The sequence below is a fragment of the Chiloscyllium punctatum genome, chromosome 46 (genome assembly GCF_047496795.1).
Source record: "Chiloscyllium punctatum isolate Juve2018m chromosome 46, sChiPun1.3, whole genome shotgun sequence".
Classification (NCBI taxonomy): domain Eukaryota; kingdom Metazoa; phylum Chordata; class Chondrichthyes; order Orectolobiformes; family Hemiscylliidae; genus Chiloscyllium; species Chiloscyllium punctatum.
Genome location: NC_092784.1, coordinates 13,203,531 through 13,275,619, shown reverse-complemented (window position 1 = coordinate 13,275,619; position 72,089 = coordinate 13,203,531).

Sequence of the window (72,089 nt, the reverse complement as noted above, 5' to 3'; positions counted from 1 at the left end):
TATCAGCCTGTTTCACATTGTTCTCACAAAGGACAAGGTCCCACTCACTCGTGAATACTGAAGCAAAGTACTCATTAAGGACCTCCTCTACCTCCTCTGACTCCTGGCACAGGTTTGCTTCACTATAAGGGGTATAAATGTGGAATTATATCTCAGCACTGAATTAATGTATAGATATTGCAGTGTACAATCACTCGATTACTTTGAATATTGAACTGTTTTTTAACAGAGAAAACACAGTTGAATTGATTTGATTATATTTCACTTCATGCTAACATTTATTGTATTTGGAACCACAATGAGAGTTACCTTTTTACACATATCAAACTTACTTAAAATTAATCGCACGTTTATGTAAAGAAAATAAATTTACCATCTGGTTGTTCCTTCCGTTATCAATGCCTGTTGATTTTGAATTTGTGGAAGTTGTACATTGTTGAAAGGAAGAGAAATTGTCTTCAGCTGAATATTCACATTGAATGACCGATGCATTTTAAAAATCAAAGTACAATGATCACGCAGTTTTGTCAATTTGTCTTTCAAAGAATTGTCATGAGATTCCTGTTTATTTAAATTTGTCATTCCTTTATTCTACTGTTATTGTAAAATGTTGTTTAATTTCCAGTCCATTACACACAGAAACTACCTAATTAATTCCCATTCAAAGTACTGCAATAAACAGCTGATTAATTTATCATTTGAGATACCACATTAAACATAATATTGCAATACTGCCTGTCCTGAGTGGGAACATTATGAAAGCAGCTTATTGAGTTGTGGCAGTGTCTCTATTACTAGACCCGAGGGAAAGTTTCAAATCACACCTTCGACACAAATATATCAAGAGCTATCTGAATGCTGATTAGAGAGTACCTAAGCACAGATTGAATTGCTTTTCAATCCAACATTTGATCTGCTTTTATCTATTTTATCAATAATCACAAAATCTGATACTTATTTAAGTCAGGTTACAAAGAAATATGTGTACAAGTATCCCCCACTTTTGGAAAGTTTGCTTGAGCCACTTTGCTTTTCCAAAAGACTAACATCTATCCCTGCTTTCTTTAACTGAAAGAAATCTGAAGAGGATTTTCACTTTTACGAAAAATAGTAAGAAGATTAATGCTTCTTCGATTTACGTCTTTTCAGTTTATGAAAGGTTTCATAATAATGCACTACTTTCGGACAGTGGGGATACCTAATTCTGTTGCTTAAAAGTTCCTGGAGAATATTTGGAAATGTTGCAGAATTAAAGATTACGATGTCTAAGTAATGAGATTCATTTTTTTTTGTTACAAAGGGGCAAGTCCAAACAATTGAAACACATTAAACATTATTCTCTAGTGCTATAAATTGGAAATAAAGTTGATATATTCTTCAGTAAACTAACAAATGCTACCACCTATTACTTGTCAGTCAGGTGGTTACCTACTTTGTAACTAAATGTTGTGATTCATCTAAATATTACTCTGTCCTTTGATCAAAGCGAATTTGTAATTGTTGTTCAGTTTATGAATTGTCAGAAACTTGTTTTTATTTGTCTATTCACATGTTCATTTTGACCGTAAGATTGAAATGCTTTGAAAATATTGGAGTTTGTTCATTTAAAAATAAGGTTTGCACATCTCTCACATATCTCACTTCTTGTATTATGATTCAAGAATGTTTTCTGGTCGAATTCTAGTAAAGACCAAACATTTGTTGACTTCAAATAAGATCTTTAACACCCAGTTATCAATCTGTTGTTAATATTTCAGCTGATTACATTGACATTGATTAGGTACTCATTCAGAGATCAACTGACAATTATAAACTATTTGCAGGATTATTGAATTGAAAGAGAGATACAGACGGGCAAACATTTTTTGGAAGTCATTGCTTTTTCATTTAAATGTGTAGGCTGTTCAAGAATTCTATCTCGCCTTCTATTGGTTTTCTTGTCGAGAATGCAAATTTATAGTTCATGTGAATTTTAATGTGTTCTGTATTTTGATATTTGTATCAGATTGAAGAAGAAAAGGAGAAACAATTAACATGAAAATTTAGTGAATAGAAAGCAAAGTAAATTAAATTGACAGAGACAACTTTTAGCATAATCTCTGAATATTCAGTCAAATATTTCTAATGTCAAGAGCGTGGTGCCAGAAAAGCAGAGCAGGTCAGGCAGCATTCGAGGAGAAGCAGAATCAACTTTTTGGGCAAAAGCCCTTCATCAGGAATCTTTTCTGATGATGGCCTAATGCCCGAAAGGTCGATCCTCCTGCTCTTTGGATGTGCCTGCCCTTTTCCAATGCCACACTCTTGGCTCTGATCTTCAGCTTCAGCTTTCCTCACTTTCTGCGAATATGTTTAATGAATGTGAACTGAAAAAGTTAGCATCAGCAGTTGAACAAGACCAAGTTAACAAGTTTTTTTGCAATATTTATGGAGAAAACCTGTTTGAGAACATGCAACAAATCAGGTCGAACAACATCTATTTCCTTAGAACCCTTGCCCATTCATAATAAAGTATAACCATGCTTTGAACAACCAGTATGGTGTATAACTACTGAACTGAAATACCAGAAGACAACGATTGCATTTATTGGAGGGAATTATAACCAGATCCTTACTGTGATAGTGGTGATTGATCTCAGGAACAATAAGATATTTACTGTGATTATCCCAATGAACAGTAATTAGATGGTCATGAAGATCTTTGTGTGGCTTTATGTGCAGTGTTTTGTTTGAACATTGATTTCAGTAACATTGAGATATTTCACAAGATTGACAATTGACTGTTAAAGATAAGTTTTAAAGGCAACTTTTTTTTAAAAAATGGCAGTTTTGTTTAGCGAAACACAATTCTAATTATATGGAATCCCGACTTTGTGGAAACAGGCAATTTGGCCCAACAAGTCTGCACTGACGTTCCAAAGAATAATTCACTCAGCACAATTCTGCTCTCAGACTACTGGACATTTACCCCTGACTAATGCACCTAACCTACACATCCCTAAACAGAACGTGTAGTTTAGCATGGCCAATTTACCTGATCTGCACATCTTTGGATTGTGGGAGAAAACCAGAACATGCAAACACCACACAAACATGTGGCCGAGGATGGAATCAAACACATTTGCATAACACTGTAAGACACAAGTGTTGACCACTGATCCTCTGTTCTCAACGCCTAGCCCACATGCAAGAAGTGAGGTAAGTGAGAGACGTGCAAAACAAAAAAAATCAAAATCTCTAACAAATCACGAATGAACAATAATTAGAAAATTAATATGATCAAAGGAAACAGCAATATTCAGGTGAATTGAATTGTTCAATTATTGTCAGAATCATTGGCGACCTTTAAGCGGCATTTGGATAGGTACATGGATGGATGCTTAATCTAGGATAGAAGTTCGGCACAACATCGTGGGCCGAAGGGCCTGTTCTGTGCTGTATTGTTCTATGTTCTATGTTCTATGTTCTATTGTTCTATGTTCTATTACAAATTTGGGAAAGAGCTAACTAATGAGTAACTGGAAGTGACATTTGTTTATTTCACTGATGAAGAAATTGACTTGCTTTTCATCTTTGTATCACTCCAGAATAGTGATTTTTGTGCCTGAAATGTTTGCATTAAGCTCTTTCTAATAAAAGAAATCAGTACAATCACATTGACGTCTTCATCTTTAAGACTCAAACATTATCAAACACTTTCCAGAAATTTAGAACCAGCAAAATTAGTTAACTTGGTTTCTTGGGAACTCGAAGAGAATAAACAGCAGATTCTATGAATTAGTCATTCAATGTGATTATTCAGCTAAAGACAACATCGCTTCTTTGCAAAAATGCTCAACTTCGAAAAATTCAAAATGCATTGTCATTATTTAATGAAACAATACAGAGATATTAATTATTTTTCATTTGAGTTCAGAAAACACAGGAATTTTACCTGATTTTGGTGCATGAAAAATACTGAAATCTTATTGTGATTAGACGTACAATAAATGTTCGCATCGAAGTGAAACATATTTAAATGAATTCAACTATGTTTCCGTGGGTAAAATAAGAATTAATATTAACAATGATTGAGAGATTGTACACTACAATATATTTAGGTATTTATGTAAAAAGCTGTAATTCCACATTTACAGAAAATACTGGATTGAATGATTATTAGGTATGCGCAACAACTGGATTATAAAATTGGATCAATGAGTTTAGAAATAATTAGAAATCTCGTTTTGCTATGTAACTGAGGAATATGTGCAAACAAACAGGAATTATTGCAATGAAAAGTAATTGCAGGTCTGTGCATTTAAAGTCTGTGATGATAGAGATCATTCAAATAAGCAAACATCAGACATTCATAATTAATATTGGATGGGAAAACCTTGGATCCATTGTGGGAAACGACCTGAAAATAAAGTTTCATATTGCAGTGTTGGTACTCAGAATCAATTGGTTAAATTAAAATGTGAATCTAACTTTACTTGTTCAAAAGACTTTCTTAAATAATTTCGCAATTATTATAATGACAATGACTTGATAATTTTGTTATATGAGCTATTAAAATGATTCACTGTTTCAAAAACACTTTGCTGTGATGTTGATTGAATATTTATTAAAGTTGGTAAATTGTGGAATACAATATAGTAACTAGCTTTATGAATTGAAGAAAAAATGAGCCATTCAGTGATTATAGAACATTTTTTCTTTCTTTACTAAATACAGGTAACACAAGAAATATGAATTTCTATCAAATGGTTTCCTCATAGAGACATATTATTTTAATTCAGATGATTAATATTATGATCAGACTTCAGACATTTGTGTCAAAATTTGGAAGAACATTAATAGATAATGAAAGTGAACAAATGATGCAGTCAAAGACATATGGTACCTAAAGGGATAATAATAATTATGTCATTATTGTACAGTGATGAATAATGTTGGAAGAGAAAAAAACAAAAGTATCAACATGTTCAAAGCAGTTACTTTCTTATAATTAACTGAAACCAATAATCATTTTGCAGAGCCCCTGATTTGGAAAAAAAAACAGTCATTTACGGTGTTATGTAAACTGAAAACTAATTCTACGTTGCAAAAATGGAGACTTTCCCAAATTCAATATTTAGGTTTGCGGAATTACACAACAAAAATTGTTGTAATTTGAAATATCTCTTGCACACAAATGTAAAATAAGTAAACTTAATGATTTTTAGAATGACAAAATGTTTGTTGGTTGCATGATTGTATTACAGTGAATATCCGTGATAAAGTAGAAGCATTGTTTTAAGCAACATAAATCATTTTTAACTACTAAACTGACGTAGAAGGTATCAGTTTCACTTGTTGCATGGTAAAGTAAACAAATGCTTACTGTTGTCATTGGTTTCAGGAGCAATTAGGTTATTCTACTGAACAATAATCAGATGGTGGTGAAAGTCTTTATGTAGCTCTATGTGGACTGTTTAGCGTGAACATTGGCTTCAACAAATTTGAGATATTTACATGAATTAGAGACAGATTGATAATTGGATGTGAATGATCTGATTTAAAATCTGACAGTTTTTAAATATTTACTACGATTGCTGAGTGAAACGTTCTTAAACCATTATTCAATCAATGCGATAAGTGAGAGTTGGCAAATCCAACTTTCAAATGAACACAACCTGATATTTTCACACCATTACAATATCACATTCAATATAAATAGATGACTGCAAAGCTAAAATCAAATCTCATGCAATTCATAACCTGATCAGTAATTTAAAAAATGATAAATGATATCTTATGACATTTGTTTATTTTACTGAAGAATTAATTGATCTTTTCGCATATTTATAGCACTGGAACATAAAATTCTATGTGTTGTTTTAACTAAGAGCTACAGAACAAGAGAAAATTAATGACTGTCATGTCTTTGCATATTTCAGCTTTATGACTATAACATTCACAAACATTTTCCGATGAATATGGATTGAGTCGAATTAGATACATCTTGCTATTAGTGACCAGAAGAAAGTATATAGCAGATACTGTGATTATTGGAATGAACGATGATACTTATAATCTACTGATATTGTGTTTGGATATACAGTATATGTCAGCATCGAAGTAAATTATAATCAAATCAGTACAAAAATGTTTCCAAGTTTAAAATAAATACAATATTCACAATGATTGAGAGATTGCACTTTGCAATGTCCTTGCAGTACTTATTGTACGGAAGCAAAATCCCACATTTGTACCTCTTACTGGATTGCACAATTATTATATATAATATATATTAGCAACAAAGGGATTTTAAAAATTATATTTGTGAATTTGAGAATAATGAGATATCTCATCGATATTAGACTGAGTAATATGTAGTAATGAAGAATAATATTGCAGGGAAACATAATTGAAGCTCTCTGAATTTCACAGGCTGAGATAATTGTAATCTTTCAAATGAGCAAAAATCAGATATTTACAAAGAATTTTGCAAGGGATATTATTGGTCGTTTTGTATTTGGATTGGCCTGAACAAATAGGTATTAATATGATAGCATTGACAATAAGAAATAATGAAAGAAATTTTTAAGAACACTGCATGTTTACAAAGAATAAGTTAAATTGCTATGTAATTATTGTAATTGATAAATGCCTTTATAATCCTGGCACATAAATTGACTTAATATTTTGAAAGCACTTTGCTCTGATGTTGATTGGAAATTCATTAATGTTAAGAAACTGAAAATTAAAGCATAAAACTTAGCTGGATGGTGTGAAAAAAATCATTCAGCAGCAATAAAAAAAAAGATTTTGTTCAAAAATGCAAGAGTTATATGCTTCCAATACCTTTCTTGAAGAGTCATGTTAATTTTGTTAATGTAATTTTTATCACAATAAAGGTTTCAATATTTATTTCAGAATTAGGAGGAAAGGTTTTAGGCCATGAAAAATGACTATTATTGTGAACAAACTGTAGTGTCAATGACATTTGGTACAGAAAGGAATACTCATAATTGTGTGATTATTATTCACTGCCAACTAACATAGAAGGAAAAGGGAAATTGTCAACATTTCCAAGCTTTCTTTTCTTATAATGAAATGAAAATAAAAATCGTTTTGGAGGGCACATGGTTTGAAAAAAAGAAACAGTCACATCATGTGACATTTGAGCTGAAGACGAGTTCCCGTTTCCTCGATTGTCGATTTCACAATAATTTAAAACTTATGGTTGGTTGAACTAAAGAACAAATGGATATAATCAAATTGTTTTCTTGTACATCAAAAAAAAACAAATGTAAATCAATTTTATCATGAAAATTATATCACTTTGAATGTAATAATTTCACACACAATAAATGTATGCAATGAATTGAAATGTCATCATAGCTGTAGAAGAGTTTTCACCTGACAGGGAATGAAGACTCTGGAGGCAGGCTGAGCTCAGGCATGTGGAAGATATTTAATCATGCAGCAATCAGTTAATGAAGGGATCATCCCCCAAGGCCAATCTCGGAAGGGAGATCCATGACACACTGTAACATGTTCAATAAAAATCAGCATTTCTATGGACTTTCTGCATCACAATGGCCACATGCACTGTGGTTACAGCCCTCTCCTCCTCACCTAATTCAAGCACTTAATCGCAGATGGACATTGTAATGAACATTCCCAAATTCCTTTCATCTCATGTTGTTTAACAGGTCGGATAATCTCCAGGCTTTGGGATCTTTCCACACATCTTATTAATTCAGATTCCAAAGTTATTCCTGCACACCCTCGGCCCTCTCAGGATGCCTTATCAATTGGGACATTTTGAATTCTGCTGCTCATTATATTTTATTTTATCAAAGTCAATTACTTCTCATATTGTTCACTGTCCTAATTATATATGTACAAAGAAATACAAAAGCCAGTTAGTTTTAACTTACTTGCTATAAGATTAGCTATATGACTTGTGTTATAATGTTTGTTACATTGTGTGAAGTTATCCAGCTACTCTTACTGTCAGGACTTTATAATTAATGGGCAGTCAACATCATACCTTGAAGTTAATTCATAAAACTAGCTAACTGCACATCTAAGTCTAAATGCTTTTCTATATTTTTTTTATTGTCATTGGTTACTTGTGTCTAATTATGTTCCAAATTAACCCTATGATTCTCAGGAATCTGTAATTAGAACCTTTGTTTAATATTCTTAGTAACTTTAAAATAATAACTATTTCTGACAAACGAACTCTTCTATTGTCGCGACAGCTGATTAGAAATCTCATATAGCTGCCCGTCATATGCAAAAATGAATAGCATTCGTTGGAGTGTAATGGGCGGCACGGTGGCACAGTGGTTAGCACTGCTGCCTCACAGAACCAGAGACCCGGTTTCAATTCCCGCCTCAGGCGACGGACTGTGTGGAATTTGCATATTGTCCCGGTGTCTGCGTGAATTTCCTCCCACAGCCCAAAAATATGCAGATTAGGTGAATGGGCTATGCTAAATTGCCCGTCGTGTTTGGGGCAGGGGTAAATGTAGGGGAATGGGTCTGGGTGGGTTGCGCTTCGGCGGGTCGGTGTGGACTTGTTAGGCCGAAGAGCCTGTTTCCACACTGTAAGTAATTTAATCTAAAAAAATCAGACGTCACTTAATATGTAATGTAGAATATTAATCCAATGATTTCTGTGAACATTCAAATTAGAAAGGAACAGATATTATCTGTGAGTGTTGGATAGGGAATCATTAGTTAGTTTGTGTTTGTGTTAATGGATTAAATTAAAATGTGAATTAGACGATGTTTGTTACAAAACCTAAACTGAATTACTGTGTGATTCTTGGAGAGACAATGAATTGATAATTAATTTCAGAACTTTTGCAAAGTAAATGATTCAATATTTCCAAACGGGTTTGCTCTGATGTTGACGAGATATTTCTTATTCTGTCATCTGAGAATACAATTTCTGGCATGATGATATGAAAAGATATTAAACATTCAGTGAACGTTGATCAGAAATGGTTTGTCATTCAAAATTCTCAGATCTTCAAGATTTCTATACTTGGTTTCTCTACTTTTCTTTTGGAGAAATATAATATATAATAAGAACAAATTCTGCATTGTATTTAATTCATGTAATTTTTCACATCATCAATATTTAGACATTTGAGTCAGAATTATGAAGAAAATAAGTCAATAAGGAAGATTTATTTTCACAGAAGCATACAGTCAACAGCATTTATCAAGGTATTTCTTTCAATAATTTCTCTGAATAAACAGATAAATACGTTGAATGGGGAATCTGTTGACAATGTAATGAGTCACAATTACATTTTTATCATAATGTTTGGACTGGAAACCTATCTGAAAATGATTCCTATATTCAGGACTTGCTTCATCAAGATACATGTTACATATGGTATCCTCAGTCAGAAGTAATAAGGTGTCATCATTGGTCTTGGAAAGATGTAGTGTGTAAATTATAACAAGGTGTCTCTTACATATCTTTGGATCCGATGAGACTGTGATGTTTGCTGTGATTATTCATCCTGAGAACAATAAGGCTTGTACAAAGTGTTTTTCACAGAACAGTAATTAGGTGGTCTTGAAGACCATTACAAGTACTTTGATTTCAATAATATCGAGCTGATTTCCATGATCTGGGAAATGTTTCACAACATTTTACCAAAATTATGGATTCTAAGCATTCAATTTCGTGCAAACACCCTTCACGTGTCGTCTTTCTAAAGTGAGATGTCTAACGCTCAGGCACAGGCTGGAAGTCAAGGTGCCAGGAAGTCTGTTTCAATCTCTCCAAAACACATCTCTCGGGTTGGTTGTAACTGGAACTTCAGAAACATTGTGAGCTCTTTAACCGGGCTTTCCACTGTTTTTTGGAACTGGTTATTTTGTCTAAAGTTTGCTTTAGTTTTGACCTTTCTAGCTCTGATTTCTCAAGCATTAGGAATAATTAGAATGTTCAATTATGGGTGACAGGTCACTTGACCTTAGTGGATAGGTAAAATATGGTTCCCTTATTGTTTTAATAACGAATTGAGAATGAATCTATGCATTTTAACAAATAAAAGTTTCAATTTTTTCTGTGGTGTACAATGACATTGATTAGGTACTCATTAAGAGAGATCAACTGACAATTATAAGCTATTTGCAGGATTATTGAATTGAGCAAGGATACAGACGTGCAGAGATTTTTTTCGGAGGTATTGCTTTTTCATTTAAATATCATGGCTGTTCAAGAGGTCTATGTAGCAGTTCATTGGTTCTCTTGTCCAGATACTAATTTATAATTCATATCGCTTTTATTGTGCCTGGAATGTTGAGATTTGTCTCAAAGTTAAGAAGAAAACGAGGAGCAATTACTATGAGAACTTGAGTGAATAGAAAGCACAGTAAATTTAAATTACAGAGGAAAGAGTGTATTTGCTCCAAATAAGCAGACAAATATTTTTTATGTCGAAAGTGTGGTGGTGGAAAAGCACAACAGACCAGGCAGCATCCATGGAGCTGGAGATTCACGATAGAACATAGAACATAGAACAATACAGCACAGAACGGGCCCTTCATCCACGATGTTGTGCCGAACATTTGTCCGAGCTTAAGCACCAATCCATGTACCTATCCAATTGCCGCTTAAAGGTCACCAATGATTCTGACTCTGCCATTCCCACAGGCAGCGCATTCCATGCTCCCACCACTCTCTGGGTAAAGAACCTACCCCTGACATCCCCCCATACCTTACACCCTTCATTTTAAATTGATGTCTCCTTGTAACACTCTGTTGTACCCGAGGAAAAAGTCTCTGACTATTGACTCTATCTATTACTCTGTTCATCTTATAAACCTCTATCAAGTCACCCCTCGTCCTTTGCTGTTCCAATAGGAAAAGGCCGAGCACTCTCAACCTATCCTCGTACGACCTATTCTCCATTCCAGACAACATCTTGGTAAATCTTCTCTGCACCCTCTCCAAAGCTTCCACATCTTTCCTAAAATGAGGCGATCAGAACTGCACACAGTACTCCAAATGTGGCCTAACCAAAATTCTGTCCAGCTGCAACATCACTTCACAGCTCTTGAATTCAATCCCTCTGCTAATGAACGCTAATACACCATAGTCCTTCTTGCAAGCTCTATCAACCTGAGTGGCAACTTTCAAAGATCTATGAACATAGACCCCAAGCTCCCTCTGCTTCTACACCTTACTAAGAACCCTCTCGTTAACCCTGTATTCCACATTCTTGTTTGTCCTTCCAAAATGGACAACCTCACACTTGACAGGTATGAAATCCATCTGCCACTCCTCAGCCCAGCTCTGCATCATAACACAGTCCCTTTGCAGCCGACAACAGCCCTCCTCACTATCCACAACTCCACCAATCTTCGTATCATCTGCAAATTTACTGACCCACCCTTCGACCTCCTCCTTCAAGTCATTAATAAAAATTACAAACAGCAGAGGACCCAGAACTGATCCCTACGCAACTCCACTTGTAACTGGGCTCCAGGCTGAATATTTACCATCTACCACCATTCTCTGACTTCGACTGGTTAGCCAGTTTTCTATCCAACTGGCCAAATTTCCCTCTATCCCATGCCTCCTGACATTCTGCGTAAGCCTACCATGGGAAAACTTATCAAATGCCTTACCAAAAACCATGTACACTACATCCACTGCTCTACCCTCATCCACGTGCTTGGTCACCTCCTCAAAGAATTCAATCAGACGATGAAGGCTTATGCCTGAAACGTGGTTTCTGCTGCTCCTCAGATGCTGCCTGACATACTTTGCTATTCCAGCACCACATTCTTGACTCTGATCTCCAGCATCTGCTTTCCCTCACTTTCTCCAAATATTTGTAATGGACATGAACAGAAAATGTTAGCCTTGGCAGTTGAACAAAACCAAATTTACACTTTCTTTTTGCAATATTTGGACTGAATATTGTTTGTGATCATGCAACACATCAGGACATATGAACATCTCTTCCGTTAGAATTCGTGGCCATTCATAATAAAGAATAACCACTGCTTTGATCAACCAGTATCGTGTGTAATTACTGAACTGAAATACCAGAGGACAACTATTGCATTTATTGGAGGGAATGATAACAGATCCTTACTGTGGTGGTGGGGATTGATCACAGGAACAATCAGATAGATACACTGATTATTCCCCTGAACCGTAATTAGCTAGTCATGGGGACCTTTGTGTGGCCTCATGTTAAGTGTTTTGTGTGAGCACTGATTCAAAAAACATTGAGATATTTTACAAGATTTAGAAACACATTGGTAATCAAGTATAAAACATATTAACTAAAGTCAAATTTTGAAAAAAAATGTTAGAATTGATTAGAGAAACACAATTAAACTATTGTACAATCCCTGTTAGCACAGTGTGGTAACAGGCCATTTGGTCGAAACAAAAGACTCTCCAAAGAGTAACCCAGCCAAACACATTTCCAGACCATATTCCTCGACATTTCCTGCTGACTAATACACACATCCCTGAATAGAATGCGCAATTTAGCATGGCCAGATCAACCAGCTGCACATCTTTGGATTGTGGGATGAAACCACAGCAACGTCATATCGACATGGGGATAACATGAAAATTCCACACAGACAGTCACCCGAGAATGGAATCAAACTGACGACTCTGATGCTGTGAGGCAGCAATGCTAACCACTGAGCCACCGTGCAACCATATGCAATAAGCAAATCAGTGATACATATGCAAAGATATATTTCAAATGAACACACTCCGATATTGTCAAAGCATGTCAAATTTGCATTTAATATGAATAGGTGAATGGAAAACAAAAAAAATGAAAATTCACGAATGTGCATTAATTAGAAATTTAATTTGATCAAAGGTCATAACACTATTTAGACGAATTGCAATTTTTAATAACAAACATAGGTAATTAGCAGACTAATGAATAATTAGAAGTGGCATATATTTATTTTACAAATGAAGAAAGCGACTTGTTTTACACGTTCGAAATACTGCAGAATGACAACGTATGTGTTCGAAATTTTGAATCAAGCTCTTTTGAACAAAAAAAACTGATCACTTATGATCACTTAGCCTTTTCACCTTTAAGACAACAACATTCTCAAATATTTCCCATGATATTAGAACCAGCAGAACTAGTTAATTTCTTTTCTTGAGAACTCGAAGAGAATAAACAGCAGATACTGTGAATTAGTGATTCAATGCGAGCATTCGACTGAAGACAATCTTTCTTGCCAAAAATATACAACTTACAAAAATTCAAAATTTATTGTTAGTTTTGAACGAAACAATAAAAAGATGTTAATTCATTATAATTTGACTTTGTTGCATGAAAAATACTTAACTCTTATTGTGATTACAAACACGATAAATCTTAGCATTGAAGTGAAATATAATTAAATGAATTCAACTGTTTCCACAGGTAAAATAAAAATTGATATTAACAATGATTGTGACATTATACACTGCAAAATCTTTACAGTAGTTCTCGTACTGTGCCGTAATTCCACATTTGCACAATGTACTGGATTGAGTGAATATTAAAAAAATTATTAGATAAACAACAACAATTAAATCGTCAAAGTCTGTCAATGTATTAAGTAATAACGAGAAACCTCATTTTGCTATGGGACTGAGCGATGTCTGGAAATGAACTGGAATTAATTCAGTGAAGAGTAATTACAGTTCCCTGTATTTTAAGGCTGAGGTTAAGGCTGATCGTTCTAATGAGCAAACATCAGATATTTGCAATGATGTTGGATGGGAAGTCATTGGTTCTGTTGTGGGATAGGTGACCTGCAAAATAAATACATTTTTACACTGTAGTATTAGTACTAAGAAACAATGGATTAAATTTAAATGTGAATCTTACTATATTTGTTCAAAAGGCTTTCTTAAAAATTGTGCCGTTATTGTCATGACAATGTCTTGATAAATTAGTGTTGGACATGAAGAATTAAAATGATTCAATATTTCAAAAGCACTTTACTGTGATGTTGATTAAATATTTATTAAGGTCAGTAAACTGAGGAATAGTACCTAGTTTTATGGATTGAAGAAAAAAAAAATGAGCCATGCAGTGATTATTGAACAAAATTCTTCTTTTCTAACACAAAAATACACATTATACAAGAATTGTGAATTTCCATCCACTGAACTCCTTGTAGAGGTGTGTTACATTGATTTTTATGATTAATATTATGATGAACTTTTGTGTCAGAATTAGAAGAGAATTAGTAGATCATGAAATGAAACAGGAAATTGAACAAACAATGTAGTCAACAACATGTGGTATATAAAGCAATTTTAATAATTTTGTCATTATTGTACAATGATGAAAAACGTCGGAATAGAAACGGCAAAAAACAATCGACGTGATCAAAGCTGTTCTTTTCTTACAATGAAATGAAAGCAATAATCATTTTGTAGCACACATGATTTGAAAAAGCAGTCCTTTAATATGAAACATACAGTGGTAACTAACCTTTTTTGCCAAAATGTAGGAATTTCACAAATTTGAAATGAAGCGTTTGTTGAATTTGCAACAAAAATGGTTATAATTTGAATTGTCTGTTGCACACAACAAAAAATTTAAAATGGTTAGAATGACAAAACTTTTGTTACCAATGTTCTTGTATTACAGTCAATGTCCATGATAAAGTAGAATTATTGGTTTAAACAATATAAATCATCATTGACGACTGAACTGAAATATAAGATATCAATTGCACTTACTGCAGGGAATAGTAGACAAATGCTTACTGTTGTTATTAGTCTCAGGAACAATAAGGTATTTACTCAGTAATCAGGTGGTGATAAGGACCTTTGTGTTGCTTTATGTGCACTGTTTTCTGTTAACATTGATTTCAATAAAATTGAGGTATTTACATGAATTAGGAACAGACTGATATTTGGGTGTGAAGGATCTTATTTAAGATTAGACATTTTAAAATATTTATTAGAATTGCTGAGCAAAACACACTTAAGACATCATGCAATAAATGAGGTAAGTGAGTAATATGCAAAGTCAATTTTCAAATGAACACACCCTGATATTTTCACAGCATTTCAATCTTACATTCAACATAAATAGGTGAGTGGAAAACTAAGCATTTCACACAATTTACAAACAGATCAATAACTAAAAATTGATAAATAGTAGCAAGTGGCATTTGTTTATTTTACTGAAGAAAAACAATAATATTTTCTAATATTTGTAGCACTGGAGCATCAAGTTCTATGTGTTTTCCGAACTAAGCTCTTCATAACAAAATAAATCAATGAATACAATTACTTCGTACATTTCATCTTTATGACTGCAACATTCTCAAATATTTTCCAAGGAATATTGAATGAGTGGAATTAGATACATTCTGTTATTAGTGACCTGAAGAAAGTAAATAACAAATACTGTGATTATTGGAATTAACAACAGATGGAAGCATATCGAATATTGAATTGAAAGGCAATTCAATTGTTTCTTAGATATTTTCGAATCAGAATTCTGTACAAGGTGGGAATTGAAACTGTGCCTACTGGTCTGGTAGCAGAGACAGTAACAGAGCTGCACAAGATTCCTGTATAATGTTCCCAACCATAATGAGCAGGGCGACAATCACATGCTTGTTACAAATTCTGTGGAATTACTGTAATTGATAATTGTTTCTAAAATCCTGATAACTTGACTTAATAATTTGAATGCACTTTGCTCTGATGTCGACTGTACATTCATTAATACTAATAAACTGAAAATTAAAATGTAAAAGGTGGCTTTAATAATTAAAAAACACTCAGCAACAATTGATTTTTTTTGTAGAGTGATGTCTATTTTATTAATGTAATTTTTACCGTGATAGTTGTTTAGACATTTATGTCAGAATTAGGAAGAAAGTAATTAGGCCAGGAAAGTGAGTATTATTGTGAAGGAAAGGTCGAGTTAATGACATTTGGTACCAGAAGTCATTTTGTACCAAATGACTGATAATTCTGGAATTATTGTTCATTGAAAACTAATGTTGGAAGAAAAAGAAACTATCTCAACATTTCAAAAGCAGTTTTTTTTCTTCTTATGAAATTAAATAAATCTTGTTTTGGAGGTTATAGGATTTGAAAAATAGAAACAGCCATTTAATGTGAGATTTGAGCTGAAGATTCATTCTTTTCACCCCAGTGTAGTGTTTCCAATAAATTAAAATTTAGTGTTAGTTGAACTAAAGAACAAATGGATGTACCTACGTTGTTTTCTTGCATACATAAAAAGTAAAACAATTTTAACATGGAAATTATATTGCTCTGAAAGTAATAATTTCACACAAAGTAAGTGTTGGTATTGAATTGAAGTGTCATCAAAGCTGCAGGAGTGTTTTCCACTGAATGAAGACTCAGAAGGCAGGCAGAACTCTGGGAAGTGGAAGATGTTTACCTATGCTGCAACCAGTTAACATATAACATAGAATATTACAGTGCAGTACAGGCCCTTCGGCCCTCGATGTTGCGCTGACCTGTCATACCAACCTGAAGCCCATCCAACCTACACTATTCCATGTACGTCCATATGCTTGTGCAATGACGACTTAAATGTACTTATAGTTGGCGAATCTACTACCGTTGCAGGCAAAGCATTCCATAGGAGAAAGTGAGGACTGCAGATGCTGGAGATCAGAGCTGAAGATGTGTTGCTGGAAAAGCGCAGCGGGTCAGGCAGCATCCAAGGAACAGGAGAATAGACGTTTCGGGCATAAGCCCTTCTTCAGGAATGAGGAAAGTGTGTCCAGCAGGTTAAGATAAAAGGTAGGGAGGAGGGATTTGGGGGACGGCCGTTGGAAATGCGATAGGTGGAAGGAGGTCAAGGTGACGGTGATAGGCCAGAGTGGGGTGGGGGCGGAGAGGTTAGGAATAAGATTGTATGTTAGGAAGGCGGTGCTGAGTTTGAGGGATTTGACTGAGACAAGGTGGGGGGAGAGGAAATGAGGAAACTGGAGAAATCTGAGTTCATCCCTTGTGGTTGGAGGGTTCCTAGGCGGAAGATGAGGCGCTCTTCCTCCAACCATCGTGTTGCTATGGTCTAGCGATGGAGGAGTGCAAGGACCTGCATGCCCTTGGTGGACTGGGAGGGGGATTTGAAGTGTTGAGCCACGGACTGGTTGGGGTGGTTGTTCCAGGTGTCCTAGAGGTGTTCTCTGAAACGTTCCACAATTAGGAGGCCTGCCTCCCCAATTTCGAGGAGGCCACATCGGGCGCAGCGGATGCAATAAATGATGTGTGTGGAGGTGCAGGTGAATTTGTGGCGGATATGGAAGGATCCCTTCGGGCCTTGGAGGGAAGTAAGGGGGGAGGTGTGGGCGCAAATTTTGCATTTCTTGAGGTTGCAGGGGAATGTGCCGGGAGTGGAGGTTGGGTTGGTGGGGGGTGTTGTCCTGACGAGGGAGTCACGGAGGAGTGGTCTTTTTGGAACGCTGAGAGGGGAGGGGAGGGAAATATTTCCCTGGTGGTCGGGTCGGTTGGAGGTGGTGAAAAAGCATTCCATACTCTTACTACTCTCTGACTAAAGAAACTACCTCTGACATCTGTCCTTTTTCTATCACCTCTCAATTTAAAGCTCTGCCCCCTTGTGCTCCCCATCACTATACTTGGAAAACCGCTCTCCCTGTCCACACTATCTAACCCTCGGATTATCTTATATGTCCCTATTAAGTCACCTCTCAACCTTCTTCTCTCCAACGAAAGCAGCCTCCAGTCCCTCAGCCTTTCCTTGTAAGAGCTTCCCTCTATACCAGACAAAACCCTACTCAATCTCCTCTGCACGCTTTCCAAAGCTTCCACATCCTTCTTATAATGCAGTGACCAGAACTGTACACAATACTTCAAGTGCGGCCGCACCAGAATTTCGTACAGCTGCAGCATAACCTCATGGTTCCAGAACTCAATCCCTCTATTAATAAAAGCTTAAAAACTGTATGCCTTCTTAACAACCTTGTCAATCTCAGTGGCAAATTTCCAGGATCTGTGTCCCTGGACACTGAGATCTCTCTGCTCATCTACACTACCAAGAACCTTACCATTAGCCCAGTACTTTGCATTACAGTTACTCCACCCAAAGTGAATCACCTCACACTTGTTCACATTAAACTCCATTTGCCACCTCTCAGCCCAGCTCTGCAGCTTATCTATATGTCTCTGTAACCTACAACATCCTTCGTCATTATCCACAACTCCACCGACCTAAATGTCGTCTGCAAATTTTCTAACCCACCCTTCTATCCCCTCATCCAGGTCATTTATACAAATGACGAACAGCACTGGACCCAGCACCGACCCTTGCGGTACACCACTGGCAACCGGACTCCAGGATGAACATTTCCCATCAAACACCACCTTCTGTCTTCCTTCAGCAAGCTAATTACTGATCCAAACTGCTGTATCTCCCACAATCCCATTCCTCTGCATTTTGTACTATTGCCTACTGTGGGGGACCTTTCTGAATGCCTTGCAGGGATCATCCCCCAAGGCCAATTTCAGAATGTAGGTCCATGACACACTGTAACGTGTACAGTAAAAAGCAGTAATTTTACACGCTTGCTATATTACAATGGCCACATGCAATGTGGTTACAGTCCTTCCCTCCTTATACAGACACCTGATCCTGTGGAACACCTAATCTCAGATGGACATTGTTATGGATAGCCCCAGCTTCCTATTGTTTCATGATGTTTAAAAGGTCCTAAAATCTCCCGGCATTGGTATCTCTTAATGTATCTTATTTCTTCAGTTTACAAAGTTAACTATTACACTCCTTCCAGCCTCGCACTCTGCCTTGTCCACGATTCTCAAGAATCTGCAATTAGAAGTTTTTTTTAATGTTCTGAGCAACTTTAAAATAGTAACATTTTCTGACAAATGAACCCTGTCTGTTTCCCGGGGCTGTATCCTGCAGCTGGTGTTTATTTATTCACTGGGACAATTATTCTTTCATTAATGAAGGTCAGGGTTGTTCGTTTTTCTGTATGTGGCATGTTCTTATTACTGTCTGGAATATAACTGTCTGGACTGGCATACGTATGGACTTGGAGTAAGATTTTACAAAATATAATTTTCTTTCATCAAGATTGGAACAGACTGTTAGTTTATCTCTCCTCCATCATCTTGTGTTTTAATTCTAAGGCAGGTTGCATCTTTTTGTTTGTCGGACATTTCGTATGAGCCAACATAGGCCATTCTATTCCAGATGAGGCAGGGCACCCCTACAACACCAAATCAACCAGGATTTCAGTATTAAATAAAAATATGCATTCGCTACCATTAGGGAACAGTACCGTGCAATATGCCTACATCACTGAGACTTAATTCCACTTCTAAAGCCAAATATACTGAATTTCATCACTGATTAAATATTAGATATAAGGAAAAATTAGTCTTAAAACAGGTCACTGCAAACTTAAAATAATTAGAAACTTCATATTGCTATCTGTAACATGTAGAAATGAACATTACTTATTGGAGTCTAAAACAATTAGACGTATCTTCATTTGTAATGCTGAATATTAATCCAATCATTTCTATGAACATTCAAATTAGAAGGCATCAGATATTTCCTGTGAGTGTTGGATGAGGAATCATTGCTTCGTTCATGGCTGTGTTGACCTGAAAAAAAAGATCCATTTTCCTTTGTAAAATTGGCATGAAGAAATAATGGTATAAATTGAAATGTGAATCTCATGGTATTTGTTACTAAACCTAAACAGAATTATTGTGTGATGTTGGCCTAACAATGAATTGGTAATTTATTTTAGAATGCTGACACATTAAATGATTCAATATTCCCAAACGAGTTTGCTCTGATATTGATTACACAGTAATTGGTATCAGTGAACTGAGAACTAGAATGCTGGCATTATGGTTTGGAAAATACATTCGATACACAGTGATTATTGATCAGAACTGTTTTGTGATTCAACATTCTCAGATACTCCTGCAATCTGTATTTGCTGTCTCAGCTTTTCTTCTGTAGAAAGACAATATATAATCCATTCAATTTTCCATGTCATCAATATTCAGACATTTGTGTCAGCATTACAAAGAAAATAAATCGATAAGCAACGTGGTTATTATAGCGAAATACAGTCAACAGCATTTATAGAGGAAATTTTTCAATAGTGTCTCTGAGTAAACACGTGAAAAGGTTTAATGGGGATCTGTTTACAATGTACTGAGCCACAATTACATTTTCTTAACATGATGACTGGAGGGAACTTAACTGAAAACTCGCCTATATTTAGGATTTCCTTCATCTCGATACGTGTTACTATCAGCATCCTCAGTCACAAATAATAAAGTGTGATTGTTGACATGGGAATATGTTGTGTGTAAATTAAAAGAAGGTATCTCTTGCATATCTTTAGGATGATGTGATAGTGTAATGTCTGCTGTGTTTACTTATCCTGAGAACAATATGATACTGATAAAAGGTTTTTCACTGAACAATTATTAGGTGGCCTTGAAAACCAACTTATGGCTTTCTGTGCAGTGATTACTTTGATTTCAAGACCTTTGAGAAATTTTCCATGATTTGGATAATGATTAGATTACTTACAGTGTTGAAACAGGCCCTTTGGCCCAACAAGTCCACACGGACCGACTGAAGCGCAACCCACCCAGACCCATTCCCTTACATTTACTCCTTCACTTAACATTCTGGGCAATTTAATATGGCCAATTCACCTAAACTGCACATTTTTGGGTTGTGGCAGGAAACCGGAGCACCCGGAGGAAATCCACGCAGACAGGGGGAGAATGTGCAAGCTCCACACAGTCAGTCACCTGAGGCGGGCAATGAACCCGGGTCTGTGGCACTGTGAGGCACGGTGCTGCCTAATGATTAGCAGTTTTGTGACAAATGTCTACATGTGGTCATTAGCTGGATTCAAACCATTTAATGTGTTGGTGCAAATGTGCAGGTGAGGCGAATTGACATTGCTAAATTGCACATAGTGTTAGGTGAAGGGGTAAATGTAGGCGAATGGGTCTGGATGGGTTGCTTTTCAGAGAACCTGTGCGGACTTGTTGGGCTGAAGGGGCTGTTTCCACACTAATCTAATCTAATCCAAATCATGAAATGATACCAGGCCGCTGATTATTGTCCAGCCTCTCCTCCCCATTGACTGTGTCTGCAATCTGTCCCTCCTCCCCCTAACCACACAAGGCAAACCAAGCTCAGGGTCTTTGTGAAAATCAAGGCCGAAGTGTGCAGGTTCCTGCAGAGGGAATAGGTATTTTAAAATTGAAGCGGGGTGTGTGGGGAGGAGGCAGTAGTATCACTCACTGGGCTGACGGGTGGGAGATGGATTTTAATTTGGTTAATGTGAGGTATTGGATTTGGTAAATCAAACAAGAGCAGGACCTATACAATTAATAATAGGACCATTGGCAGTTTTGTAGGACAGAGCCCTAAGCTGAAAGGTATAATTCTTTAAAATTTGCATCTCATACAGATTGTGTAGTTAAGAAGGTGTTTAACACACTTGTCTTCATTGTTAGACCATTGAATATCGAAATTTGGTCGTCAATGTTGAGGTTTTACAGGACATTGCTGGGGCCTGTTCTGGAATAATGTGTCCAGTCTGGTCATCCTGCCCGCTCATTCCATAGGCACACCACCCTCTGAGTAAAAACGTTGCTCCTGAGGTCACGTGTGTGCGGTCAGGTGGCACAGCGGATAGCACTGCTGTTCACAGCGCCAGAGACACGGGTTCAATTCCCGACCTCAGGTGACTGTCTGTGTGGAGTTTGCACGTTCTCCCCGTGTGTGCGTGGGTTTCCTCCGGGTGCTCAGGTTTCCTCCCACAATCCAAAAATGTGCAAGTTAGGTGAATTAGCCATGCTAAATTTCCCGTAGTGTGAGGTGAAGGGGTAAATGTAGGGCAATGGGTCTTGGTGGGTTGCGCTTCGGCGGATCGGTGTGGACTTGTTGGGCCAAAGGGCCTGTTTCCACACTGTAAGTAACCTAATCTAATATACATTTTCCCCACTCACTTTAAACCTATGCTCTGTAGTTTTTGTCTCCCCTACTCTTAGAAAATACCTTGACTATTCACTTTGATATTATTGACCTTGATATTATTAAGCTGGAGAGGGTTCAGAAGAGAGTAACCTGAATGTTGCTGGGAAAGGAGGGAGTGAGCTATAAGGGGAGGCTGGATAAGCTGGGTCTTTTTTCACTGGGGAGTATGAGGTTGAGGGATAGACGTTACGGAGGTTTATAAATTCATGAGGTGTACAGAAAAACTGAAGGGCCAATGTCTTTTCCATAGTGTCGAGAGTTCAATACTGAGTGATATTTTAAGGTCAGAGGAGAAAGGTTTGCAAAAGTCATGAGAGGTAATTATTTTAGACAGAAGCTGGCATGTGTGTGGAATGAACCTCCAGAGGAAGTGGTGAAAGCAGGGACAGTTACAACATTTCAAGGACATTTAGATCAGTACATGGATAAGACATCAGTTTGGATGGTGCTGTGAGCAGCTGCCCTCTCCCTCCCCCTCTCTGAATGAATCCTTGTTGGTTTTCACCCTCTGCCAATGCCTGTGCAGTGGCATGGGGAGGTCAGCAGAGGGTGGCATTGCATCACTTTAAGCACCACAGAGACTTCTAGACCTATACCACACAGAGACAAACAGAGCAATTGTTTGGACAAAGAATGAAGCTCATCTGGTAATTTAAACTAAACACCAAGAAAAGCTCAATTCGCCTCGTTACCTGTTAAAATATGAGTGAAAGAGAACTACCAAATTCCACTGTTTAAATGAAAACATCAATTTATTTTTTTAACTCGGAAAGTAAACATTTTACATCAGCTATTCACAATTCTGGTACCCCCAAACTCTTAAATGCTTATTACCCTACTCCAACTCTATAACAATATACACTTTCAATAAGACACTTAGCAAAATCACATCAATGTAATTTCAAAACCACACAGCAGCTGTTGTTTTGTGCCTTCTACTGGCTGTAAATCTACCTGGGTTATCTTCTTTCTGTTAACTACGGATATGTTTCATATGAGAAGGTACCTATGATAGAGAGTATTGCTTAATTTCTTGGATCAGTGCTGATGGCATTTGTTCTGTCTGCAATTTTCAAAATGCCTGCATTTTTAATATTCACGACATTGGATTTTCTCATTGGTCGATTTTTGAAAAACAACAAATTCAAACTTGATTTCGTTTTTGGTGTCCTGTGGTATCATTTAAATTGATTGGTTAAATTCGAATTGTTGTCCAAACAGCAATCAACTCAGGGATCTATTTCACAATAAAATGTTACATATTTCCAGTTGTCCTTGACACTCTGGGTGTGCCATTCTCTCATATCATAGGAGCTTGTAAGCTCTCAGTTCAGAACAGCGTTCCCTCTTCCTTAAAAGTACAGTACATAAAACATTGAACAGTATAGCACAGAACAGGCCCTTCAGCCCACAATATTGTGCTGACCATTGATCCTCATGTGAAATTAACATAATGTACTAATTCTCAAATTTCTGTGACCATACGCATGCCCAACAGTCTCTTAAATATCCCTATTGACCTCGATTCCAGAACTTCTGCTGGCAACGAATTCCATGCTCTCACAAGTCTCTGCGTAAAGAACCCGCCTATGATGTCCTCTCTATACTTTCCACCAAACAGATTAAAACTATGACCCCTCGTGTTAACAATTTCTGCCCTGGGAAAATGTTTCTGGCTATCTACTCTATCTATGCGTCTCATTATCTTGTACACCTCAATTAGGTCCCCTCTCTTCCTTCTTTTTTCCAATGAAAAAGGTCCGATCTCAGTCAAAATCTCTTCGTAAGTTAAACCCTCCATTCCAGGCAGAATCCTGGTAAACCTCCTCTGAACCCTCTCCAAAGCATCCAAATCTTTCCGATAATCGGGCGACCAGAACTGGACACAGTATTTCGAGTGCAGTCTCAGCAAAATTTTGTCGAGCTGCAACAAGATCTCGCGACTCTTAAACTATTCCCCCTGTTAATGAAAGCCAAAACACCATATGCTTTCTTAACAACCCTGTCCACTTGGGTGGCCATTTTAAGGGATCTATGTAACTGCACACCAAGGTCCCTCTGTTCCTCCACACTGCCAAATTTCCTGTCTTTAATCCTATACTCATCTTTCAAGCTTGACATTCCAAAATGCATTATTTCTCATTTATCCAGTTTGAACTCCATCTGCCACCTCTCAACCCAACTCTGCATCCTGTCAATGTCCCGCTGCAGCCTACAACAGCCCTCTATACTGTCAACGACACCTCCAATCTTTGTGTCGTCTGCAAACTTACGAACCCATCCTTCAATCCCCTCATCCAATGCATTAATAAAAATTACAAACAGGAGAGGCCCAAGAACAGAGCCCAGTGGAATACCACTCACCACTGACATCCAGGCAGAATATTTTCCTTCCACTACCACTCGCTGTTTTCTGTCAAACAGCCAGTTCTCTATCCCGAGAGCTAAATTTCCCACTGTGGTTTGTGTGTTCCCCACACTGTTTGTGTGTTACTTTTTTCAAAAAAATGTGGCCATTTTTTCTTTGGGTGCCTTTTTTTGTGGTGTGTGGTCCTCTTCTGTCCGATGGTGACGGCCTGTTCTACAGTTCAGGTGCATTCCTGATTGGTGGTTTTTGAAATCAGACAACAACACAACAGAACGAAGGACCCGATACTCAGCATGAGCAAAACCAATGTAGTGTACAAAATTCCATGCAAGGACTGCACAAAACACTACATAGGACAAACAGGAAGGCAGCTAACGATCCGCATCCATGAACACCAAATAGCCACTAAACGACACGAGCAGCTATCCTGAGGAGCCACACACGCAGATGACAAGCAACATGAATTCGAATGTGACAACACTATTATTATAGGACAAGCCAAACAGAGAACAGCCGGGGAATTCCTAGAGGCATGGCACTCATCCACAGATTCAATCAATAAGCACATCGATATGAACCCAATATACAGACCACTGCAACGGAGAGCTGGAACTGACAACCGGAAGCGGCAGATTAAAACGACTGCAAATGCCGGAGGAAAGAACACAGAAGCCCTTCACAGGAGGCTCCCAAGCACTGAGGATGTTACCTTGACAGGGTTGCTTTCCTATCTCTGTGACAACTCCAGCATCGCTTTGCTCTGTTTGTATCATGTCCAGCCTTGTTTTCTTATTTCTCTAACATGTACAGCCTTGCTTTCCTATCTCTATGATATCTGAAACCTTGTATTCCTATTTCTAGAGCCTGTCCAGTATTATTTTCCTATCTCTGCAACATGGTCAGCTTTCCTTCCCTATCTCTGTAACATCTCCAACCTCGCTGTCTAATTTCTGTAACATCACCAGCCTTGCATTCCTATCTCTGCAACATCCTCAGTCGTGCTTTCCTCGCTCTGTATCATCTCTCCCCTTGTATTCTCATTTCCCCAACATCTCCAGCTTTGCTTTCCTATCACTTTGACATCTCCAGCCTCGCTTTCCGATCTCCATAACATCTCCAAATTTGCTTTCATATGTCTTTACCACCTACAGCCGTGCATTCAGATCTCCATCACATCTCCAGCCGTGCCTTCTTTTCTCTGTCGCATCTCCAGTATTGCATTCCTATCACTAGGGCATTTCCAGCCTTGCTGTCCTTTCTCTGTAAAATTTTCAACCTTGCGTTCCTGTCTCTGTAACGTCTCCTGCCTTGATTTCCTATCCTGGTAATATCTGTAGACTTGCATTTCTGTTTCTTTTTACATCTCCAGCTTTGCTTTTCTGTTTCTTTAATATTTCAGCCCCGCTTTTCTGTCTCTTTAAAATCTTCAGCTTTGCATTCCTACCTCTGTAATATCTCCAGGCATGCTTTATTATCGCTAGAGACTTTCCAGCCTTGCTTTCCTCTCTCTGCAACATCTCCCGCCTGGTTTTCATTTCCCTGTAATATCTGCAGCCTCGCATTTCTAAATCTTTTAACATCTCCAGCCTTGCTTTCCGGTTTCTGTAACATCTCCAGCCTTGCTTTCCGGTTTCTGTAACATCTCCAGCCTCGCTTTCCTGTCTCTGTAACATCTCCAGCCTTGCATTCCTATCTCTGTAACATCTCCAGACGCGCTTTCCTATCTCCAGAGCCTAACTAGCCTTGCTTTTCTTTTTCAGAAACATCTCCAGACTTCTTTTCCAGTCTCTGCAACATCTCCAGCCTTTCATTCCACTCTCTGTAACCACTCAAGCCTTGCTTTCATATCTCTGTCAAATCTCTACTCTTGCATTAATATTTCTGTAATATCTCCAGCCTTGTATCCCTATCTCTGTCACATCTCCAGCGTTGCATTCCTTTCACTATAACATTTCCAGCCTTGCATTCCTATCTTTGTAAAATCTCGAGCCTTGCTTTGCTCTCTCTGTAACATCTCTCGCCTTGCTTTCCTATCCCTGTAATAACTGCAGCCTTGCATTTCTGTCTCTTTTAACATCTCCAGCCTTGCTTTAATGTTTCTGTAACATGTCCAGCCTAGCTTTCCTGTCTCTGTTATAGCTCCAGCCTTGCATTCCTATCTCTGTAACATCTCCAGCCTTGCTTTCATATCTCCATAACATGTCCAGCCGTGCATTCCTATCTCTGTAACATTTCCAGCCATGTGTTCCTATCTGTGTAACAACACCAACCTTGCATTCCTATCTCGGTAACCTTTCCAGCCTTGCTTGCCTGTTGCTAAGCATCCCCAGTCGTGCATTCCTATCTCTGCAACATGTCCAGCCTTGTTTTCATATTTCTTTAACATCTCCAGGGTTGCTCCCCTATCTCTGTAACATCTCTAGCCTTGTTTACCAATTGCTCTAACATCTCCAGCGTTGCTCTCCTATCTCTTTAATATCTCCAGCCGCCCATTCCTATCTCTGTAACATCTCCAGACGTGCTTTCCTGTCTGTATAGAGTGTCCAGCCTTGCTTTTCTTTCTCTGAAACACATCTAGCCGTGCTCTCCAATCTCTGCAACATCTCCAGCCTTTCATTCCACTATCTGAACCATCTCCAGCCTTGCTTTGCTGTCTCTGTGACATGTCCAGCCTTGCTTTCCTATTTCTAGAGCCTGTTGAGCAATGCTGTCCTATCTGTGTGACATGGCCAGCATTGCTTCCTTCAACATCTCTAGCATTGTGTCCCTTTCAGTGTAACATTTCCAGCCTTGCTTTCCTATCTCTGAAAAATGTTCAACCTTACTTTCTTATCTCTGTAACATCTCCAGCCTTGCATTCCTATCTCTGTAACATCTCCAGCCTTCTTTTCCTATCCTGGTAATATCTGCAGGCTTACATTTCTGTCTCTTTTAATATTTCCAGCCTTGCTTTGCAGTTTCTGTAATATTTTCAGCTTTGCTTTCTGTCTCAGTAAGATCTCCAGCCTTCTATTCCTATCTCTGCAACACCTCTAGGCGTACTTTCCTATCTGTAGACCCATCCAGCCTTGCTTTCCTTTCTCTGTAACACGTCAAGCCTAGATTTCCAATCTCTGCAACATCTCCTGCCTTTCATTCGACTCTCTGTGACCACTCCAGCCTTGTTTTCCTGACTTTTGACATCTCCAGCCTTGCTTTCATATCGCTGTGACATCTCCTGCATTGCTTTCAGATCTCTGTAATATCTCCCGCCATGCATCCCTATCTCTGTTGCATCTCCAGCCTTGCTTTCCTATCCTGGTAATATCTGCAGACTTGCCTTGCTGTCTTTTAACATCTCCAGCGTTGCTTTTCTGGTTGTGTAATATTTCCAGCCCTGCTTTCCTATGCCTTTAACATCTCCAGCTTTGCATTCCTATCTCTGCAACATCTCCAGACGTGCTTTCCTCCCTGTACAGACTGTCCAGCCTTGCTTTCTTTTCACTGTAACACGTCCAGACTTGCCTTTCACTCTCTGCAACATCAGACAATCCTACTGCGAATCCTCTTGCAAGGATGTCTGCCTTGAAGACGTTTTCCTCCTCTCTCTACAAGAATCTCAGGGATTCCCTCTCACACTGCAGCTTCCAGGTCCAAACTTCCAGCTCAGCACTGTCCCAATAATTTGTCCAACCTGTCTAACATCTTTTCCACCTATCCACTCCACACTGCCCCCCCACCCGACCTATTGTACTCTATGCGACTTTCTCCACAGCCCAATCCTCCTCTCACTTATTTCTCCACCCTTCAGGCTCTCTACTGTATTCTTGATGAAGGGCCTTTGCCCGAAACGTCGATTGTACCGCTCCTCTGATGCTGCCTGAACTGCTGTGCTCTTCCAGCACCACTAATCCAGATTATTTAACATATCCAGCCTCGCTTTCCTGTCTCTGCAACTTCCTATCTCTGTAACATCTCCGGCTGCGCTTTCCTATCTCTCGTGCCTGTACAGCCTTGCTTTCCTTTCTCTGTAATACGTCCAGCTTTGCTTTCTAGTTTCTGCAACATTTCCAGCCTTTCATTTCACTTTCTGTAGCCACTCCAGTCTTGCTTTCACATCTCTAACATCTCCAGCCTGGCATTCCAACTCTGTAGCATCTCCAGCATTGAATCCCCTTCACTTTGACATTTCCAGCATTGCTTTCCTCTGTCTGTAATCTCTCCAGCCTTGGTTTCCTCTGTTTGTCACATCTCCAGCCATGGTTTTTTATTTCTCTAACATTTCCAGCATTGCTTTCTTATCACTGATATCTCGAACCTTGTATTCCTATCTCTAGAGCCTGTCTAGCCTTGCTTTCCTATCTCTGAAACATGGCCAGCCTTGCTTCCCAATTTCTGTAACATCGGCAGCATTGCCTTCCTCTCACGAAACTATTTCCAGCCTTTCTTTCCTCTCTGTGTAAAATTTCCAGTCTTACTTTCTCATCTTTGCTCCATCTCCAGCCTCGCTTTCCTGTCTCTGTAACATCTCCAGCCTTGATTTCCTCTCTCTATAACATCTCCAACCTTGCATCCCTGTATCTGCAACATTCCCAGTCATGCTTTCCTCTCTCTGTAACATTTCCAGCCTTGTTTTCTTATTTCTAAACATCTCCAGCGTTGCTTTCCTGTCTCTGAAACATCTCCAGCCTTGCTTTCCGATGTCTATAAAATCTCCCAACTTGATTTCCTATCTCTGTGACATCTGCAGCATCGCTTTCCTATCTCTGTAACATTTCCATCCTTGCATTGCTATCTCGATAACATCTCCAACCTTACCTTGACCTCTCTGCTATGTCTCCAGCCTTGCCTTCCTGTATCTACAACATCCCCAGTCGTGCTTTCCTCTCTCTCTAACATATCCAGTCTTGTTTTCTTATTTCTCTAACATCTCCAGCGTTATTTTCCTATCTTTGTAACTTCGACAGCCTTGCTTTCCGATCTCTATACCATCTCCAAACTGGCTTTCCTGTCCCTGTGACATATCCAGCCTTGCTTTCATATCTCTGTAAAATCTACAGCCTATCACTATTCCTATTGCATTCCTATCACTATACCATTGCTTCCCTTTCTCTGTAAAATTTCCAGCCTTGCCTTCCTCTCTCTGTAACATCTCAAGCCTTGCTTTGCAATCTCGGTAAAGTCTACAGCATCGCTTTCCTCTCTTTGTAACATCTCCAGCCTTGTTTTTTTATTTCTATAACATGTCCAGCCTCGCTTTCCTATCCCTGTGACATTTCCAGCCTTTTATTCCTCTCTCTACAGCCTGTCCAGCATTGTTTTCCTATCTATGTAACTTGGCCAGCCTTGCTCCCTGTCTCTGCAACATCACCAGCATTGCGTACCTTTCAGTATAATATTTCCAGCCTCGATTTCCGCTCTCTGAAAAAAATTATAGCCCTGCCTTCTTATGTCTGCAACATCTCCAGCCTTGCATTCCTCTCTCTGTAATATCTTCGGCCTGGCTTTCCTGTCTCTGTAACAGCTCCAGCCTTGCATTCCTATCTCTGTAACATGTCCAGCGTCATTTTCTTATTTCTCTAACATCTCCAGTGTTGCTTTCCTATCTCTGTAACATCTCCAGCCTTGCCTTCCTGTACCTGCAACATCCTCAGTCGTGCTTTCATCTCTTTGTAACATGTCCAGCCTTGTTTTCTTATTTATCTAACATCTCCAGCGTTTCTTTCCTATCTCTGTAACTTCTACAGCCTTGCTTTCTGATCTCCATACCATCTCCCAACTGCCTTTCCTATCTCTGTGACATCTCCAGCCTTGCTTTCTTATCTCTGTGAAATCTCCAGCCGTGCATTGTTATCTCTGTACCATCTCCAGCATTGCATTCCTATCACTATACCATTTCCAGCCTTGCTTTCTTTTCTCTGTAAAATTTCCAGCCTTGCTTTCTCATCCCTGTAACATCTCAAGCTTTGCTTTCGTTTCTCTGTAACAGTTCCAGCCTTGCTTCCTTATCTCTGGAATATATCCAGCATTGCATTCGAATCGTTATGACATTTCCTGTCTTGATTTCCTATCTCTGGAACATCTCCAGTCTTGCAACTATTTCTCTGCACCCACTCCCGCCTTGCTTTCCTCTCCCTGTACCATCTCCAGCCTTCCATTCCTTCCGCTGTAACATCTCCAGCCTTGCTTCCCTATCACTGTAACGTTTCCAGCATTGGGTTCCTATCGCCATAACATCTCCAACCTTGCGTTGCCATCTCTAAATTTCAAGCCTTGCTTTCTCATCTCTGCGAAATCTACAGCCTTGGTTTCCATCTCTGTAACATTTTCAGCATTGCTTCCCTATCCCTGGAATATATCCAGCATTGTGTTCCTGTCACTATAACAGTTCCAGCCTTGCTTTCCTATCTCTGTAACATCTTCATCTTTGCTTTCCGATCTCTGTAATAACTCTAGCATGGCTTACCCCTCTCTGTGACATCGCCAGTCTGACTTTCTTATCTCTGCAACATTACCAGCCTTCCTGTACTCTCTGTATCATCTCCAGCCTTGTTTTCCTCTCCTTGTAACAGGTCCGGACTTGTTTCCTTATTTCACTAACAACTCCAGGCTTGGTTTCCGATCTCGCTAACACCTCCAGTCTTGCTTTCCTATCTCTTTAAGATTTCCATCCTTGCTTTCTTATCTCTGTACCATCCCCAGCCTTTCTTGTCTCTGTACTGTCTCCTGCTTTCCTACCTCTGTAACACCTCCAGCCTGGCTTTGCAGTCTCGTTAACATTTCCCGCTTTGCTTTCCTCTCTCTGTAACTATTCCAGCCTGGCTTTCCGAACTCTTTAACCACTCCAGCCTTGCTTTCCTCTCTGTGTAACATTCCAACAATGCTTTCCAATCGTTGTGGCACCTCCAGTCTTGTTTCCCCATCTCTTGAGCCTCTCCAGACTTGCTTTCCTGTCTCTTTAACATGTACAGCCTTTCTTCCCTGTCTCTGTAACGTTTCCAGCATTGCATTCCGCTCACAATAACAACTTTAGCCTTGCTTTTGTGTCTCAGTAAGATCCCCAGGCCTGCTTTCTTCTCTATTTACGATCTCCAGCCTAGTTTCCATATTTCCCTAACATCTGCACACTTGATTTCCTATCTCTGTGACGTATCCAGCATTGCGATCCTATCACTACATCATTTTCAGCCTGGCTTTCCCTTGCTTCCCTGCCTCTGCAACATACCCGACCGTTCTTTCCTTTTCTGTAATATCCCCAGCCTTGTTTTCTTATTTCTCTATCATCTCCAGCCGTGCTTTCCTATCGCTGTAACACCTCCAGTCTTCCTTTCCTTACTTTGTAACATCTCCAGGCTTGCTTTCCTCTCTCTGTAACATCTCCAACCTTACTTTCTTATTTCTACTAAATGATCAGCATTCGTTTCCTCTATTTGTAACATCTCCAGCCTTGCTCTCTATCTCTGTAACACGTCCAGCCTTGCTTTCTGATCTCTGTAGCATCTCCAATCTTGCTTTCCTATTTCTGAGAAATCTACAGCCGTACCTTTCTGTCCCTAAATCCTGTCCAGCCTTGCTTTCCTGCTTCTGTAACATGCCAAACCTTGCTTTCCAGTCTAGGTAGCATCTCTACCCTTGCTTTCCTCTCTGTGTAATATTTCTAGCGTTGCTTTCTTACTTCTGTAACATCTCCAGCCTTGCTTTCCTGTCTCTGTAACATTTCCAGACTTGTTTTCCAATCACTGTAACATCTCCAGCCTTGCTTTCCTGTGTTTGTAACATCTCCTTCCTTGTTTTCTTATTTCTCTAACATCTCCAGCCGTGCCGTCCCATCCTTGTATCATCTCCAGCCTTGCTTTCTTTTCTTCGATACATCTCCAGGCTTGTTTACCTCTATCTGTAACCACTTCACCCTTACTTAAATATCTCTGCAACATCTCCAGCCTTGCTTTCCTCTGTCTGTAACATCTCCAGCGTTGCTCACTATCTCTGAAGCATCTCCAGCGCTGCTTTCTGATTTCTGTAACATCTACCACCTTGTTTTCTTATCTCTGTGAAATCCACAGCAATGCTTTCCTGTCTCTAGAGCCTGTCCAGCCTTTCTTTCCTACCTTTGTATCAAGTCCAGCCTTGCTTTCCAGTTTCTGCAACTTCTCTAGCCATGCATCCCTGTCTCTGTAACTAGTGCAGACTTGTTATCCAATCACTGTAACATCTCAAGCCTTGGTTTCTTATCTCTGTAACATCTCCAATCTTGCCTTCCTATGTCTGTGAAAACTACAGCCGTGCCTTCCTGTCCCTAGAGCCTGTCCAGACTTTCCTTCTTGCTTTCCCATCTGTGTAACATCTCCAGCCTTCCTGTCCTCTCTGCGTAACATCTCCAACCTTGCATTGCTATCTCTGTAACATTTCCATCCTTGCTTTCACCTCTCTGTTGCATCTCCAGCCTTGCATTCCTATCTCTGCAACATCACCAGCCTTCCTGTCCTCTCTGTGTAACATCTCCAGTCCTGCATTGCTATCTCTGTAACATTTCCATCCTTGCTTTCACCTCTCTGTTACATCTCCAGCATTGCTTTCCACTCTCAACATCTCCAGCCCTGCTTTCCACTCTCTGTTGAATCTCCAGCCTGGTTTTCTTCTTTCTCTAGCATCTCTAGCCTTGCTTTTCTGTCTCTGTAACATCTCCAGCCTTGCTTTCCCATCTCTGTAACATCTCCAGCCTTGCTATCCTTTCTCTGTAACGTCACAAGCCGTGCGTATTTCTCTCTTCCTTATCTCTGCAACATCAGAAGTGTTCCTGTCCTCTCTCTGCAATATTTCCACCCTTGCATTCCTGTCTCTGTAATATCTCCAGCCTTGTTTTCCCCTCTCTGTAACATCCGCAATCTTTATTTCCTATCTCTGTACCTTCTCCAGACTTGCTTTCCTTTCTCTGGAAAATGTCCAGCATTGCTTTCATGTCTCTGTTACATCTGCAGCCTTTTTTCCTCTCTCTGCAACATCCCCAGCCGTGCGTTACTATCTCTGTAACATCTCCAACCATGCATTTCTCTCTGTGTAATATCTCCAGCGTTGCCTTCTTATTTCTGTAACATCTCCAGACTTGCTTTCCTCTCACTGTATTACCTGCAGCCTTGCTTTCTAATCTCTGTGATATATCCAGCCTTGCTTTCTTCACTCTGAAACAGCGCCAGCTTTGCGTTCCTGCCACTGGACATACCTTGCTTTCCTGTCTCTGCAACATCTCCAGCCTGGACTTCCTCTCTATTTAACATCTCCAGCCGTGCTTTCAACTCTCTGCTACAATCCCCAGCCGTGTTTTCCTCTCTCTGTAACATCTCCAGCCTTGTTTTCTTTTTCACTAACATCTCCAGCCTTGCTTTCCTGTCTTTATAACATCTCCAGCTTTGCTACTCTACCTCTATATCATCTCCAACTTTGCCTTCCTATCGCTATAACGTCACCAGCCATGCTTTCCTATCTCTGTAAAATTTCAAGCGTTTCTCTCTCATCTCTGTAACATCGCCAGCCTCGCATTCCAATCTCTGTAACATCTGCAGCCTTGCTTCCCTAAGTCTGGAATTTTTCCAGCATTGTGTTCCTGTCTCTGTTACATCTCAAGTCTTACTTTATTATCTCTGCAACATCACCAGCATTCCTCTCCTCTCTCTGTAACATCGCCAGCCTTGTTTTCCTTTCTTTGTAACATCTCCAGATTATCTTTCTTATGTCTGCAACATCTCCAGACTCACTGTCCTAACTTTGCAAAATATCCAGCTTTCCTTTCCTCTCTCTCTAACCTCTCCAGGCTCGTTTTTCTCTCTCAGTAATATCTCCAGCGTTGTTTCCGTTACTCTGTAACATCTGCAGCATGAATTTCCAGTCCCTGTAACATCTCCAGACTTGCTTTGCTCTCTCTGTAACAACTCTAGCCTTGCTTTCCTCTCTCTATAATATATCCAGCCTTGCTTCCCTTCACTGTTACGACTCAAGCCTTGCTATCCTTTCTCTTCAACATCCCCAGCCGTGCTTTCCTTTATCAGTAACACCTACAGCCTTGTTTTCTTATTTCTGTAAAATCTCCAGCCTTGCTTTCCGATATCTGTAACATCTCTAGACTTGTTTTTCTCTCTCTGTACCCTCTCCTGCCTTGCATTCCTATCTATGTAACATCTAGCCTCGCTTTCACATCTCTGTTACATCTCCAGCCCTGATTTCTTTTCTCTTCAACACTTCCAGCCGCCTTTTCCTCTCTCTGTAATATCTGAAGACTTGCTTTCTTATGTCTCTAACATCTCCAGCCTAGCGTTCCTATCTCTGCAAAATCTCCACGCTTGCTTTCCTTTCTCTGTAACATCTGCAACCTTGAATACCTCTCTCTGTATCATGTCCAATCTTGCTTTCTAATCTCTGCATCATCACCAGATTTCCTGTCCTCTCTCTATAACATCTCCAGCCTTGCTTTCCCCTCTGTGTTACATCTTTACCCTTGCTTTCCTCGCTCTGCAACATCTCCAGGCATGTTTCCTCTCTCTGTAAAATTTCGAACTCTGTTTTCTTATTTCTCTTACATTTCCAGCTTTGCATTCCTATATCTGTAACATCTCCAGCCTTGTTTTCCCGTCTGTAACATCTCTTGCCTTGCTTTCCTCTCTCTGCAGCATCCCCAGCCTCTCTCTGTAATATCTTCAGCGTTGATTCCTTATATCTGCAACATCTCCAGCCTTGCTATCCTGTCTCTGTAACACCCCCAGCCTTGCTTTCCTCTCTCTGTAACATCTCCAGCCTTGTCTTCCCCTCTCTGTAAGATCTCCAGCCTTGTTTTCATGTTTCATTAACATCTCCAGCCTTGCATTCCGATTTCTGTGACATCTCCAGCCGTGCTTTTCTCTCTCTGTAATTTCCCCAGCGTTGCTTTCTTATTTCTACAACATCTCCAGACTTGCTTTCTTATCTCTGCAACATCCCCAGCCATGCGTTCCTCACTCTGTAACATCTCCAGCCTATCCTTCTTATCTCTGTAATATATCCACCCTTGCTTTCCTCACTCATGAAACATCGCCAGCATTGCTTTCCTATCACTGGAGATGCCTCGCTTTCCTGTCTCTGTAACACCCCCGGCCGTGCTTTCCTCTCTCTATAACATCTCCAGCCTTGCTTTCTTAATTCACCAACATCTCCAGCCTTGCTTTCCAATCTCTGTAACATCTCCAGGCTTGCTTCCCCATGTCTGGAATATTTCCAGCATTGCGTTTCTTCACTATAACATCTCCAGCCTTGTTCTCCTCTCTATCCACCATCCCCAGCCGTGCTTTCCTCTCTCCGAAACGTCGCCAGCCTTGTTTTCTTATTTCTCTAACATCTCCAGCCTTTAATTCCTAACTCCGTCGAACCTCCAACCTCGCTTTCCTCTCTCTGGAATATATCCACCATTTTTTTTTAAATCACTAATAGATTTCTAGTCTTGCTTTCCTCTCTGTGCAAAATTTCAAACTTTGTTTTCTTATTTCATTTTAATCTCCAGCCTTACATTCCTATCTCTGTAACATCTCCAGCCTTGTTCTCCTCTCTCCGCAACAACCCTCGCCATGCTTTCCTCTCTCTGTAATATCTCCAGACTTGTTTTCTTATTTAAGTAACATCTCCAGCCTTGCTTTGCTATCGCTGTAACATCTCCAGACTTGCTTTAACCTCTCTGTTACATCTCCAGCCCTGCTTTCCTTTCTCATCAACATCTCCAGCCTTGTTTTCTTATTTCAGTAACATCTCCCGCCTTGCCATCCTATCAGGATCACGTCTCCAGCCTTGACTTCATATCTCTGTAAAATTTCAAGCCTTCCTCTCCCATCTCTGTAACATCGCCATCCTCGCATTCTTATCACTATAACATTTCCAGCCTTGCTTTCCTATTCCTCTTACATCTCTAGCCTTGCTTTCCTCTGTCTGCAAAATCCCCAGCCGGGCCTTCCTCTCTCTATAACATCTCCTGCAACGTATCCAGCCTTGCTTTCGTATCACTGTAACATCTCCAGCATTAATTTGCAGTCCCTGTAACATCTCCAGCCTTGCTTTCCTCTCTCTGCTATACATCCAGTCTTGCTTCCCTTCACTCTTATATCTCCAGCTTTGCTTTCTTATCTCTTCAACATCCCCAGCTGTGCTTTGCCCTACCAGTAACGCCTACAGCCTTGTTTTCTTATTTCTCTGACATCTCCAGCCTGGCTTTCTCATCTCTGCAACATTTCCAGCCTTGCTTTGCTTTCTCTGTAATATCTCCAGACTTGCTTGCCTCTATCTGTAATATGTCCAGTCTTAATTTCTTATCTCTACAACATCTCCATACTTCCTGTCCTCTCTCTGAAAAATCTGCAGCCTTGCATTGCTATCTCTGTAACATCTTCTGCCTTTCTTTCCCCTCTCGGTTACATCTCCAGCCTTGCTTTCCTCTCTCTGCACACCTCCAGCCCTGCTTTCCTCTCTCTATAAATCTCCAGCTTTGTTTTCATATTTCTGTAACATCTCCAGCCATGCTTTTCAATCTCTGTGACATCTCCAGCCTTACTTTCCATTCTATGTACCCACTCCAGCCTTGCTTTCCTCTCTTTGTAACAGCTGCAGCCCTGCATTCCTCTCGCTGCAACATCTCCAGCATTGCATTCCTGTCTCTGTAACAGCTCCAGCATTACTGCCTCTCACTGTTATATCTGTAGCCATGGTTTCCTGACTGTGCAAAATCCCCATCAGTGCATTCTTATCTCTGTAACATCTCCAGCCTTGCTTTCCTATCTGTGTAATATCTCAAGGCTTGCGTATCTCACTCTGTAACATCGCCAGCGTTTCTTTCATATCTCTGTACCTTCACCATCCTTCCTATCCTCTCTTTCAAACATCTCCAGCCTTGCTTTACCCACTCTGTTACAACTGTAGCCTTGCTTTCCTGTCTCTGCAACATCGCCAGCTGTGCTTCCCTCTCTCTGTAACATCTGCAGACTTGTTTTCATATTTCTCTAACATATCCAGCCTTGCTTTCCTATCTCTGTAAAACCTCCAGGCTTGCATTCCTTTCTCTGTAATACTTCCAGCCTTGCACACCTCTCTGTGTAACATGTCCAGTCTTACTTTCTAATCTCTGCATCATCACCAGACTTCCTGATCTCTGTTTGTAAAATCACCAGCCCTGCTTTTCTCTCTCTGTAAACTTTACAACTTTGATTTCTTATTCCTGTTACATCTATTTCTGTAACATCTCCAGCTTTGTTTTCCCGTCTGTAACATCTCCAGTTTTGCTTTCCTCTCTCTGCAACATCCCCATCTGTGCATTCCTCTCTCTGTAATATCTCCAGCGTTGATTTCTTATTTCTCTAACACCTCCAGCCTTGCTTTTCTATCTATGTTCATCTGCAGCCTTGCTTCCACCTCTCTGTTTCATCTCCAGCCCTGCTTTCCTTTCTCGTCAACGCCCCCAGCCATGTTTACCCCTCTCTGTAACATCTCCAGCCTTGTTTTCTTATTCACTAACATCTCCAGCCTTGCTTACCTATCAGGATCACGTCTCCAGCTTTGATTTCCTATCTCTGTAAAATTTCAAGCCTTTCTCTCTCATCTCTGTAAAATTGTCAGCCTCGCATTCCTTTCACTATAACATTTCCAGCTTTGCTTTCCTATCTGTGTTACATTTCCAGCCGTGCTTTCCTCTCTCTGTAAGATCACAGTCTTGTTTTCTTACTTCTCTAACATCTCCAGCCATGCTCTCTGATCTCTGTAACATCTCCAGCGTATTTCCTTATCTCTGCAACATCTCCAGCATTGTGTTCCTATCACGCTGACATCTCCAACCTTGGTTTCCTATATCTGTTAAATTTCAAGCCTTGCATTCTTATCTCTGTAACATCTCCAGCATTGCTTTCCTATCTCTGTAACATCGCCAGCATCGATTTCCTGTCTCTGCAACATTTCCAGCCTTGCTTACCAATTTCGGTAACCTCTCCAGCCTTGTTTTCAATTTTCACAGACATCTGCAGCATTGCTTTCCAATCTCTTTAACATCTCCAGCCTCACGTTCCTATCTCTGTAACATCTCCAGCCTTTCTTTCCCCTCTCTTTTACATCTCCAACCTTTCGTCCCTGTCTTTGCAACACATCTAGTCATGCCTCCCGATCTTGCTAATATCTTCCGCATTGTGTTCCTTTCACGATAACATCTCGACCATGGGTTTACTGTTTCTGTAAAATTTCAAGCCTTGCTTTGTCCTCTCTATAACAGTGCCAGCCTTGCTTTCATATTTCTGTAACATCTCCAGCCTTGCTTTCCTGTCTCTGCAACATTCGTAGCCTTGCTGTCCTATCTCTGTAACGTCTCCAGCCTTGTCTTCTATTTTCTCTAACATCTGCAGCCGTACTTTTCTATATTTGTAACATCTCAAGCCTTGCTTTTCTTTCTCTGTAACATCATCAGCCTTGCTCTCCTCTCGCTGCAACATTTCCAGCCTTACTTTCTTATCTCTGCAACATCACCAGCTTTCCTGTCGTCTCGCTGTAACATCGCCAGCCTTGTTTTCTTTTCTCTGTAACATTTCCAGACTTGCTTTCGTATGTCTGCAACATCTCCAGACAAACTTTCCTCTTTTTGCAAAATGTCCAGCTTTCATTTCCTTTCTCTGTAACATCTGCAGCCTTGATTTTCCATTTCTGTAATATCTCCAGTGTTGTTTTCTTATTTCTGTAACTTCTCCAGCCTTGCTCTCCTATCTCTGTAACATCTCCACCCTTGCTTTCCATTCTATGTAACATCGCCTGCCTTGCTTTTGTATTTCTTTAACATCTCCAGCCTTGCATTTCTCTCTCTGTAACCACTCCAGCCTTGCTTTCCGCTCTCTGTAACATCTCCAGCCTTGCTTCCCCTCACTGTTACTTCTCCAGCCTTGCTTTCCTGTCTCTTCAACAACCCCAGCCGTGCTTTCGTCTATCAGTAACACCTAGAGCGTTGTTTTCTTATTCCTCTAACATCTCCAGCCCAGCTTTCCTATCGCTGTAACATCTCCAGCCTTGCTTTCCTTTCTCTGTAATATCTCCAGCCATGCTTACCTCACTGTTTATCATGTCCAGTCATACTTTCTTATTTCTGCAACATTCCCAGCCTTCCTGCCCACTCTCTGTGACATCTCCAACCTTGCATTGGTATCTCTGTAACATTGCCAGCCTTGCTTTTCCCACTCTATTACATCTCCAGACTTGCTTTCCTGTCTCTGCAACATCTCCAGCCCTGCTCTCGTCTCTCTACAAAATATCCAGCTTTGTTTCCTTTTTTTCTCTAGCATCTCCAGCCTTGCTTTCCTATCTCTGTTACATCTCCAGCCTTACTTTCCATTCAATGTATCCTCTCCAGCCTTGCTTTCCTCTCGCTGCAAAATCCTCAGCTTCGCTTTCCTGTCTCTGTAACGTATTAAGCCTTGCATTCCTCCCTCTGTAACATCTCCAGCATTGGTTAACCTCTCTGTTACATCTGAAGCCTTGGTTTCCAGTCTGTCCAGCATCCCAGAAGTGCTTTTGTATTCCATAAGATCTCCAGCCTTGCATTCCTTTCTCTGTAACTTCTCAAGGCTTGCTTATCTCTCTTTAACCTCTCCAGCGTTAATGTCATATCTCTGCATCATCACCAGCCTTACTGTCCTCTCTTTGTAACATCCCCAACCTTGCAGAAATATCTCTGTAACAATTCCAGCCTTGCTTTACCCTCTCTGTTACATCTGCAGCCTTGCTTCCCTGTCTCTGCAACATCGCCAGCCGTGCTTCCTCCTCTCTGTAGCATCTGCAGACTTGTTTTCTTATTTCTCGAACATTTGCAGCCTCGCTTTCCTCTCTGTCACACTTTCAGCCTTGCGCTCCTCTCTCTGTACCATCTCCAGCCTTACTTTATTATCTTTGTACCATCACCAGTCTTCCCAACCTCTCTCTGTAATATCACCAGCCTTGCTTTCCTTTCTCTGTAAAATTTCCAGGCTTGCTTTCTCATGTCTGCAACATCTCAACACTCACTTTCCTTTCTTTGCAACATGTCCAGACTTCCTGTCCTCTCTCTGTAACATCTCCAGCCTCGTTTTTCCCGCTCTCGGCTACATTCCCAGCCGTGCTTTCCTCTCCTTGTAACATCGCCAGTATTGCGTTCGTATCACTGGAGATGCCTTGCTTCCCTGTCTCCTTAAGATCTCCAGCTTTAATTTCCATTCTCTGTAACATCCCAGCCTCGAATTCCTGTCTCTGTAACATCTCCTGCCTTTCTTCCCTTTCCCTGGAATATAACCAGCAGAATGTTTCTATCGCTATAACATCCACAGTCGTGATTTCCTCTCTCTGTAACATCTCCAGCCTTGCATCCTTATTTCTGTAACATCTCCAGCCTTGATTTCCTATCTCTAAAACCTCCAGCCTCGTTTTCCTGTCTCTGGAACATCTCCAGCCTTGCATTCTCCTCTCTTTTACATCTCCAGCCTTGCAATCCTGTCTCTGCAACACTCCCAGCCATTCTTCCTTCATTCTGTAACATCTCCAGCCTTGTTTTGTTTCTTCTCTAGTATCTCCAGCTATGCTTTCCGATCTCTGTAACGTCTCCAGCGTTGCTCCCTATCTCTGCAACATTTCAAGAATTGTTTTCCTGCAACATCTCCAGCCTTCCTGTCCTCTCTCTGTAACATCTCCAACCTTGCATTGCTCTCTCTGTTATTTCTCCAGCCTTGCTTTCCTCTCTTTGCAACATCTCCAGCAATGCGTTCCTATCTTCGTAAAATCTCCAGCTTTGTTTTCATTTTTCTCTAACATCGTCAGCCTTACTTTCCTCTCTCTTCAAGGTCTGCAGCAATGCTTTCCTATCTCTGTAACATCTCCGCCTTACTTTCCATTCTATGCACCCTCTCCAGCCTTGTTTTCCTTTCTCTGTAACATCTCAAGGCTTGCTTATCTCTCTCTGTAACATCTCCAGCGTAACTTATTTATCTCTGTTACATCACCAGTATTCCGGTCCTCTCTTTGTAACATCTCCAGTCTTGCATTCCTATCTCTGTAACATCTCCAGCCTTGCTTTACCTTCTCTGTTGCATTTCCAGTTTCGCTTTCCTGTCTCTGTAACATCACCACCCTTGCATTCCTATCTCTGTAACATCTCCAGGATTGCTTCACCTCTCTGTTTCATCTGCAGCCTTGGTTTCCTGTCTGCGCAAATTCCCCAGATGTGCTTTCGTATATCTGTAACGTCTCCAGTCTTGTTTTGCCTTCTCTGTTGCATTTCCAGTCTTGCCTTCCTGTCTCTGTAACATCGCCAGCCGTGCTTCCCTCTCTCTGTAACATCTCCAGACTTGTTTTATTATTTCTCTAATATCTCCAGCCTTGCTTTTGTCTCTCTGTAACATCTCCAGCCTTACTTTATTATCTCTGCAACATCACCAGTCTTTCCGTCCTCTCTGTCACCTCACCAGCCTTGCTTTCCTTTCTCTGTGAAATCTCCAGACCTGCTTTCTTATGTCAGCAACAGCTCTAGACTCACTTTCCTATCTTTGCAACATGTCAATCTTTCCTTTTCTCTCTCTGTAACATCTCCAGCCTTGCTTTTCTCATTCTATCATATCTCCATCGTTGTTTTCTTATTTCAGTAACATCTCCAGCCTTTATCTCCTCTCCCTGTAACATCTCCAGCCTTGCGTTCTTATCTCTGTGACATATCCAGCACTGCGTTCCTCCCTGTAAAATCTCCAGCTTTGCTTTCTCATTTATCTAACATCGCCAACCTTGCTTTCTTCTCTCCGTAACATCTCCAGCATCTCTCCCCCTCTCTGTTACATCTGCAGCCTTGGTTTCGTGTCTGTGCAAAATCCCCAGCAGTGCTTTCCTGTTTCTGTAACATCTCCAGCGTTGCTTTCCTTTCTCTGCAACAACACCAGCATTCCTGTCCTCCCTACGTAACATCTCCAGCATTGCTTTCCTATCTCTGTATCATCTCCAGCCTTGTTTTCCCCTCTCTTTATGATCTCCAGCCTTGCTTTCCTCTCTCTGCTGCATTCCCAGCCGTGCTTTCCTCTCTTTGTAGCATCGTCAGCATTACTTTCGTATCACTGGAGATGCCTTGCCTTCCTGTCTCTGTAACATCTCCAGCCTTAATTTCCCTTCTCTGTAATATCACCAGCCTCGCATTCCTATCTCTGTAACTTCTTCAACCTTGCTCCCTATCTCTGGAATATTTCCAGTAATGTTTTCTTATCACGATACCATTCGCAGTAGTGATTGCCTCTCTCTGTAACAATTGCAGTCTTGTATTCTTATTTCTGTAATATCTTCACCCTTGAGTTCCTATCTCTGGAGCACCTCCAGCCACACTTTCCTGTCTCTGTAACATCTCCAGCCTTGCATTCCCCTCTCTTTTACAAGTCCAGCCTTGCTTACCTGTCTCTGCAACATTCCCCCCCCCCACCCGCGGTTTCCTCCCTCTATAACATCTCCAGTCTTGTTTTCTTACTTCTGTAACATCCCCATCCATACTTTCCGAATTCTGTAACATCTCCAGCATTGTGTTCCTACCACGCTGACAACTCCAGCCTTGCTTTCCTATCTCTGTAACATCTCCAGCCTTACCTGCCCATTTCTATAACATCTCCAGCTTTGCTTTCCTGTCTCTGCAGCATCTCCAGCAGCCGTGCTCCCCGATCTCTGTAAAATCTTCAGCATTGTGCTCCTATCACTATAACATCTCCAGGCTGGCTTTATTATCGCTTTAAAATTTCAAACCTTGCCTTCCTATCTCTGTAACTTCTCCAGCTGTGCTTTCCTGTCTCTGCACCGTTCTCAGACTTGCTTTCCAATCTCTGTAACATCTCCAGCCTTATTTTCTTATTTGTGTAACTTCTGCAGCCTTGCTTTCCAATCTCTGTAATATCTCTAGACTCACGTTCCTCTCTCTGCAACATCACCAGCCTTGCTTTCCTGTCTCTGCAACATCGCCAGCCGTGCTTATCTTTCTCTATAACCTCTGCAGACGTGTTTTCTTATTTCTCTAACATGTCCAGCCTTGCTATTCTATCTGTGTAAAATTTCAAGCCTTGCTTTCTCATCTATGTAACATTTCCAGCCTTGCTTCGCTGTCTCAGGAATATATCCAGCATTGCATTCCTATCACTTTAACATTTCTGGCCTTGCTTTCCTCTCTCTGTAACATCTCTGGCCTTGCTTTCTTATCTCTGTGAGAGCTCTAGCCTCGCTTTCCTGTCTCTGTAACATCTCCAGCCTTGCATTTCCCTCTCGGTTACACCTCCAGCCTTGCGCTCATCTCTCTGAAACATTCCAAGCCGTGCTTACTCTCTCTGTAACATCTTCAGCCTTGTTTTCTTATCTCTGTGAGATGTTCAGCCTTGCTTTCCTGTCTCGGTAAGATCTGCAGCTTTGTTTTCTATTCTCTGTACCCTGTCCAGCCTTGCCTTCCTCTCCCTGTAACATCTCCAGCCTTGCTTACTTCTCGCTGTAACATTCCAGCCTTGCTTTCCTGTCTCTGTAACACCTCCAGCCTTGCATAGCGATCTAGGTAACATCTCCAGCCTTGGTTTCCCCTCTCTCTGTTATATCTTCAGCCTTGCTTTCCTCTTTCTGCAACATTCCCAGCCGTGCTTTCCTCTTTCTGTCTTGTTTTCTTATTTCACTAACATCTCCAGACTTGCTTTCCTTGCTCTGTAACATCTCCAGCCTTTCATCCCTATCTGTGTAGCAAGTCCAGCCTTGCTTCCCTACCTCTTTAAAATTTCAAGCCTTGCTTTCACATCTCTGTATCATCACCAGCCTCGCATTCCGATCTCTGTAAAATGTCCAGCCTTGCTTCCCTGTCTCTGGAATAAATCCAGTATTGTCTTCCATAACACCATAAGACACAGGAGTGGAAGTAAGGCCATTAGGCCCATCGAGTCTACTCCGCCATTTAGGCATGGCAGATGGGCATTTCAACTCCACTTACCCACATTCTCCCCGTAAACCTTAATTCCTTGTGACATCAAGAATTTATCGATCTCTGCCTTGAAGACATTTAGCGTCCTGGCCTCCACTGCACTCCGCGGCAATAAATTCCACAGACCCACCACTCTCTGGCAGAAGAAACGTCTCCGCTTTCTGTTCTGAAATGACCCCCTCTAATTTTAAGGCTGTGCCCAGAGGTCCTAATCTCCTCGCACAACGGAAACAACTTTCTAGCGACAACACTTTCCAAACCATGTATTGTCTTGTAAGTTTCTATTAGATCTCCCCATAACCTTCGAAACTCCAATGAATACAATCCCAGGATCCTCAGCTGCTCCTCGTATGTTAGACCTACCATTCCAGGGATCATCCATGCGAATCTCAGCTGGACACGCTCCAGTGCCAGTTTGTCCTTCCTGAGGTGTACTCCAAATGGGGCCTAACCAGAGCTTTATAAAATCTCAGTAGCACATCGCTGCTTTTATATTCCAATCCTCTTGAGATAAATGACAACATTGCAATGGCCTTCTTAATCATGGCCCCAACCTGCATGTTTCCCTTTAGAGAATTCTCGACTAGCACTCCCAGATCCCTTTGTACTTTGGCTTTGTGGATTTTCTCACCGTTTAGAAAGTAGTCCATGCTGGTATTCTTTTTTTTCCAAAGCGCAAGACCTCGCATTTGCTCACATTGAATTTCATCAGCCATTTCCTGGACCACTCCCTCAAACTGTCTGAATCCTTCTGCAGCCTCCCCACTTCCTCAGTACTACCTGCCTATCCACTTAAATTCGTATCATCAGCAAACTTCGCTAGAATGCCCCCAGTCCCTTCATCCAGATCATCAATATATAAAGTGAACAGCTGCGGCCCCAACACTGAACCCTGCGGGACACCGCTTGTCACCGGCTGCCATTCCGAAAAAGAACCTTTTTTTTCCCAAACCTCTGCCTTCTGTCAGACAACCAATCCTCAGTCCATGCCAGTAGCTCACGTCGAACACCATGAACCCTCACATTATTCACAACCCCCCCCCCCCCACCCACGTGTGGCACCTTATCAAATGCCTTTTGGATGTCAAGATAGACCACATCCTATGGGTTAAACTGGTCTAACCTACTTGTCGCCTCTTTAAAGAATTCTGACAGGTTTGTCAGGCACGACCTCCCCTTACTAAATCCAAAGTTAAAAATCACACAACACCAGGTTATACTCCAACAGGTTGGACTATAACCTGGTGTTGTGTGATTTTTAACTTTGTACACACCAGTCCAACACTGACACCTCCGAATCATGATTACTAAATCCATATTGACTTGTTCTAATCCACCATGCTCTTCCGAGAATTTAGAAACCTCATCCTTAACGATGGATTCTAGAATTTTACAAACAACCGAGGTTAGGCTAACTGGCCTATAATTTTCCATCTTTTGGCTTGACCCTTTCTTGAACACGGGGGTTAAAACAGTTTTCTTCCAATCATCTGGTACTTTCCCTGACTCTAGTTACTTTTGTAAGATCTCAGCCACCCCCTCAGAACTCTAGGATGGAGCCAATAGGGGACAGGAGATTTATCAATTTTAAGACCTTTTAGCTTTTCTAGCACTTTCTCTTTTATAATGGCAATCATACCAAAATCAGCCCCCTGACTCACTTTAATTGTTTGGATATTACTCATGTCTTCCCCTGTGAAGACTTAGGCAAAGTACTTATTAAGTTCTCCAGCTATTTCCTTATTTCCCATCCCTAGCCTTCCAGCATCAGTTTGAAGTGGCCCAATGTCTACTTTTGCCTGTCGTTTGTTTCTTATGTATTGAAAGAATCTTTTACTATCATTTCTAATATTACTGGCTAGCCTACCTTCATATTTGATCCTCTCCATCCGTATTTCTCTCTTTGTTATCCTCTGTTTGGTTTTGTCGACTTCACAATCTTCTGATTTCCCAGTGCTCTTGGCCACTTTATAGGATCTCTCTTTTTCTTTGATACATTTCCTGACTTCCTTTGTCAGCCATGGCTGTCTAATCCCTCCTGTCTAATCTTTCTTTTCTTGGGGATGAACCTCTGTACTGTGTCCTCAATTATACCCACAAACTCCTGCCATTTCTGCTCTCCTGTCTTCCCCACTCGCCTCTGCTTCCAGTCAATTTTCTTCAGTTCATCTCTCATGCCTCATAATTACCTTTATTTAACTGTACCACCATTATTTCCGATTTTGCCTTCTCTCTTTCAAACTTCAGACTGAACTCTACCATATTATGATCGCTGCTTCCTAAGTGTTCCATTACTTTAAGATCTTCTATTAAGTCTGGTTAATTATATAGCACTCGGTCCAGAATAGCCTGCTCCCTTGTGGGCTCCATGGCAAGCTGTTCCAAAAAGCCATCCTGTAAGCATTCCATGAATTCCCTTTCTTTGGATCCACTGGCAACATTATTTACCCAGTCCACCTGCATGTTGAAGTCTCCCATGATCACTGTGACCTTGCCTTTCTGACATACCTTCTCTATTTCACGGTACATGTTGTGCTCCTGGTCCTGACTACCTTTAGAAGGTCTGTACATAACTCCCATTGTGTTTTTTTTTGTCTTTGTGGTTCCTGAATTCCACCCACACAGACTCCACATCGTCTGACGCTATGTCTTTCAGTGCCATAGATTTAATTTTGTTCTTAACTAACAAGGCAACCCCGCCCCCTCTGCCGACCTTCCTGTCTTTTCGATAAGTTACAAATCCTTGGATGGTTAACTGCCAGTCCTGAACCCCCTGCAACCACGTCTCCTACGTCTCTGTGAGGCCTACCACATCATACTCATTCCCGATGATTTGTGCCATTCTAGTCTGCCTTAAGTTTAAATCCACCTGCATACATGCTATCCTGCTGCTTATCTTTCCATTTAACTCCATACTCCCTGTCGCTTTCACTTTTCCTTCTCCCAACTCAGAAGTTTAAAGTCCTTCTGTTCATCCTATTTATCATCCGCTAGAACATTGGTACCTGATCGGTTCAGGTGGAGGTCGTCCCAACGGTACAGATCCCCCCGGTTCCAAAACTGATGCCAGTGCCCCATGAAATGGAATCCCTCTTTCCCACACCAATCCTTTAGCCACGTGTTTACTTCCCTAACTTTCTTATCCCTATGCCATTTGGCACGTGGCTCGGGAAGTAATCGGGAGATTATGACCCTTGAGGACCTGTATTTCAATTTCCTTCCTAGTGCTTGATAATCCCCAAACAGGTCCTCCACCCTAGCTTTGCCTATATTGTTAGTCCCAACGTGGACCACAACAACTGGATCCTCCCCTCCCGCTCCAATATCCTTTCAAGCCGCTCGGAGATGTCCCGCACCCTGGCACCAGGCGGGGCAACACACCATGCGAGACTCCCGATCCGGCTTGCAAAGGATACTATCTGTCCCCCTAATTATAGAATCCCCTATAACAACTACTTTCTTTTTGCTCCCCCTTCTTTTATTGCCTTCTGCACCATGGTACCGTGGTCAGCTGGCTCATCCTGTCCAGAGCCCTTTTCCTCATCGGTACAGGGAGCAAGAATCCCATACCTGCTGCACAAGGTCAAGGGCTGAGGCTCCTGCACTCCTGAACTCAGGTTCCGCCTACCTGCCTCACTTACAGTCCAGCTCTGATGTCCCTGATCACTAACTGAATGTGATCTTAATCTCCCAGGTGTGACTGCCTCCTGAAACAAAGCGTCCAGCTAACTCTCCCCCTCCCAGATGTGCCGCAGTGTTTGAAGATCAGATTCCAGATCATCAACTCTGATCCGGAGTTCTTCCAGCAACCAACACTTTCTGCAGATGTGGTCACTGCCATTCACAATGGGATCAGCCAGCTCCCACATCATACAGCTACAGCACATCACCTGCCCAGCCATCTCTGATTAGTTAATTACGTTATTACTTTTTATAAATTTTAGTTAAAATACTTTCTGATACCTGTCTGTTCTCGTCTTTTTCTAAAAACCAATTAATAGGTAAACCATAAATAGCAAATTTTCAACCAATCACTGATAAAGCAATAGAAAATCCTTCCCTTAACAAACCAGAGTCTTTTTTTTTTGGTTAGAGGAGGGGGTTGGTTTGTGGGAGACACAACACGTGTAGTGTTTCGGGTTCAGCCACCGCCCAGATATATTACCGGCAGTCCCCTGGTCGACGCTCAACGTTCCTATCACTTTAACGTTTCCAGCCTTGCTCTCCTAACTCTGTTACATCTCCAGGCGTGCCTTCCTCTCTCTGCAACATCCCCAGCCGGGCTTCCCTCACTCTGTAACATCTCTGGCCTTGTTTTCTTATTTCGGTAACATCTCCAGCCTAGATTTCTTGTCTCTGTAACATCTCCAGCCTTCCATTCCCCTCTTGGCTACATCTGCAGCCTTGCTTTCCTGTCTCTGCATCATTCCCAGCAGTACTTACTTCTCTCTGTAACAAATCCAGCCTTAATTTCTTATTTCTCTAAAATCTCCAGCCTTGCTTTCCGATCTTTGTCGCATCTCCAGCCTTGCTCCATATCTCTGTAACATCTTCAGCATTGTGTTCCTCTTACTATGACATCTTCACCCTTCCATTCCTATCTCTGTAAACTTTCCTGACTTGGTTTCTCATCTCTGTAACATCTCTAGCATTGCTTTCCTGTTTCCAGATAATATCCAGCATTGCTTTCCTATCACAATAACATTTCCAGTCTTGCTTTCTTATCTCCGTAACATCTCCCACCTAGCTTTCCTTTCTCTATTACATCTCCAGCCGTGCATTCCTATCTCTGTAACATCTCCTTCCTTGTTTTCCTAGCTCTGCGACATCTGCAGCCTTGCTTTCCTGTCTCTGTAACACCTCCAGCCTTGCTTTCTTCTCTCTGAAACCACTCCAGCCTTGAATTCCCCTCTTGGTTTCAACTGTAGCCTTGTTTTCCTGCCTCTGCATCATTCCCAGCCGTGCTTACTTCTCTCTGTAACAACTCCAGCCTCGTTTTCTAATTTCTCTAAAATCTCCAGACTTGCATTCCTTGCTCTGTAACATCTCCAGCCTTGCATCCCTATATCTGTAACAGGTCCAGCGTTGCATCCCTTTCCTCTTTAAAATTTCAAGCCTTGCTTTCACATCTCTTGTAACATCACCAGCCACGCATTCCGATCTCTGTAAAATTGCCAGCATTGCATCCCTCTCCCTGGAATATATCCAGCATTGCGTTCCTGTCATTTTAACGTGTTCAGCCTTGTCCTCCTAACTCTGTTACATCTCCAGGCGTGCTTTCCTCTCTCTGCAACATTCCCAGCCGCGCTTTCCTCTCTGTGTTCTCTGGCCTTGTTTTCTTATTTCGGTAACATCTCAAGCCTAGTTCTCCTTGTCTCTGTTACATCTCAGCCTTGCATTCCCCTCTTGGTTACATCTGAAACCTTGCTTTCCTGTCTCTGCATCATTCCCAGCCGTGCTTACTTCTCTCTGTAACAACTCCAGCCTTGTTTTCATATTTCTCGAAAATCTCCAACCTTGCTTTCCGATCTCTGTGACATCTCCAGCCGTGCTCAATATCTCTGTAACATCTCCAACATTGTGTTCCTCTCACTATGACATCTCCAGCCTTGCTTTCCTTTCTCTGGAAAAATTCCAGCCTTGCTTTCTCATCTCTGTAACATCGCCAGCCTCGCATTTCGACCTCTGTAACATTTCCAGCCTTGCTTCCCTCTCTCCGGAGTATATCCAGTATTGTGTTCCTAACATTACAATATTTCCAGCCTTTCTTTCCTATCTCTGTTATATCTCCAGCCTTGCTTTCCTGCCTTTGCAACATCCCCAGCCGTGCTTTCCTCTCTCAGTAACATATCCCGTCTAGCATTCCCCTCTTGGTTACATCTTCAGCCTTGCTTTGCTCACTCTGCAACATCCCCAACCGTGCTTTCCTCTCTCTGTATCATCTCCAGCCTTGTTTTCTTATTTTAGTAAAATCACCAGCCTTCCTTTCCATTCTCTAACATCTCCAGCCTTGCTTCCCTACCTCTGTAACACCGCCAGCATTAAGTTCCTGACACTGTGACATCTCCAGCCTTGCTTTCCTATCTCTGTAACATTTCAAGCCTTGTTTTCTCATCTCTGTAACATCGCCATCATCTCATTCCGACCTCTGTACCATTTCCAGCCTTGCTTCCCTCTCTCCGGAATATATCCAGTATTGTGTTCCTAACATTATAATATTTCCAGCCTTGCTTTCCGATATCTGTTACATCTCCAGCCTGGCTTTCCTGTCTCTGCAACATTCCCAGCCGTGCTTACCTCTCTCTGTAACATCTCCAGCCTTGTTTTCTTATTTCTCTGACATCTCCAGCCTTGCTTTCCCATCTTTCTAACACTTCCAGCCGTGCTCCATATATCTGTAACATATACAGCCTTGCATTGCCCTCTCAGTTACATCTACAGCATTGCTTTCCTGTCTCTGCAACATTCCCAGCCGTGCTTAATTCTCTCTGTAACATCTCCAGCCTTGTTGTCTTATTTCACTAAAATCTCCTGCCTGCCTTTCCTATCTCTGTAAGATATCCAGCCTTGCTCCATATCTCTGTAACATGTCCAGCCTTACTTTCCTTTCGTTGTAACATCTCCAGCCTTGCATCGCTATCTCTGTTACATCACCAGCCTTGCATTCCTCTCAGTGCATCATCCACAGCCGTGTTTTCCTCTCTATATAACATCCCCAGCCTTGCATTCCTTGCTCTGTAATATCTCCAACCTTGCTTACCTCTCTCTGTAACATATGCAGTCTTACTTTCTAACCTTTGTAATATCTCCAGCCTTGCTCTCCTTTCTTTGTAACATCTCCAGCCTTGCTTTCCTCTCTCTACAACCTCTCCAGCCCTGCTTTCCTCTCTCTTTAATATCTCCAGCCTTGTTTTCTTATTTCTCTAAAACTCCCAGCCTGGCTTTCCTATCTCTGTAACATCAATAGTGTTGCGTTCCTTGCTCTGTAATATCCCCAGCCGTGTTTTCCTCTCTCTGTAACATCTACAGCCTTGTTTTCTTATTTCTCTAAAACTCCCAGCCTGGCTTTCCTATCTCTGTAACATCAATAGTGTTGCGTTCCTTGCTCTGTAATATCCCCAGCCGTGCTTTCCTCTCTCTGTAACATCTACAGCCTTGTTTTCTTATTTCTCTAAAACTCCCAGCCTGGCTTTCCTATCTCTGTAACATCAATCGTGTTGCGTTCCTTGTTTTGTAATATCTTCAGTCTTGCTTTCCTTTCTTCGTAACATCTTCAGTCTTACTTTCGTATCTTTGCAATATCACTAGTCTTCCTGTCTTCTCTCTGTAACATCTCCAGCTTTTAATTGCTCTCTCTATAGCATCTCCACCCTTGTTTTCCATTCTCTATTACAACTCCATCCTTGCTTTCCTCTCTCTACAAATTCTCCAAACCTGCTTTCCTCTCTCTGTAATATCTACAGCCTTGTTTTCTTAATTCTCTCACACCTCCAGCCTTTTTTTCCTATTTCTGTAACATCTGCGGCATTACTTTCCATTCTGTGTGCCCTTTCCAGCCTACTTTCCTCTCTCTGTAACATCTGCAGCCTTGCTTTCCTCTCTCTGTAGCATCTCCAGTTTCGCTTTCCTGTCACTGTAATATCTCCAGCCTTGCTTTCCCCTCTGTGTTACACCTGCTATTTTGGTTTCCTTCATGTGCAACATTCTCAGCCGTGCTGGCATTTCTCTGTAACATCTCCAGCCTTGGTTTCCTCTTGCTGCATCATCCCAGCCCTGCTTTCCTCTCTCTATTGCATCTCCCGCCTTGGTTTCTTATTTCACTAACATCTCCAACCTTGCTTTCCTTTCCCTGTAACATCTCCAACCTTGCTTTCCTTTCCCTGTAACATCTCCAGCCTTGCTTTCCTCTCCCTGTTACATTTGCAGCCTTGTTTTCTTATTTAAATTACATCTCCAGTCTTGCTTTCCTTTCTCTGCAACATCTCCAGACTTACGTCACTGTCTCTTTAGCATCTCCAGCATTGTGTTTTTAACGCTATAATATCTGCAGTCTTTCTTTCCTCCAGCTGGTACATCTGTATATTCGCTTTCCTATCTCTGTAACATTTCCAGCCTTGCATCCCTATTTCTGTAGCATCTCCAGAATTGAGTTTCTATCACTATAACATCCCCAGCCTTGCTTTCCTGTCTCTGAAAAATTTCAAGCCTGGCTTTCTCATCTCTGTAACATCGCCAGCCTCACATTCCTCTCTCTGTAATATCTCCAGCCGTGTTTTTCTCTCTCTGTAACATCTGCAGCCTTGTTTCCTTATTTCTCTAAAATCTCCAGCCTTGCTTACCTCTCTCCGTAACATCTCCAACCTTGCATTCCTTGCTCTGTAATATTTCCAGCCTTATTTACCTCACTCTTTTTTCATCTCCAGCCTATCATTGCTCTCTCTGTAATATCTCTAGCCTTGCTTTTCCATCCATGTTACGTCACCAGCCTTGCTTTCCTCTCTCTGCAACATCTCCAGGCCTGCTTTCCTCTTTCTGGAATATCTCCAACCTTGTTTTCTTACTTCTCTAACATCGGTTTAACATCGGTTAATTCGCCAATTTCCCCACTCAATGAGTTATCACTGCTGTGCGATATCATATTACCCAACTTTCAAAGGCGTGGAGTCAGAGAAATTGATTGATGCATTGGAGGAGGAGATGATGATGAGTGTGAGGATGTGGCTGCTGTGATGCAATCGGTGAGTGCAATGTCCTTCACTGATGGTACAGCGGCGCGTGAAATGTGAGCTCCATCTTCACCTTGGGCAGCTTCTATTGACATGGAGCAGGGGACATTGCGTCATCAGACTGGGGGAAAGGCTACTCAGCTATTTTAATCATAAGTGAAGTAATTGTGTAGCAGGACACATGCTTCTGGATTGAGGGAGAAGTGTCACAGAGAAATACTTCAATCACAAAGAAAACTGCTGCAGAGATTCAACTCTTGGAGAACTAGATGTGCAGAGAGAAGTAGATGGAATGTTTGCGTTATCTGACCGTTTTTCTATGGATGACTCTACACTGGATTATACTGCATCAAGAAATGTTTAGCTTTAGCTTGTTTCAAAGTACATAATTTCACACATAGTCGCACAGATCGTTCAAGTAATCTAAACCTCCGAAAATTAGCTGGTATATACGATGTGGTGATTAGGCTCGTGTTCACTTCAGTTCTGGAGGAACAGCAGGAAAGTGGATTCGAAATTCATCAGATCACATTGAATGGCTGAGCAGACAGTGGGTGAATAGAAGCTTCATGAGGACATATACGTTTTCTTTGAGAAACTCGCTGCTTTGCAAAGTGAGGAACATTGGACTGAAACAGTAAAAGTGATTATCTTTATTGGTTGTTCAACTTTTGAGCATGACAATGATTGCTCGTGTCAGTGATAATATCATAACCCTGAAACCTTCGCGCATTCATTGGGCCAGTGGCACAATGGATAAAGGGCCCAACGACAGATTTGATAAGTGGGGTTTCGACTCCAACCTGGCTTGCTGGCAGCGCTGACTTTATTGCACTTACAATTGACTGTTCTGAAGCCGAAATGATGTTTGCACCTTGAACTGCAGGGACAAGAGTCCCTTCATTGTATATCCCTGCGAACGTGAGAGTCAAAATCAGAGAGTCATCACGGGAGGGAAAGCTAAATTCGTCGCTCACGCAGCCCTTTACGCATGTCAACTTTCCGAGGTTCACTGCGGCACCTGTGGTTGGCAAGGGAACAAGACACAGAGCCAAATCTCAACTTTGACAATCTTGGGAAAATCTTTGCGAAGCAGAATCAGAGGAGAATTAGAGAGTGAATTGTCTGAATGAGCAGAGACTCCCGAGCCACCGCCCCCTTCTTTAAGAGGCTGGGACATTGTCTCTCATTTCTCGATGTCATTAATTGATCCGAGGTAGTATAAACACTCCACTTGCGGTTGCTCTGCTATTACTGATGTCTCTGTCAGGATCAAAACAAACCCTGGGAATCAAAGCCGGGTCACAGCGAAGAAAGCGAAAAAAAATGGAACTGCTAGTTCACCAGGGACACCTACACGAATATCACATATGTGTAGAATGACAGCCCTCAAGCTCGTTGTACATGCTTTCGTCAGAAGCAATCGCTTGTCTATCTTTATTCATTTTCATCACTTGGCCTTGTATGCATTAACATCTCAAGTTCAGATCCGAGTATTTCTGAAGGTTATGTGGGTTCGTCTCTGCGAATCCTTGCAGACAGTGAACTCCAGATTTAACCATCCACTTGCTGATGAAATCTTTCTGCATATCTCCTCAACGCATTCCACCTCAAAACTTCAGTCTACGTCCCTGTTGATAGGCCAAGGGGAAACGTTTCTTTTAGTTTGCATTGTCCATGTCGCTGATTATGAAATTTGTATTCTCACAATCTGCTCTGCCTTAAGAAAGCAACCCCAGTCAAATTAATCTGTCTTCATAACCGAAACCTTTCAATTCCGTAAATTTCTGCACGGTTTCCAGCACGATGACATGATTACTGAAATGTGAATTGCAGAACTGCACGCAATATTTCGGGGGAACCGAACGAACAAATGAATTAAATGACTGGAAAAATCCACAGAAACTTGTCTTTTCCAATGATCTTTTGCTCAATACTGCGCTGTGCACTTATCCTGAGCCTGATGCTCCCGTAATCTCTTGTCCGTGTAAGTAAAAGCTGCTACACGAGGATTAATCACAGAAAAGCTGCATCTAAATGGATTGAATTGCTTGAACGTGCCGACCATGGGATTGGGGCACTTTCACCCAAAACAGATACTGCAGCAGGACCGAATGAACAGTGTAAATGTGAATATTATATTGTGCAATACCTCAGTGACATATAGGAGAGTTGGTTCTTGTGGGATGGAGAGACACTTCCGATAAAGGGTGGTTATGGTATTTGAAACGCAAAGATGTGAGACAGCGGGTGATTGAAGAAGCAAATTTATCACCACAAAGAGTATTTGTTTGTAAAAAAAGGATTGACTTTCCCAGCGCATGCTAAGCACATATTACATGGAGTAAAACTGGAAAACTGCCAATTCCTGTCACTGTGCTGTGGCCACAATGCCAAGGAAGAATCATTTCATGATCCTGGCGCCACATGGGAAAGCACGATGCAAAAAGCAATAAGAATCTGGTCAGAGGTTATGTCAGGAACAGAACAACACTTACAAAGGAATACTTGTCAAAAAGTGACTGAGATGTGGGAACTCAGATTCGGTTGAATCTTTAACTTTAATGTCCCGAGAGACTGTTGAGATTGCAACACTGAGGTTGTAGGAGATTATGTTTGCGAGATATTTACAAAACTTCAAAGGGTCATGCAATCCTACAGGGTATTGCTGGAAAGTATTTCTCAATAACACTGTATTTTAACATCGGTTACTTCACAAATTTCCTCACTCATTGACGTAATCATATAATGGCATATAACCCCAGTTCCCAGGCGTGGAATAAGAGAAATTGCGTCGCTCTGCACTCAAAACTAATTGCAAATGGTGACGGCGATGAGCGCGAGCATGTAGCTGCAAAAATGCAATCAGTGAGCGGAATGCCATTCTCTGATGATGCATTGGCGCGTTAAAAATCGAGACTAAAAGCTCCAACATTACCGAAAGCTGGGAGCTCCAATTTGACCTGCAAGAACTTCTATTGACATGGAGCAGGGAACATTGGGACATCAGCTGGGCGAAAAGATAGTTAACTATTTTGATCTTTAGTGAAATAGTTTTCAGCAGGACACTTGTTTGTGGATTAACGGAATATATGCAACTCGGAAAGTCTAAATTACAAAGGAGAATTCTGCAAAGAGTCAATTCTTGAAGAAGCATCTGTGCAGAGAGAAGCAGAGGATTTTTTACGTCATCTACTCGTCCTTATACGGTTGACTTTGCACTGGATTAATTTCCATGAAGGGAGTTTTTTGCTCGGTTCACAGAATTCACTTCCCTGCATATTCGCAAAATCAAAAACTCTGAAAAGTAACTGGTCGATATGATGCGGTGATTCGGCTCAAGTTCACGTCAGTTATGCTGATGAAGTGGATTCGAATTTCATCAGATCAGCAGTGATTCCATTGAATGACTGAGCAGATAGATGGTGAATGAAAGCTTCATGAGGACATATGTGGTTTTTATTTTGGAAAATTCGCTGCTTTGCAAGTTGATGAAGATTGGACTGAAGCGGTGACAGTGATTACCTTTTTGCTTGTTCAACTGGTGAACATGACTGCTTTTAATCATGTCCGTGCGAACATCACAGCTCTAAAGGCCGGGAGCATGCAGAGAGCCAGTGGTGTAATGGGTAACGCGCCTGACAATCGACTAAGTGATTGTATGCTTGAGTCCTACCTAGCTCGTGGGCGATGCTGGCTTTTATTACGCATCCAGATTATTGTTCTGAAGCCGAAATTATGTATGAGTTTTCCTAATCGGCAGGAACGAGAATGCCTTCATTAAATATCCCCGAGAACTGCGAGTCAATGCTCTAGTGTCATCAGAGGAGGGAAGCCGAATAGTATCACACGTTGCTCATGGGCAACTTTCCATTCCACAACGCGACGGATTCAATCACTATTGCTCGCGGGAATGCTAAGGAAACAATCTAATTCGCCCAGTCACAGCTTTGAGCATTTTTCAAATCTCTTTGGCCAGTGGAATCAGAGGAAAATGAAGGGTTAACTGTCCAACTGATCTTTATAGAGAGTGAGTTCCAGAGACTACCACGCGCTGACTGATAAAGTTTTCAGACAAATCTATTCAAAGCTTTCTGCATTTAATCTGAAATCTACAATCTCTGGTGATCAATCAAGAGCAAAAGTTTCCTTCAATCTGTAATTCCATGTTCCTCATTATTTCGTATACGTCAATCATGTCTCCTCGCAATCAACACTGGTCTGAGAAAAACAACCCCTGTTTTGCCGAGGCCAGACCACTCAAAACATTCTTATGCAGGCAATCCAGAGCGTAACGTCACCATTTTATTTGATATTTGTACAGTCAAATTTACTCGGAATACTTTAGCTAGGTGGACTTCCAGTTTTAAAACAGAGAGAAAATTATTCATAAAATTAAGGAATGAAACACAATAAACAGAATATAGAATGCCCACAGAACGCATCTATCCAAACTAGAATTAATAATGCTTTTCCAAAAAAAACGCATCAATCCCAATAAATAAACCCCATAAACACAGAGTGAAATGAAACAGGTTTACATGTCAAAATTAGAGGGTCAGAAGAAGAGAGATACGCACATCACTGGCATCGATAGGCATCTTGAAAGCCTTCGTGTAATTAGGTGTGGCTGATACTTTGCCAATGGTTAACAAAGTACTTAGGCTGTCAAATACCTTTTGAAAGTCTTGTGTTCACTGAAACGTCTTGCCTGTTGTTAACAATTCAGTGTGTGGAGCACTCCCACTGCTAACATTCAGCACAAACTTTCGTAAAAGCCACTCAATCCGGGGAACCGTAGCAATTCTCTTTTCTTCAACAACGTGAAAAAGTCCCCTGTAACTTTCGTTTTCGCATCCCGTGGGGCTATATCTCCGTGTTCAATGACATAGCCCAGGAAGGTGGCTTGGGCTTTGGTAGATTCAAGTTCATCTAGGTTTACAAACCAGTTTGACTTCCGAATTCGATCAACCAAGCCCGATAAATGCTGTAAATATTCAATCCATGAGTGACTGAAAGTCACCAGGCACAATATACACCACACAGTTGAGTATCCGGCAATGACCTTGTCAGTTAATCTCAGAAATGTGGCTGAAGTGTTTTTCATACAAACGACATTAATTTAAATTTCTGCAGTCAGAAATATGACGTTACAAAATTTTTTGGCGTTATAAAATTGCCTTTGATCATTCTGACAAAGTTCACTGCCAGTAACCTTTGAGGAAGTCCAACTTAGAAAGGTTTAGATTACTTACAGTGTGGAAACAGGCCCTTCGGCCCAACAAGTCCACACCGACCCGCCGAAGCGCAACCCACCCATACCCCTACATCTACCCCTTATCTAACACCACGGGCAATTTAGCATGGCCAATTCACCTAACCTGCACATCTTTGGACTGTGGGAGAAAACCGGAATACCCGGAGGAAACCCACGCAGACACGGGGAGAATGTGCAAACTCCACACAGAGAGTCGCTTGAGGCGGGAATTGAACCCGGACCTCTAGCGCTGTGAGGCAGCAGTGCTAACCACTGTGCCACCGTGCCGCCCACAAGGTAAGTTGCTCTCCCAATCTTTTCCACACTCCAGACATTTATATGCATCAGTCTTTCTGACAACATTGACTTTGTGACAGTCGACACATAACTGTTGGGTCCGATCTGGCTTTGGCACCATGATGATAGGTGAACTCCATTCGTTCAAACTCACTTCGATTATGCCATCTTTGAGCATACGTGCTATCTCATTATGAACTTGTACCAAATTTAGAGGGGTATGCCTTCAAGTTTGTTACAAAATCAGAACAGCATCTCCAATATTTACATCATCTACAATTAGGTTATCAATTCCCAGTTTATGGAGGACAACTGAATAATTATACAAATATTGGACTAATTTTGCATTGTCCAATTTTATTTCAGGAACGTCCAATGCAGAAATCCATGACATTGGTTCTTCCCAGTGTGTTGTCGTCAATAACACATTCTCGTCTTGCGTTCGTTCTCTGCCAAAATACCGTTCAAGCATATTCCCACACGACATTCTGTGAGATTCCTTCATGCCTGGAGTCCCAATCAAGTAGCTAACCACACTTAATTTCCTCTCAGTTTGATAAGGTCTTCTAAACCTTGATTTAAAGTTCCACCGTAATGAAATTTTAAAACATACATTATTCCCAGTGGCAAAATTATGATTTTTTTTTTATTTGTCATACACTTCCAGCTCCACCATATGCTGCGACAATTTTAAATGCTGTCTAGACAATTCCCCACAATTATTTAGTCCAAAATTTGACACATCGTTGAAATGCGTGGTCTCTGTAATCTGACTTATCCATTTTTCCTTAACAAATTTTAATGGTCCTCTTACTTTATGCTCAAAAATGGTTTCAGATGGACTTAGTTTGGTGGATTCGTCGGTACAACTCAGATCGCAAACAGGACTGACGCAACTCCCTTATGGAAATAATCTGGCTCTTCCTAACCATAAAACCTCATCATAGTCTTTAATATTTGACGTCACCTTTACAGTGTACCCTGTGATTCTGGATGGTACACAGTAGATTTGAATGCTTTTATTCCCAAGCTATCTATATATTTCTTGAAAAGTTTGGATGTGAAGTTTGACACTTGATCTAAATGTATCTCTGATGGTAATCTTAAACTAGTTTTTATTAAAATCGTAATTGTTCCACAATCCTTTTAGCTGTCGTATTGCAAAATTAAGCAACATTTTGGAAATCTCGTCAATACATCGATTTATGTTAATTAATACTTATTGCCATCTTTTATTGGATGTCGGGAACCTACACAATGAATCAAGACACTTAACAAACATTGCTCGAACGCTGTAACAGGTATTAAAATTGCAGGCTTTATTATTTCCCATGGTTTTCTGATTAGTTGAAATGTATGAAAAAATTCAACTACATTCCTGTGCAATCCAGGCCAGTAAACATGTCTTTGTAATTTAGCCTCCGTTTTCCTAAAGACTAAATTACCTCCAATTTGTAGCACATGTGGCACTCGCAGCACCACTTTTCTGTACCTTACTGGGAAAAAAAATCTTCCCATTTCTCACGTGCTGTATATGTGTTGGTCTCCATTTCCTCCTTGACAAATCATTTGTTAAGTAATATCACACAGGGATGCATTCACTCTGCTTCCAAGTATCTGTCTTCTGATCCATCTACTATCATTTTTCATCTTTATGCTGTAATTCAGTAGCAGAGCAGAGCTGACTATAATTGCATTTTTAACGTTTGTCCCCTTGTGTCCCACTTATCTGATAAAAAAGTACTCATATTTCAGCTTCCTTATCCGTGCGTTTTGATTTCTCTTGCTTTAGCTTGTGACTCTGTGATCGTGTTAAGTCACAATCTGGGAAAATTCCTTGTGAAACTTCCTGCATTGCTACACTTGCCTGGATCTCGACTGGCTTTTCAACTGGAGTAGGCAGCACGATTACCGCTGATTGAGCGATATCATTTGCAAGCACAAATTGTATTCTTGGGGCTGTGAGTTTGTCCCGAGCTCCCACCACAAAGTCGCCATTCTTTTCTGCCCACGTATCCTCACTGTACATAACTGAGCAATTTTTCATCCCAACATGAATTCTCCTACACATAGTTCTTCAGGAGTACATATTTCCCCATGCTTCTGCACCACAGACCGAGACGATCCTGTGTCCCTTAATATTGTTACTTCACTATCATCTACTCCTGGCCAAGGTTAATAAACTTTAACTTTGCAGGTATATTTTTAAAGCAGATCTGGCACTTCCCCCTTACCAACCTCTGATCGTATTGTACATTCTGATGCAGCTTTCCAACGTCCACTGTGCTTTGTATTACCATGCCAACAAAACAACCAGGCTTGTTTTGTTTTCCTGCATCTGGCTTTCCAGTGTTTTCCCCAGTTCTCCCACACTGATTTCATGTGGCCTGCTTTATTGCAATGAAAACCTCAGATCTTGTTCCGTTCAAGGTTTCCCAGTTACCCTGTGGTACGTTATCCTAATTATCTTCACCGAGATTTAACTTTCCCTTTCCACGTGAGGATTTATCTTTGCCGCAATTTCTATCCCACAGACTTAAAATGATTCTGGAAGCCCATCCATCTTTTATGGATCAGTTCATAACAATCAGCCATTTCAGCTGCTAACGTTGTCGTTTTAACATTATGCTCTTCCAGACTAAGCTTATCTTCAGCCTTTATCTCCAGCCTTTTATGTTGAATTCCTTTAATAATTGCCAATTTCTGAAGTTCAAACTCTGTCTCCCTTTCTCTCTGCTTTTCTGATCTCTCTTCTTCCCTGTCTCTGCTTCGAATCATATCTCAAACTGCTTCAAATCTGGTGTCCATTCCCTATCTCTCGAGTCTAACTCAAGCTGCTTCATTTTCAATTAAATTTGACAGATTCTCATGGATTTTCCAGCTTAGTTAAATGCTGACCTACTGCGGGAAAGATCTCTCCTTTCCTCACAGAAAGAGGCAAATGCAAACCCAGCATGCCTGCTAATTCCAGAAGCCTGACCTGAATCATTTTTTGTAAAACTACCAACATTAGATCGTCCATAGCCAGACAACTCTGTACCTAAATGAGAGATTGCTTTCCCAAGCATTGTCGACCCCCGGCCAAATCAACACCCGAAATAAAGACGCTTGCACGTCTCAGTCGCTCTTTTAATTTATCAAGTACCTCCCAATTTGTTATGGATTAGACTAAACCATTCAAAACGTTATTAAGAAGACAACACAGACCGTAACATTATACTTTGTTTCGTTCAGTGTAATGTGAAATTACCGGAGTAAGCTAGTTTTTAAAAATTCACAAAATTGAAAAACAAGAAACAGAATATACAATACCCACAGAATCTAGTCCATCCAAAGTAGACTTAAATATGCTGTTCTTAAAATACACAACAATCCCAAAAGAAGCACCTTAAACACAGTAAAAATGAAATAGAAGCTTACAGGTAAAAATTAGAAACGCAGAAGGATTGAGGTTTTTAGTTCGTGCACCACTGCTGCAAAATCTAAAAACCGGAATTCAGCTGTCCGGAATGACCACTCTTTTACCATTATACAGTTCATTTCTAAAACATAAAATCTTTGGCCTCAAACCTCAGCTGTTGACGGAAAAATGAAAAGCCTCACAGCGAACACTTTCATCTCTGTAACACTTCATCCGATTCGGAGCTTGAACTGTTTTCCAACGCCTTTGATTAAAAAATCAAAACACAGTATCCTTGAGAAAACGTGCAGCTCCATTTTTTGAAAACAAAGAACATCTTTGTGAGAGCCCAGTCCGTTCAAGCTCTCTTCAAAAGTTAAACTCTTCGAACAGATTGATATACCAGTAAATCTGTTCTGTACCGTTTCCAATGCTATCACATCCCTGATAATTGCAGAAAGACACACAATACTCCAGCTATAGACGATTGAGCAAATGAAATTAACGACGTAGAAAAACACATAAAGTGGACTTTTCCAATAAGGTGACTTTTACTCAATACTGCGCTGTGGAGAAACTGCAGGTACTAGAAATTAGAGTCGACAGTGTTTTGATAGAAAACACAGTAGGTCAGGCAGCATGCGACGAGTGGGAGAATTGACGTTTTGGGCATAAACCCCACATCAGGAACGAGGTTTGTGGCCGCGGAGGCTAAGTGATAAATGGGTGGTTTGGGGGTTGGGGGCGTGATGGCTGAGAATGCGATGAGTCAATGAAGGTGGAAAATAAGATACTCGTTCAGAGAGAAGGTGGAGCGGGTAGATTGGAAAGTTGATGGGCAGGTCATGATGGCAATGTTAGATTAGATTACTTTACAGTATGGAAACAGGCCCTTTGGCCCAACAAGTCCATACCGATCCGCCAAAGCGCAACCCACCCATACCTCTAATTTACCCCTTACCTAATACTGCGGACAATTTAGCATGGCTAATTCACCTGACCTGCGCATCTTGGGACTATGGGAGGAAACCGGAGCAACCAGAGGAAACCCACGCAGATACGGGAAGAATGTGCAAACTCCACATAGTCAGTCGCCTGAGGCGGAAATTGAACCCGAGTCTCTGGCGCTAGAGGCAGCAGTGCAAACCCCTGTACAATCGTGCCGCCCACAGTTGAGCTGGAGTCATGGAATTAAAATAATGTGAGGGGAGGTCGAATGAGGAAACTGGTGGTCCCATGTGGCATCAAGATCCCAAGCAGAAGATGATGCCGTCTTCTCTCAGGCGTCAGGTGTTTAAGGAATGTCAATGAAGGAGGTGAAGTACCTGCGTTTGCTTGGCAGATTAGGAGGGGAGAATGATTTCCATCAATGCTGAGCTTCCAAATTCATACCCAAACTATCATTATGAACATGTTGTTGCATCTCAGGAACAGTATCTGACACTACCCCACCTGAGGAGAAGGCGGGGATTGCAGTTGCGAGAGATCAGAGTCAGGAAGTATGGCTCTCGAAAAGCACGTGGTTAGGTAACATCTGAGGACCAGGAGAGTTTATGTTTCGAACATTCCTGATGAAAAAGTTAAGCTCGAAACAACGACTTTCCTACTCCATGGCTGCTGCCTTATCAGGTGTACTTTTCCGGATCCACACTTTTAGCTCGACACCACCTCAGCTCATCTTCTTTAAAAAATTATGTAATACACCTGACAACATTCAGTTGATTCTTCTGTCACATGCGAGACAAATTGCAACATTCTTTTCCCCATAAATATTAGATCATTCAGGTCACTAAAGAAAGGGAAACTGCAGACGCTGAATATCTGAGAGAAAAGCAGTAATTGTTGTGGAATTCAGCATTCTCTCAGTTCAACTGAATGGTTGAATATTAAAGTTTGTGTAGGAAAAGAGAAAGCTGCAGTTAACAACTGCTACATTTAGTTTCTCAAAAGAAAAACGAGTTTCATGAAGTGGAATGTTTCGATCAGGAATTGCATGCTCACCTTGTCAAGTGCTGATCGGAATGGTGGAATATATCTTGGCTTCGTCACTGCTTAACTGATGAAAAATATCATTTTGCATTCCGACTTAGTTGATGCTCCTGCAGAAAAGTCAATGTATTTCATATCACAGCACAGCCAGATAGGTGTGTATTTCAGAGTCCTGGAAAATCACATTGCATTTAAAAGATCATTATTGATTGTTGTTTATAAATATGGCATTCTACATTTTATAGTGAATTGTACAATATTTTATCCAATCACTTAATCATCGGTACATCATTCAATTTTAGTGGCCCTAACGTTCCATTCACGATTTAACTACCAAACTACTTTCACGAAGAAAATGGTTATTTTTAAAACCGAAGACTGAGCTGGACTAATGCCTGTTGGAATTCAAACATCATTCTGTCACTCTCTATACTTTGTTTAGTGTGTCTCAGTGCCTGTCACCTTAAACGTGTGCCCTCTAGTTCTGAACTTCACCATCCTGCACAAACGATTTAGGCCAGTTGCCTATCCATGCCCCTCATGATTTTACAAACCGTGAAAACGTTACATGCTGCCTGGAACATTCCAGCGAAAAAGTCCGTGCATACCCCGTCTCCACGCTTAACTCAAGCCCTCAGTTCCCCGCAACATCCTTGTAAATCATTTGTGCACAGTTTCAATTTTCACAAAATCCTTCTTGTAGAAATTGACCATAATTGCAAGCAGTATTCAAAATGTGATCTCACCAATGCTCTACATAGCCTCAACATGACATTCCAACTTGGATAATTGACTTTCTGAAAAATGACCTAAAGCGTGCCAAGTACTAGCAATAACATTAGCAAATTTGCTTATGATACTAAGCTGGGTGGCAGGGTGAAATGTGATGAGGATGTTAGGAGATTACAGGGTGTCCTGGCCAAGTTCGGTGAGTGGTCAGATGCATGGCAGATGCAGTGTAATGTGGATAAGTGTATAGTTATCCACTTTGGTGGCAACAACAAGAAGGCAGAATTCCCCTTAATGCAATCAATTTACGTGAATGGGCAGTACAGAGAAATCTGGGTGTTCTTGTACACCAGTCAATGAAGGTAAGCATGCAGGTACAACAGGTTGTGAAGAAGACTAATAGCATGCTGGCCTTCATAACAGGAGGGAATGTGTATAGAAGCAAAGAGGTGCATCTGCAGCTCTACAGGGCCCTGGCGAGACCACACCTGGAGTACTATGTGCAGTTCTGGTATCCAAATTTGACGAAAGACATTCTGGCTATTGAGGAAGTGCAGCGTAGGTTCACGAGGTCAATTCCTGGAATGGCGGGATTACATTGCACTGAAAGACTGGAGCGTCTGGGTTTGTATACCCTTGAGTTTAGAAGACTGAGAGGGGATCTGATTGAGACATAAGAGATTATTAAAGGATTGGACACTCTGTAGGCAGGAAACGTGTTTTCGCTGATGGGTCAGTGCCGAACCAGAGGACACAGCTTAAAAATACGGGATAGACCATTTAGGACAGAGATGAGGAGAAACGTCTTCACCCAGAGAGTGGTGGCTGTGTGGAATGCTCTGCCCCCGAGGGCAGTGGAGGCCCAGTCTCTTGATTCATTTAAGGATGAGTTGGATAGAGCTATCAAGGATTGTGGAATCAAGGGTTATGGAGATAAGGCAGGAACAGGATACTGATTAAGGATGATCAGCCATGATCATATTGAATGGTGGTGCAGGCTCGAAAGGCAGAATGGCCTACTCCTGCACCTATTGTCTATTGTCTCTTGTCTAAGTACTTTCTTCATCACCTATTCTACTTCTGACACCACTTTATCTGCTTCTACAAATTTTGCCTTGACTGATAAATTTGTGATTGTCTTCTTAACTATTCTGTTCTGCTGCCTTCACGGATATGTGGCCCAACATGCACAGTCTCTCTGTTCCTCTGGGTTTCCTCGTGTCCTGCCATTCATTGTGTCATCCATTGACGTGTTTCTTCCAATGTGCATCACCTCATGTTTTCCATGGTTAGTTTCAACATCCCCTATCGGCATTTGACATTTGATAAATGCATCTCTGAGTTCCTCCAACCTACGACCTTCTCATCACTGTTAACCACTTTGACAACATTCGAATCATCGGCTTCTCTGCTTATCATTTTCCCCTAATTTGTTCTATATTCTTTACACACATTCACAAACGACATGTGTCCCAGTATTCATCCTTCTGGTACACCATTGAATACCAGTTCCAGTCCTACAAGCAGCCTTCTATCACCATCCCGTGTCTCCTACCACCACCAAATTAAGTTTGGATCCAACTTGCCAGGGGACCTTAAATCCCTTTTCACTTTTATTCTCTTACCAGTCTCCAGTGTTGTGTCTTGTTAAAGGTTTTGTTGAAAACCACACAAACGTCATGAACTTCACTACCCTCGTTAAAAAAAACCTGATCAATTGTCAAAAAGATGTATTTAATCCAAACTGTTAGGCATGACATTCTGTAACAAAACCGTGATGACTCTCCCTGATGAAACCTTGCCTGGACAAGTGGCAGTTAACTCTCTCCTTCAGTGACTGCTAAAAAAGTTTCCCTTCAACTGCTGTGTGATTCTCTGGTTTATCTCTCCCAATCTTGCTGAAAAGTGGAACTGCGATAGTCCAGTCCACTACCAACCCAAAGAGGAATGTAAAGCATTGCTCAGAACACCTGCAATTTCCTCCCTTGTCACAGAGAGGAACATAAGTTACAGTCCGTCCTGAATTGGGAATATGTCCACTTCAAGCCGACTTCTCGAACCTCGAACACTTCCTCAGTCCCCATGCTTAAGAACCTCTTCATCCCTCTTCCTGCATTCTGCTCCTTTATCTTACGACAAGAGGACTGTTCGCCAGCTGACAAAGTAAAGTGATTCACTCAGTTTTCCCATTTACTAACACAACTGTACTGTCACACTGCAGGGAGATCATTCAGGTATTTTAACTGGAAACTTCTGTATTCAGCCTTTGTGGCTATAAAATGTTTTGCTTTGATGGCTACAGGGTGTTACAGTGAGAAATGATTTGAATTTTCTCTAGATGAAAAACATTCACTTGATTCCACCTCTTGTGGAGATTTCTATCTGTGCACATGTGACATGACGGAAACTTTGCTCTCTGTTGTCTATCATATCCAGAACAGAACGGTGGCACAAATCCCAAGCACTTGATTTCTATATTCAATGACCTACGAAGTTGATGCCAATGGCTTACATTGTAATGGGATTCATCAACAAGAGAACTTTTCAGGATTAACACAGTTCTGTCATATGTGCAGGGGGTCATTACGCAAGCACAGTATCAAGTTTCCTCAGGGGCAAGGTCAAAAGATGCTGGAAAGAGAAATCGGAGTTCACATTTTCTGTCCAGTGACACCTTCCTTAGCACTGATGGTTTCCAGGAAAAGTTTGGTCTACATGCTGAAGATATGTGGAGGCGCATTGATTAGGAGGAAACGAGTTATGGAGATAGAGCCGAAATAGCGAAACTATGGTTGGTCATAGGAATTGATAATGATCTGTTTGGAGCATTAATAACTGTTCACGGAGACTGTTAGTGACTAACCGTAGGTAGTGCGTAATGGCTGCTATGCTAGAACTAGACCTGGTGGGTGTGCAGGAGGCAAGGACATGGGAGATTTCAGGCCTCTAAAATGATTTAAATTGATATGCAGGGTTGCGAGGTAGTCAAGCAGAAAATGGTCTGTTTCATTTTCAGCATGCACTGAGCTGTGTTGGAACACTGCAGTAAGCCTGAGTTAGGGACATTTGCTCGGAAACATGGTACTGTGCTAAAGGAGCAGTCAACTAGAAGCTCAGGGACATTTTTACATATAGAACTTGTCATTCTGCAAAACGGTCATCCAGTCAACACTTCGTTTCCCAAGGTAGAGGCGACCAGAATCCATGCAGTGAATCGAGTAGACTGGATTGTGCGAAGTGTAAGGAAAGTGTTGCTTCACCTGGAAAGTGTATTTTAGCACTTGTGTACTAAACAATGAGGTCAGAAATGGACAAGTGAGCAGAAGCAAGAAGCAAGAAGGAAGGATAATGTAGAAGATATTATTAGAGAAGTTGTTAATAATTGGGTAAGAAAGCGACCATAAAGGCACTATGCTTGAATGCTCGTACTTTCAGAACAAGGCTGGAGATATAACGACATAAATCATCATGAACGAATACGATTTAGAAGACATTGCAGAGACATGGAGACAGCATAGTCAAGAATGGGGAGGGTAAATATTCACGGGCTTGAGACAATTTGGAATGACAGAAAGGATGGTAATGAAGGTGGTGCAACTCAAACATTCAAGGACAACCGCAGACCGATGCTGACAGATGCTATAGGTTCAATGGAGAATGAGTTTGAATCCATTTGGGAGGAAATTAGAAGTTCTAAGAAGAAAATGTCACTGATTGTCGTTGTGTATCTGCCTCCTTATTTTAAGATCACATTGGGGAGGGCAGTAAACAAAGAACTAAATAACACCTGAAAAAATGGTATGGCAATTATCATTCGGGATGTCAATCAACATGTCGATCGGTCGAAGCAGCTCAGTTAGAGTAGCCATAGTCAAGAGAGTGTTGAGTGAAAATGCGATAAATTCCTTAAATACTGCGTAATGGTACAGGTCAACAAGGCGAGAGGCCAAATTAGATTTGGTACTGGCTAACGAACACGGTAAGGTGTTAGATTTGGCGGTAGGTGAGCACTTTGATGATAGTTACCAAAAATCAGTTATGTTTACTTTAGCTTTTCAAATGGATAGGTATATACCGGAGGGCAAACGCGACTGCTGTGGGAAAGAAAATTGCAATGCGATTAGGTAAGATTATACATGCACAGGTTGGGCAAGGAAATGGCAGGGAATGGCCAGAAAATAAATGTGGAGCTTATTCAAAGAGCAGGTTCAGTTGTCTTTGATAAGTATGTACCTGCCAGAGAGGGACGAAATTGTCAAGCGCAGGAGTCATGATTACGAAGGAAATTGCTAAGATGAAGAAGGCTTGTGTTAGCATGAGAGGTGAAGGCTCAGTTAGGGCGATTGAGCGTTACAAGTTAAACAGGAAAGACCTGAAGAGAGACTGAAGATGAGCCAGGAGGGGAACTGAGAATTTGTTGACAGATAGGATATCGAAAGTCCTAAAGCTTTCCATTGGGATGTAAGGGATAAAAGAATGAATGGAATAAAATATGGCCAATGAAGGACAGTCGTGGTAAGTAGTGCGTGGAGTCAGAAGCGGTAGGGGAAGGACTAAAGCCATATCTTTTGTCAGTATTCGCACTGGAAAAACAAAATGTTGCAGAGGAGATTACTGAGAAACAGGCTACTAAACGAGATAGGATTGAAGTTCCCAAGGACGAGGTGTTACAAACTCTGTAAATGTGAAGATATAATAATTCCCCTGGGCCGGATGTGATTTATCCCAGATTTGTGTGGGAAGCCAAGAATCAGATTTCCGAGAATTCGGCTTTGATCTTTATGTTGTCATTGTCCAAAGGTATAGTACCACAACACTACGGGAGAGCAAAAGTTGATCCCTCATTCAAGAAGGGGAGTAGAGAATACCCTGGTTATTATAGACAATAGACCCTTCGATCGGTTGTGGGTAAAGTGTTGGAAAAGTTCTACGAGATAAGATTTGTAATCATCTCGAATGGAATAAGTTGATGAGGGAATGTTAAGACGGTTTTCTGAATGGGAGGTCGTGACTCACAAACATTATTGTGTTCTTAGAGTAGATCATTAAACTGGATGTCGGTTTGCTCACTGAATTGGAAAGTTCATTTCCAGATGTTTCGTCACCCTACTAGGGAACAATTTCAGTGGGTCTCCAGGCGAATCACTGTTCATGAATCCTGCTTTCAATTTATATGTTTAGGATTCTTTGTGTTGGTGATGTCATTTCCGGTGGTGATGTCATTTTCTGTTCTTTTTTTCTCGGGGGTAGTCCATGGTATCGCACTCGAAGTGTTTTCTGAGAGCGTTTTGGTTGGGATGCCATGCTTCGAGGAATTCTCCTGCATGTATCTGTTTGGCTTGTCCAAGGATGGATGCGCAGTCTCAGTCGAATGTAATGTTTGTCTAATGTAGTGTTTGTTACAGTTCTTGCACGGTATTTTGTGAATGTCATTAGTTTTTGCATATGGAAAAATAAGCAGAAAACGAGCCACCAGGATACATGAACCACAAAACGACCTGACCCTCTCTCACTGGTATCCTTACATGACACACCCATCCAAGCACAAGTGAAACAGAGACACACACGAGAATTCCTAGAAGTATGGCATTCCAACCGGTACTCGATCAAAAAGCACGTCGAGTTAGACCCCATCTACCACCCCCTGACAAAAAGAACGGGAAGTGATATCACTACAAGAAATGGAATCACCAACCCATAAAACCCCAAACAAATAAATAGAAAGCAGAAATCATGAACAGTGCATCACCCGAAGGCCGACTCAAGATGTTACCCAGTAGGTAACGAAACGTCTTGAAATGAGCCTTTCAGCTCAGCGAGCAAAGCTTCATCTGGAAGCTAAACCTGAGCTACAAATCTTTTCAAAACTCGCCAGGTTACTAAACAGATGGATGAGGATAAAGCAATTCATGTTATGCACGTATGGATTTCAGTTAGCCGTTGGATAAATTTTGCCATGGAAGGTGACTGCACTAAATACTGAGATATTGCCTTGAGGGCGATTTCGCGTTTTGGATCAAACATTAGCTAGCTGAAAGAAGACAGCGCGTGTTACTTGATGGGAAAACTTCATCCTGGAATTCAGTTGCTAGCGGTGTACTGCAACGATCTGTTTTGGGTTCACTGCTTTTTGTCACTTTTTATAAAGGACCTGGATGGGGGCGTACAAGGATGAGTTAGTAAATTTGCGGATGATACTAAGTTCGGTACAATTGTGGATAGTGCTGAAGGATATTAATAGACAATAGACAATAGACAATAGATGCAGGAATAGGCCATTCTGCCCTTCGAGCCTGCACCGCCATTCAATATGATCATGGCTGATCATTCCTAATCAGTATCCTGTTCCAGCCTTATCTCCATACCCCTTGACTCCACTATCTTTAAGAGCTCTATCCAATTCTTTCTTAAATGAATCCAGAGACTGGGCCTCCACTGCCCTCTGGGGCAGAGCATTCCACACAGCCACCACTCTCTGGGTGAAGTAGTTTCTCCTCATCTCTGTCCTAAATGGTCTACCCCGTATTTTTAAGTTGTGTCCTCTGGTTCGGCACTCCCCCATCAACGGAAATATGTTCCCTCCTGCCAGAGTGTCCAGTCCTTTCATAGTCCTATACGTTTCAATCAGATCCCCTCTCAGTCTTCTAAACTCAAGGGTATACAAACCCAATCGCTTCAGTCTTTCCGTGTAAGGCAATCCTGCCATTCCAGGAATTGACCTCGTGAACCTACGCTGCACTCCCTCAATAGCCAGAATGTCTTTCCTCAAATTTGGAGACCAGAAATGTACGCAGTACTCCAGGTGTGGTCTCACCAGGGCCCTGTACAGCTGCAGAAACACCTCTTTGCTTCTATACTCAATCCCTCTTGTTATGAAAGCCAGCATGCTATTAGCCTTCTTCACGACCTGCTGTACCTGCATACTTGCCTTCATTGACTGGTGGACAAGAACACCCAGATCTCTCTGAACAGCCCCTTTACCTAATTTGATACCATTTAGGTAGTAATCTGCCTTCCTGTTCTTGCCACCAAAGTGGATAACCAGACATTTATCCACATTAAACTGCATCTGCCATGCATCTGCCCACTCACCTAACTTGACCAGGTCACCCTGTAATCCCCTAACATCCTCATCACATTTCACCCTACCACCCAGCTTTGTATCATCAGCAAATTTGCTAATGTTATTGCTGATACCATCTTCTATATCATTTACATATATTGTAAAAAGCTGCGGTCCCAGCACGGATCCCTGCGGTACCCCACTGGTCACTGCCTGCCATTTCGAAATGGAGACGTTAATCACTACCCTTT